At 42.3% G+C, this 66,499-nt stretch overlaps 4 protein-coding genes across 5 annotated transcripts in view; 2 read left to right on the plus strand and 2 right to left on the minus strand.

The window, feature by feature from the left end:
• Positions 1–2,943, plus strand: part of hcar1-3 (hydroxycarboxylic acid receptor 1-3) — a 3,113-nt gene extending 170 nt beyond the window's left edge. Inside the window, exons 2-3 of the mRNA XM_068729267.1 lie at positions 456–1,004; positions 1,916–2,943. Coding sequence (XP_068585368.1) covers positions 624–1,004; positions 1,916–2,608 — 1,074 coding nt within the window. The 5' untranslated portion in view covers positions 456–623 and the 3' untranslated portion in view covers positions 2,609–2,943. The remainder of the gene's footprint in view (positions 1–455; positions 1,005–1,915) is intronic.
• Positions 2,944–5,388: 2,445 nt separating this feature from the next.
• Positions 5,389–7,647, minus strand: LOC137886700 (pro-resilin-like). The gene is made up of 5 exons (XM_068729268.1): positions 7,564–7,647; positions 7,412–7,470; positions 6,663–7,193; positions 5,526–6,497; positions 5,389–5,441 (listed from the first exon to the last, which is right to left on the minus strand). Exons 1-4 carry the CDS (start codon positions 7,584–7,586, stop codon positions 5,530–5,532), a joined length of 1,581 nt encoding a protein of 526 aa, XP_068585369.1. The 5' UTR covers positions 7,587–7,647; the 3' UTR covers positions 5,389–5,441; positions 5,526–5,529.
• A 4,766-nt stretch (positions 7,648–12,413) lies between these two features.
• On the minus strand, positions 12,414–13,808 carry LOC137886696 (D(5)-like dopamine receptor). Its single transcript, XM_068729264.1, has one exon. It carries the CDS (start codon positions 13,806–13,808, stop codon positions 12,414–12,416), a length of 1,395 nt encoding a protein of 464 aa, XP_068585365.1.
• Positions 13,809–19,186: 5,378 nt separating this feature from the next.
• On the plus strand, positions 19,187–50,711 carry LOC137886664 (serine-rich coiled-coil domain-containing protein 2-like). 2 transcript variants are annotated; one of them, XM_068729218.1, is made up of 14 exons: positions 19,187–19,638; positions 33,178–34,499; positions 34,966–35,121; positions 35,556–35,732; positions 35,816–35,889; positions 37,275–37,469; positions 42,354–42,444; positions 43,777–43,861; positions 44,923–45,018; positions 45,273–45,375; positions 45,588–45,674; positions 45,946–46,032; positions 46,117–46,218; positions 50,236–50,711. In XM_068729218.1, exons 2-14 carry the CDS (start codon positions 33,221–33,223, stop codon positions 50,560–50,562), a joined length of 2,859 nt encoding a protein of 952 aa, XP_068585319.1. In that variant the 5' UTR covers positions 19,187–19,638; positions 33,178–33,220; the 3' UTR covers positions 50,563–50,711. The 2 variants fall into 2 exon arrangements, with proteins under 2 accessions (XP_068585319.1, XP_068585320.1); XM_068729219.1 differs by having other exon boundaries at positions 45,591–45,674.
• The last annotated feature ends 15,788 nt before the right edge of the window (positions 50,712–66,499 follow it).

Raw genomic sequence — 66,499 nt, forward strand, 5'->3', positions numbered from 1 at the left:
ATGTATATATATGTACAGTATATGTGTTTGTTACTTTTTTCTTTAATAGGCAGCTCTTTAATGTGCGAGATACAGTTTACATATTTTAAAACTTGATGGGTTTTTTTTGTATTTTAAAAGGTTGATGTAGTTAAAAGTATTTTATTTAATGTTTTCCTAATTTGTTTCTATTACAAATATATTTAATTTGTAAGTTTATTTGCTGTATGATACTTTCAAGTTTATTTTACGACGTTTAGAATTGTCAGTATTTTTTTTATTTAGTAAATTACTTTTTTTTACAACAGTATTTTTAATCTGCATATCTGATACTTTATTATTATAAACCACTTTTATTAAGACGCATCTGTTTTATTTTGTGGATGTTTCGCTCCACACGTTTTGAACAAAATGCATTATGATGTCAAACTGAACACAGAATGACTCTCTGTGTTCTCTGATATTTTTTAACACAGATTTCATTCTACAGAAAAGAGGAAGTTGAAAAGAGGAAGAGGAGAAGAAGAAACTTTCCTGGTTGAGGTCATGCAGTTGTTTTCCTCACACAGCTGTTTGTAATAGAAGCTAAACATCATTTTAATGTGTATCCTGACTCATCAGTTAGAATAAATACAGAGTATAAAATGTTCAACACCACGTCCTCCATGTTGAACCTGACCACCCCCCCGCCCGGCTGCCCCCCCGTCGGGATCCAGCTGGAGGGCCTGATTCTGCCCCCGGTGCTCATCGTGGATGTGGTGCTGGGGCTGCTGGGAAACGTGGTGGCTCTGTGGATCTTCTGCTTCAAGCTGAAGACCTGGAACCCCAACAACCTGTTCCTCTTCAACCTGGTCATCGCGGACTTCCTGGCTCTGGTGAGTCTGCCGTTGAGGATCGACGCCTTGCTCCGGGGCCACTGGGTGTTCGGAGACGGCCTGTGCCGGATCAACCTCTTCTTGATGTTCTCCAACCGCTCGGCCAGCATCGCGCTCATGACGGTGGTCGCCATCTACCGCTACTTCAAGGTGAGGAACCGCCTGTGAGGATGTCACGCCAGATCTAGACTTGATTTAAAGATCTGACACGTCAGCAGACCGTCCATATTACAACATGATGCCAAACATGTATTGTTACAACAACAATAATAATAACTTTATTCATGTAGCACCTTTAAAACAGAGTTTACAAAGTGCTGTGACCGACAAAGTAATAACTGAACAGAAAGCTCATCAGTGAGGCCCAACGAAGCAAGAACCACGAAGATTAAAATGAATAAAACCGAACAATAGATAAGACAATAAAACCAATAGATACCATACAATACAATTTATGAAATTCATTTAAAATAAATAAAATAAATAAAATAAAATTAGATTACATTAAATTAAAACATAAATACAATACAATAAAATAAAATACAATGAAATAGAATAAAAACAATAAAATACAATGAAAATAGATATAAATACGTTACAAAGAAAATAAAAGACAATAAAGCAGTAAAGCGATGACATCACATAAAAGCCAGTCTGGAACAATATGTTTTAAGAAGTTATTTAAAATCTTTATCTCCTCAGGCAGGTGGTTTTGAAGCCGAGGGGTCCTGAAGGCAAAAACGTGGTCACCTTTAGTTTGAGCCTCGACTTTGGAACCCCCCCCCCCACCCCAGGATCTAAACAGGATCATAGGGGGTCAACATTTCCTCTTTATATGTTGGGGCCAGATCCAGACGAGCTTTAAAAGTGATCAGTAAAATGTTAAAATCTATTCTAAACCAACAGGGAGCCATGAAGAGAAGCCAGCTAGAACCAGAGAGAAGCTGTGAAGTTTCTCCTGAAGATAACGTTCTAACATGACATCATGATTTACGTTTTCTTTTGACGTATCAGCAATAAGTTTAAAGTGACGTGATAGACTTCCTGTCCTCTGGCTCCAGGTGGTCCACCCTCACCACCGCTTCAACCGGCTGACCCAGCGTCAGGCCGCGCTGGTGTCGGCATTCGTCTGGCTGCTGGTCGCCGCTCCTCGGCTCCCCATGCTGGCCTACAGCCACATCAAGGGTGACGGCGACGGGACCCAGTGCTTCTTCTTCACCTCCTACAAAGAGGCGTCGCGGGCCATCGTGGTCCTGGTCGGCACACACCGTGTCCTGACGGTGCTGGAGTTCATCTTCCCGACAGCCATGCTGCTGTTCTGCTCCGTCCGCATCTCCGGCTTCCTGAGGCGCCGGCAGATGGGGAAACCGGAGAAGGTGCGGAAGGCCATGCGGGTGTGCGTCGCCATCGTGGTGGTGTTCACCGTGTGCTTCCTGCCCACTACGGTGGCGACCGTCGGGGTGTGGGTGATCCGCTCGTACCGGCCGTGGGACTGCGCCTCCTTCTACACTTTCACCCAGCTCACCATCGCGTCCCTGGGGCTCAACTTCCTGAACTCGGCGCTGGACCCCGTGGTCTACGTCTTCTCCAGCTCCATGTTCAGGAGGGCGCTCTGCGGCGCGCTGCCCCGGGCGCTGCGCTGCGGGAAGTCGAACACTGGCGACGGCGAGAACGTGGTGTCGTCGGGGACTCAAACCACCGACCAGCAGGAGCTGAAGTCCACGAGGGCCGAGACAGGAAGTGGAGCCATGTGACAGGAAGTGGAGCCATGTGACCAGCTTTCCCTCCATTGACTTTGATATTCATCACTTGTTTTAACTGTATTTAAACGTCCAGATTTATTTTTAGTTTGGTTTAGTATGATTCAACTTATTAACGACCCAACATCTTCCTCTTGTTCTTTTAGTAAACAGAAAACATTATTATCTCCACATAAAATGACATTAATAAAGTGTTTCTTTTGTCTTCATCAATGAATCTGCCTCCATTGATTTGTGTTTTGTGTGATCTGTGTCCATTTCTAATTATGATCATTTGTAACTCAAACATGTGTATTTGAACAAATTACAGATGTGCATTTTAACTCTATTGGCCCCTAGAATGTCCCCTGACTGACTGATATGTTCATGTTGATCTCTTTAGACGAGAGAGTTCTTCAGAGTTCTGTGAGTCCAGAAGAGTTTCAGTATTTTAGGATCAATAAAACCAAAAACAAAGAAAACCTGTTTCTGTTTGTCGGCACATGCTGATGGATGAAGTGCTCCATCTAGTGGACACATCAACTACACCTGGTTGTCTAAGATGTTTGACCAGTTTATGGAAATATTTATTAACAATAAACTGAGATGAACCAGTTATACAACACGAGCAGTTAGACAAAAACATTGAACAAAAAACAAAACTAATTAAACAATACCAAATAAGACAAAAGAAATTAAAGTAAATATTTAAATTAAATAAATTGATAATTAACAATGACAGACCTCTTATATGAACACAGAGAAAAGCAGCATCAGACTGTCTGTGATGCGTTCAGGTCCAGCTCTGTTTCTGATCCACACACACGTCCTCACAGTCTCTATGTGTGTGGAGGTGGCTGAGTACCTTCTGCAGCTCAGAGCTGAGGTCAACTCAACATAAAGGGGACACACACACACACACACACACACACACACACACACACACACACACACACACACACACACACACACACACACACACACACACACACACACACACACACACACACACACACACACACACACACACACACACACACACACACACACACACACACACACACACACACACACACACACACACGATGAGCTGCTGATTGAAGAGACAGAAAGTGGACACACCAGTGATGAGTGAAATGGTGTGTGATCAGTTGATTAAAACAGACTCCATGTTCTCTTCGTCTCTCAGCTCATTTCCTCTTTTCATTCTCGCTCCTATTTTTCTGCAAAAATCAAAGATGCGACAACTACGTTCACTTCTTATAGTGAGTCTGGAAACGACAAGAAACATGGAAATAATAAAGCTATTTATTTCAGAATAATATCTTTTAATGTGAACCTGAAGTCTTCATGTACAGAGACATCGTGGTGTCTTCTGACAGGCGGTCTGAGACAAGACCTCGGACCCCCGTGAGCTCAGCTTGTCCTCCAGAAGGCCAACCGTCTCCGTCTCCTAAAGAGCAGGACAACGGGCGGTCACCGTGAAGAGACGCTCGCGCTCCAGACGGTCGGAGGCGTAATGAACCCACGAGCCGCTCTGAAGAGGCCCTTCACCGGCCGCCGGGAGTACAAGTCCACTCGAGTAATCAGCAGCGCCGCTACCGTGTGAATGTTTTAAAGACGAGAGCAGCAGAACTCCAAGTCTTTGTGACGGAAATCTGGAAGATATATACACATATACATAAACACACATATACATAGACCCAGACAGAATAAAATGGAGCATCCACAAACTGATAGAACTAAATGGTGCCATTTAAGGCTTAAAACTTGAGATTCAGCATTTATCTTGTAGAAATAAACTATCCTTAAGTCACGATGTTACATTTGAAAAGGTAGTTGAAGAGAAAAACATTCAACCATAAAGTGCTGACTGAGCTTCAAAGTTTAAACTTTGTCAGACACTGTTGTGCTTGAGATGGTTAGCATGCTAACTTTAGCATCTTAGACACGAGTCCATGTTTTAGCCAGAATTTAGGTCACGTTTACTTTGATGCATTTATCACAATAAATTAAGAGAATCTTTGTTTCATTGCAGAAACAGAGGCGATAAATGCATTTTGATGAGTCGCATGTCTGCCAGAGAGTCTCTTCTGGGGCTTTAAAACAAGCACTCCTCAGATACCTCTACAGACACCCAGGTAGTCTGAGTCAGCAAAACCTTCTGCTTTAGAGACCATTTTAAGTGAATTCCTTGCAAGAAAATTGTAAAACTGAGATGCAAGCAGTTGGCAGAAAATTGCCCATGAAATATATTCATAACACTTTGTAATTAGTCTAACCAATAGTACATTTAACAATTTAATTTTACGGTTTTATTTTCAAACTTCTCTGCCCATCAAGGAGAAGTATTGGTGTTTAAGTAGGAGGCAAGTTTCACCATCGCGTCCATACATTTGCAAATGTTTTAAAGGTTGACTGCAGTGTGATCTGGACCTTCCGCTGGACCAGAAGGTCCAGTTGCAAAGAGTTTGACTGGTTATTAAAAACAGTTTCTGGGATTTGCCACAAATTCTGGGTGAAGGGCAACGATACAGAATTTAAAGTGTGGGAGAGATTCTAACTCAATTGCTCACTAGAACCACATTCTGCCATGTGACCATTTAACCAAAGCCGTTCCATCAAGTACCCGACTTCAGTCAAATCAGCATTGAAGTAAGTAAGGGCCCCATTAAGACCTCCATATGTGGTCTTGAGTTCAATCCAAAGACTTCCATTGATGCATTTTAAACTCTGGCGCAACTCACAAGAACTGTGGTAAATAAAAAAAAAAAAAATAAAAAAAAACTATATGGTTCTTGTTGTCAGATTCTTTTATTAATACTTTACTCCCCGTAACAAAGTCCACCTGAAAAACAGGGAAAGTTCAAAGGTTAAAAGGTTAGTCATGAACCGTCATTGAACAGCTTCAACTTCAGTTGCTTGTTTTTACCTCATTAGACCTTTCCTCCTGGAGTCTGTTTTGGTGGTGGTTGAGGTCTAGGGTAGAATGGGGAGTACCTCATGTGGTTAGAGAAGACTGATGCTCGCTGGTAGCCATTTCTGGACTGGGTGAGTCTGGACGAGTGAGGTGGAGGAGCCGGCAGCCAATAGGTCGGGTCGTAGAACGAGGCGTCAACTCCCTCTGCAGGCTGAGCCGCCAAAGGGCGACCAGGGGGAGAACCAGAACCACTACCAAGGCTGGAGGTTGCAGAAGCAGCAAAAGAGCCACTCGTTGGGTTGTAGAACGATGACTCTGGTTGAGATGCTAAAGGCCGACCAGGGGGGGAACCAGAACCACTACCAAGGCTCGAGGTTGCAGGAGCAGCATTAGAGCCATCTGTTGGGTTGTAAAACGAGTACCCGGGTCGAGTTTCCGAAGGCCGACCAGGGGGGGAACCAGAACCACTACCAAGACTTGAGGTTGCAGGAGCAGCATTAGAGCCACCTGTCGGGTTGTAGAACGAGTACCCGGGTCGAGTTTCCAAAGGTCGACCAGGGGGGGAACCAGAACCACCACCAAGGCCAAATCTTGCAGGAGCAGCATTAGAGCCACCTGTCGGGTTGTAGAACGAGTACCCGGGTCGAGTTTCCAAAGGCCAACCAGGGGGGGAACCAGAACCACCACGGCCGAATCTTGCAGGAGCAGCATAAGTGCCACCCGTCGGGTTGTAGAACGAAGATTCAGGTCGTGGTTTAGGCCGAGTTCCCAAAGACCGACCAGGGGGGGAACCAGAACCATCACCAAGACTGGAGGTTGCAGGAGCAGCATAGAGACCAGCTTCGTCCGCTGGGTCGTCGAGCGAGGAGTCACCTCCCTCTGTAGGCTGAGTGACCAAAGGACGGTCAGGGAAAGAAGCAGGTCTGTCACCAAAGTCTTTGTTTGCAAGAGCAGCATCAAGTCCATCAGCAACACCTTTGTTAGCTGAAAACAAAAATGGGAAAACACAGGTCCAGGACTGTTAAGACATTCAAGTTTCTCAACTAATCTTTGCTTAATGATCCGTTCAGACGAGTAAATATACAGAACAGCAAAGGCTTGTGGAATAAAATAGTCTCAATGGGGTGTAAAGAAGGACTGGAGACTTACCACCTCTAAAAGGATCAGATCCAGGACCATAGTTGAAGGCTTCAGGAGCACCGATGTAAGGAACGGGTCCATCACCAAAGTCCAAGGCTGGAGGCTTGTTCCCAGCAGCAGCGAACATGAAGCCAGGAGGAACCAGGACTGGGCTGAATGCTGCTGCGCCACCTGAGCTCACATTGGAGTCTCCACTGGTGGCAGCATCAGATTGAGGTACCTCAGAGGAGATGAGAGTCTTCTTCCCAGTGCCGCTAGCTGGATCGGTATGGAGGACGTCCCCTGCAACCTGGGAAGGAGTGTTGGAATCGGGACTAACAATGAACTGGTTTAGCTTGTAACTCGGTGACCAGTCTGCCGCCACAATGAGAGTTCCTGTACCAGATGGGAACTGGTTTCCAGTGGGAGAGCTGGCATGTTGGGGGGCCGGCTCAGGCTTTTGATGATCAGCAGATGGTTCATACTGCAGGCTGACTAGAGGAAGACTGGTATCAGATCCATTACTTGAGCCCCTAGTAACACTGTAGAGATGTTTGGAGTCTGGAGGGACAGAATGAGTTGTGAAGAAACTTCTGCATCAAACACATGGTCCAAGGTCTGATTATGTGGGATAATTAAGTTTAACTTTATATTTTGACAACCTGAAAACCTTTTCAACCAAAAGGACAAATTTTCTCATTATTCTACTTTAAACCTGAAGATCAGTCATTTTATATCTGAAGAGAGTCTGTTCTACAAAGTTAACAAATGAACCTCACCTTTTTTAGAAGGAAAACAAACTCCACCGCTGAACAGCAGCAGACAGATCCAAGAAGCCCTGAGAGAGACAGAACAAACCAGTGACGCCTCTGAACAGTTGACTTGAACCAGAAGGATCGTGGTCTTTGTCGCATTAACCCCTTCAGCTCACCTTAGAGACGGTCCAGACACCATGTTTGACTCGACGCGACGGCTGGTCCTCGGCAGCTCGTGGAGGTTTGTGGACTGAAGCTCTGTGCTGTGAGCTCAATGAGGCTCCTCTGCTCTTTTATACTGACGCTCCACACGCTCTCTGCGCTAATCAGAGTCATTGAGAACACCTGAGTCCCTGCAGCCTGTTTCCAGAAGAGAGGCGTCACGTCTTCTGGTCTGCAAAGTACCTTGAAGCAGTCAGATGAACGTAGTGGAGTAAAAAGAGACGTAGGACACATTTATAGACCCGACAAGAGCAAGATGTGTAGAAATAAAGAGGCAACATCAGAGACAAACATCAAACACAGATGAAGATCATCTAAAGTCAGTCAGTCAGGTCTGAAGAGGAGGCTCTCAAGAGGACTACGTCTCTTTACACGTTCCCTCTTCAGAGCCAGTGTTTGCTTTATTTTCAGGTGATTATTCACTAAATAAAAACATACTTATTGACACTTTATTCCTTTTCTGCCAATTGATCCCCTCAGTGCCTCACAGAGGAATACATGATTCATGATCAGATGTTAACTGTCGATGCTTTAATGTTGCTGCTGGTGCAGGTGGAGCTCATTTTAAAGACAGTCAGTCAGGTCTGAAGAGGAGGCTCTCAAGAGGACTTTAAACGTCTCCTCAGACTCCAGAAGAGAGTTTACTTTAAAAGAAGAAGTTCCTCAAATATGTTTATTCACTTTCTATTAAAGAGTTACATGAGAAGTACGTTTGGAGACTCTCAGAACCTCAAGTAATCCTTCATTCTGGTGGGGTAATAGATTACTATGAGATCAACCAGTTAGGGCTTTGTAGGTGAAGAGAAGGATCTTAAATTATATTCTGGATTAGCAGAGAGCCAGTACAGAGAAGCTCACACTGGAGTAACGGGGTGACCGTGGCTAAGCGGAGAGCAGGGCTGCCTTTCAATCAGAGGGTCAGCGGTTCGATCTCCGACTCCTGCTCCACTAGTCTCATGTCAATGTGTCCTTGAGCAAATGACTAATGCTAAATGACTGTAATGTAGCATTGTAGCATCGTGTGCTAGTGTACTCATTTTGCGTTGTGATTGGTCGGTCCGTCGTTAAGAGTCATAGCAGCAGACGCGTCGAGGGATTTCGGTCCTTGTTTTGTCTTTGGAAGTTGTGGAAGATGAACTCACACGTTGTACTTCAGTAAACCTACCAATACCACAGTGTACTAGTAGAAATACTTTGTACTGTGTGGGAGTGCCTTCTAGTGGTGAAGAGCAAGACGTATAAATAAAGACACAAAACCATCAGCTGTTGCAGACTTTAGTTCTTGAACCATCATCCTCTAACATGTAGATCACATGACGTCCTGCAGAAACACAAACACTCGTTCTGAGTGTCTCCTCTCGTCTGTTTGAAGCTTTTGTTCCACTGGTGGAAGCCTGGCTGCAGTCAAAGGTCAGGGAGCAGATCACACAACGACACACACACACACACACACACACACACACACACACACACACACACACACACACACACACACACACTTTCTTTCATCTGCAGGAGAAGAAGGCCGGGATTGTGTCGGAGCCTCTTCTCTCTCTTCAGCTCGGCTTCGATCAAAAACTCGATTCACTTTTCCATTTCAGTAATATCTAAAAGAACAGAGAACCTTTACTTTACTTCAGTGTTTCCACCTCCTGCTCCTTTATTCTCCTCTACGTTTAATTTGAAGCTACTTTAGATTCAGTCTAAGAATATAAGTCACTAATCAATGCTGTATCATTATTATTATTATAGATTAAGATACAACTTTATTGACACCAACGTCTTTAAAATGAGCTCCACCTGCACCAGCAGCAACATTAAAGCATCGACAGTTAACATCTGATCATGAATCATGTATTCCTCTGTGAGGCACTGAGGGGATCTATTGGCAGAAAAGGAATAAAGTGTCAATAAGTATGTTTTTATTTAGTGAATAATCACCTGAAAATAAAGCAAACACTGGCTCTGAAGAGGGAACGTGTAAAGAGACGTAGTCCTCTTGAGAGCCTCCTCTTCAGACCTGACTGGCTGACTTTAGATGATCTTCATCTGTGTTTGATGTTTGTCTCTGATGTTGCCTCTTTATTTCTACACATCTTGCTCTTGTCGGGTCTATAAATGTGTCCTACGTCTCTTTTTACTCCACTACGTTCATCTGACTGCTTCAAGGTACTTTGCAGACCAGAAGACGTGACGCCTCTCTTCTGGAAACAGGCTGCAGGGACTCAGGTGTTCTCAATGACTCTGATTAGAGCAGAGAGCGTGTGGAGCGTCAGTATAAAAGAGCAGAGGAGCCTCACTCAGCTCACAGCACAGCGCTTCAGTCCACAAACCTCCACGAGCTGCCGAGGACCAGCCGTCGCTTCGAGTCAAACATGGTGTCTGGACCGTCTCTAAGGTGAGCTGAAGGGGTTAATGCGACAAAGACCACGATCCTTCTGGTTCAAGTCAACTGTTCAGAGGCGTCACTGGTTTGTTCTGTCTCTCTCAGGGCTTCTTGGATCTGTCTGCTGCTGTTCAGTGGTGGAGTTTGTCTTCCTGTTGAACGAGGTAAGAACAAACTGATCTTCAGGCTTAAAGTAGAGAGAATTAGTTTTGGCTGAAGAGGTTTTCAGGTTAAACTTAAACCACTACTTCTAATGATCAGTATTGGACCATGTGTTGGATGCAGATGTTTCTTCACGACTCATTCTGTCCTCCAGACAACAGACACATCTATGCTGATACTAAGGGCCTCAGTGGTGGATCTGCTCCCGTTCTGTCCGACTCTACCGCTGGAATCCAGTCCCTGTCCGGTCTGGGAACTCCCATCGTGGCCTCAGACTGGGCTCCAGGTTATGAGCTGAACCGGTTCGTCATTGGCCCTGAATCCAGTCCTCCTGAGGCTTCTTCCCAGGGTGCCGAGTACGCCGCCTCGTTCTACGACCCGACCTATTGGCTGCCGGCTCCTCCGCCTCACTCGTCCAGACTCACCCAGTCCAGAAATGGCTACCGGCGAGCATCAGTCTTCTCTTCCCACATGAGGTACTCTCCATTCTACCCTAGACCTCAACCACCACCAAAACAGACTCCAGGAGGAAAGGTCTAATGAGGTAAAAACAAGCGACTGAAGTTGAAGCTGTTCAATGACGGTTCATGACTAACCTTTGACCTGTCCCTGTTCTTCAGGTGGACTTAGCTACGTGATCTTCAGCCTTCCTGGTTATGAAAAGTGTTAATAAAAGAATCTGACTGAGAACCTATTGTGTCGTTTCATTTACCAACAGTTCCTGTGAGCTGAACAGTCACATATGGGCTCAAAATGTACTATATTTAAACTGTAGTGGATGTAGTCTTCATCACGTTTCTCGTTGGTTTGTGACGTTTTGAAGCCTTGCTTTTGGCTGTCGCCATCTTGGAATATGGCCGCCACCATTTGCAACCAGTCAACAGGAGGTGACCATATTTGGAGTGGTGTAGAGACCTGTCAATCAGCGTGTAGCCCCGCCCCTAAATCATCCCCTGCTTTATGGTGTGTTTGACTCTAAATGGAGCATAATGTACTAAATGAACATCATGCTGTATTGAAGAAGACTGTAAACTAGAGATTGAGACCATAAACTCATGTTTACAATGTTTACTGAGGGAATAAATCAAGAGAGAAGTAGAGTCATTTTAGACTAGACTTCTATACAACCAGAGTCGCCCCCTGGTGGACACTAGAGAGAATGCAGCTTTAACGCATGAAGAACCGGAGGTTGTCTCCTGGTTTAAAGGGATGTTGGGTAGCATTGTTCAAAGTGTTCAAAGTTGGCAAGCAGAAAAAAAGAAGCCTCGCACTTCTAGTTAAGGATTATTTTTCTGTTGCACAACTGATCAGAATAGTCTGAAGGTCTGTGTTTGAACAGGAGCTCCTTCACAACACAAACACTCAACGGTCTTTTCAGCTTCATGTTTTGTTTTGCGTCTCGGTGAACGAGCTCTCGAACAGAAACGTCCTGCAATTACCTGAAGGACCAATTAAACACTGAAACTAATGATGTAATTATGAATCTTTAACATATCAAAGGCAGGGTCTGTGAGTCTCAAACACACGGGTTCAAAGTGTCTCCATCAACTGGACTTCAGTTTCCACACAGCGAACATTAACGCAGCGTTTCAGATACATTTGGTTTAAAGGCTTAAACTTGAGTAAATCTCAGAATGACTTTGAAAGACAAACAAATGAAGTAATGAATCTTGACTTTTATTTTGACATCTTGGTTGAATGTTCATGTCACAAATTCCACTGAATATCAATATTCACATTAAAATACTGCAAAACCCTTTTTTTTAATGTGTTTTTATATATTTGTAATACTTGTCGTTGGTCCGTCCCTCATCACTGTCTGACTTCCTGTCTGTGGCCTGAAGATGGAACACTTACAACAGGTTCTTCAGATTCACTTTTTAGTTTGAATCAACCAAACTGGAGGAAATAGTGACTTTTGTTTGGGACTATTTTCAGTGGTGGATGAATCTATTTGGTGTTCTAGTAAGTCAAAGTGAGTCAAACTAAACTGTCAGAGTTCATTGTTTTACTTCAGCGGCAACTTTGAATCTGTTTCTATAAGAAAAGAGTCATTTAAAGCTCTTTAACAGTCAGAAATACAATATTATTAATATTAATATAACAGATGGGTTGTTTGTTCAATAATAACAAATACAAAACGTTGAGTTCTGCTCATTAAACCCTGCATGCTGTCTGTCGTTGAGGGAGAACCCGGATGAAATGGAACGGATCCCGTCATATTGAGTGTTTCAAGGCCTCGTGGGGGGGGGGGGCTCACAGGTCCTGGATTTGACCCGGGATGACATAGCAGTCGGCGGGTCCGGAGGAGCTGAAGGGCAGCATGTCTAAAGAGATCTCCGCCTCGCACTCGTACTGCAGGATGGCGGGCAGCAGTAAGTTGCTGCGGTGGAGGGAGTCCTCTGAAGTGACGGAGACCTTGTCGAAGTCCCGATCCACGTCTCCGTGCGTGTGCGGCGGAGGAGGCGGCGGCTGCGTGAGTCTCTGCGGCCCGGGGCCCGGCGCGGCGCAGGCCTCCTTCTGCATGGTGGTGTCGTGGTGGTAGGACACCAGCTCGTTGCTGAAGTCCACCGCCTCCACCGCGGAGCTGGAGCAGTACTTGTTGCAGCCCAGGATGGTGGAGAAGGCCTTCCTGAAGTCCGCGTTGAAGGCGTAGATCACCGGGTTCAGGGACGAGTTGGCCCAGCCGAACCACACGAAGATGCTGAAGGTGGTGTCGCTGACGCACGGCGGCGCTCCCTCCGAGTCCAGGGCGCAGAACGGAACCACGCAGTTCAGCACGAAGAACGGCAGCCAGCAGAAGACGAACACCCCCATGATGATGGACAGGGTCTTCAGGACTTTCGTCTCTCTCTTGAAAGACGTCTTCAGCGAGCTCTCGTCCTGCGTGGACGCGCGGTGGTGGCGGTGGCTTTGCGCGCGGGGTCCCGCCGCCCTCTCCAAAGACGAGATGCGTCTGATTTGGGTTTGCGCGATGCGGAAGATGCGCGTGTACGTCCCCACCATGATCACCACGGGGATGTAGAAGCTGATGAGCGACGAGGAGATGGCGTAGGTCCGGTTCAGGCTGGCGTTGCAGTCCTCCGGGTCGTCCGACGTCGAGTTGTCCGCGCGCGCCCGGTGCCAGTTGAGCTGCACGGGGATGAAGGAGATGAGGATGGAGAGGGTCCACGCGACCCCGATCATCAGGAAGGCGAACCTGCGCGTCATCTTGCGCTCGTACCTGAAGGGGCTGGAGATGGCCCAGTACCGGTCCATGCTGATGATGCACAGGTTGAGGATGGACGCCGTGGAGCACATGATGTCGAAGGCGACCCACGTGTCGCAGAAGCGGCCGAAGAGCCAGATGCCGGCGACCTCGGACACCGCCCTCCAGGGCATCACCAGCACCGCCACGAACAGGTCCGACACCGCCAGAGAGATCACGAACGAGTTGGTGACTTTGGAGCGCAGGTGGCGGAACTTGATGACCGCGGCGCACACCAGCGTGTTCCCCAGCAGCGTGGACACGATCAGCGCGCACAGGACGCAGCCGGTCAGCGCGCGGAGGCTGAGACCGCCGCGCGGACCCCGGCTGTCCGCCCCCGCTGTGACCACCTGGTGCTGGTCCAGGTGGTCCCGGTCCCGGTCCTCGTCAGAAAAACTCTCCATGGGTGTTCAGACTCAACTTCTGCGCCTCCCTGTTTCCACCATCACCCGCAGCGCGTGTCCGCTCCACACTCTCTGTCTCCATCAGGAGGAGGAGGTCCTCGCGAGGGTCCGCGGCACGGAGGCGGCGGAGGGAGGCTCGGGTCTGCAGGAGGAGACCCTCAGCGGATCCGGACCTCCTCCCGCTACCCCGTCACTCCGTCACCCGGTCTCCCCGCGTCCTCACCTGGAGGACAAGTCCCGAGCTTTAAACATGAAACCACGATCAGAGGAGAACACCGAGGAGAACACCGAGGAGAACCAGTCATTCAGTCAACACTCGTTAACTACATTCAACATGCTCTGACTCGTTGTTCATGATTTCATGTTATAGTTTGCTGATGAAGAAGCTCCAGTCTCCGCGTGACTGCCGCCCTCTAGTGGACAAACACTCACGTCACAGCTGCACGAGCGCTTCATCTCATTCAGTCGTTTCAGCGGAAGACGTCACGTGTTCATTCTTCATCATTACATCTTAAATACGTAAAGAGGATTTAAAGTCTTCACTTCTATGATGTTTACATCCTAAATAATAATTAAATTCACTCATAATCGACACACGTGATACTTTACATTTTATATCTTCATAATAAATCACAGATCAAAGTCATAAACAGAAGCAGAATGAGCTTCTCTTTTATTAAAATATTGACTCTGTTTCTGTCTGAATGTTTAAATCATAACTTAAAACTTTATAGAAACGTTGACGTCAGACTATTGTTTTTATTTAGAATCAGAAACATTCAGAAATATGATTTTATGTTTAATGTTTAGAGTTTCCAGTCAGAATGAAACCTTTTAGGTATTTTATTCATTATTACATGAATTAGATTTATTATTATTATTACTATTACTACAGTTTGTAGTATTGAAAGTAAAGCTGTTTTAATAGAATATTGAATGAAGTATCTTAATATCTTTATTATTATCAGAGTTGTAGTTCCAGAAGCAAACAGAAGGCGGAGCAGTGAGTTGATGTTCATCAGTAATTCAAATGAACTGGATCCATTACAGTTTTTTTTGATTGCTTAAGCACGATTTTCAAAACAGGGCCCATGTTCTCAAAACACTACACACAATTAGCACAACCACACACACAATTAGCAAAACACTACAGATCCTTTGCAAAATTAAACACTCTTGTAAAAACTATACACTTCTTTTTAAAAACCACACTTTGTTACCATATGAAACACACATGTTTCACATGACTATACTCTGATTGCACGAGTTACCCTCTGCTGTGATAAACCTAAAACACTTTTAGCACTTCTACTTCCCTATGATTAGAGTAGGCTACTATCAACAAAGTACAAATATAATGTAAATTCACCAAACACTACACAAGACCAATGTTGCAGACTGAAGAAACTCATTTATTTCTCAACACGCCCAAAAATGTTGACATGGAGATTCATAATACTGTAACCAAACGTCACTTTACGTATTGTAAGTTACAGTAAAAAACAACAACTAGACATCGTCTCTTCGCCTAGCTGGATCTGGCCAGAGAATTTCATCAACATCGCAGGCAATGTTGTCATTAGCAAGACACCTTGGAAAGAAACGCCTTGAATGACGAATCCATCCTTGCATCGCTGCTACCTCCATCTGGTCACAGGCCTCCTCCACGGCTTGGATGAGGGGTACCTCAGCCTGGAGACGGAGATCATATACCTTCCACCGCCACGCCGAGAAAAACTCTTCTATAGGGTTGAGGAATGGAGAGTGTGGTGGAAGATATAGGACGGTGAAATGTGGATGTTGCTGAAACCAGTTCTGAACCAGAGCAGAGCGGTGGAAAGACACATTGTCCCAGACAACAATGTATTGCATATGATCGATTTGATTTGCTGCTGTTATGTTGTGCAATTGGTCCATGAATGTAAGTATGAGTGCTGTGTTGTAAGGGCCCATGTGGGCATGGCGGTGGAGGACCCCATTCTGTGTAATGGCTGCACAGAGTGTTATATTACCCCCACGTTGCCCTGGGACATTGACTATAGCCCTGTGGCCAATGATGTTTCTTCCCCTCCTTCGTGTTTTCGTCAGGTTGAACCCAGCCTCACCTACGTAAATGAACTCATGCTGGATCTCCTCTCCATCCATTCGTAAAACTCTCTGAAAAACAGTGTCAGGCAAAATTGTGTAGTTCAGTGTAGATCTAGTATACATATTACAGTACAGTAAAAGATTATGAGACACTATGCAAGATCACACTGCTAAAGTGAATACATACCTCTGCATAATCATGCCGCAGTCGTTTCACCCTTTCGGAATTGCGCTCGAAAGGCACTCGATAAATTTGCTTCATTTGAATATGTTTTTTTTTAGGACGCGTGCCAGTGTTGATGTTGAGACCAGATGGATATCGTTGAAAATGGCGTGGTTATTGACAATGTTAGCTTGGAGCTGATTGAGTGTTATAGCATTGTTTACTATCTCCCTCTCTTGCTGTTCTGTGAACATAGGAGGCCTTCCCCCTTGTCGTTCCTGACCCTCAATCCTATGTAGAAAAAAAAACAGTATACAATAGTACAGTAATTTCACAGGAAAAGGTAACAGAAGTGCTGATAGTGCATAGAATACAGTACTGTAAGCAATTACTGAAACCGTGAAGATGTTTTTGATATGATGATATTTTTACAATACCTATTTTCTAGTCGAAATGTTCTTATCACACTTGCCACTGTATATCGGCTTAGACTTGGCCGTACTCACAGTCCAGCCTCCCTCAGCGTCAGGCCGTGGTTGACAACGTGGTCAACCAGTGTTGCGCGGATCTCATTTGTCAGATTCGGTCCTCTTTGAGCACCTTCTTGTCCTCCCCTTCCTCCTCCTCTTCCTCCTCGTCCTCCTCGTCTTCCTCCTCGTCCTCCCCTTCCTCCTCCTCTTCCTCCTCGTCCTCCTCTTCCTCCTCGTCCTCCTCATCCTCCTCGTCGTCCTCCTCGTCCTCCTCGTCCTCCTCCTCGTCTTACTCTTTCTCTGACTCTTTCCATTGTGCTTGAAGACCGATGAACTCACCTGCTGCTTTTTATAGTGCTTATACACCTGATTGGTGTGTCTACAATTAAGCAAACGAGTGTTTGCACACCTGATGACTGTGTTGAACCAATCGGTTGGACGGTGTGGTAATTTGACAGTCAGTGCTTTGGTATTGCAAGGAAGTGACTTCATGATAGATTTTTGAGTGTAATGTATGTTAAGTGTGTTTAGTGTTTTGCAAATCACTGTGTGTAGAGTTTTGCAACAAGTGTGAGGTTGACAATGTGCTTATAGTTGTGCAAATATGGGCTGATGTTTTGCTTCTTGAGTGTAAGGTTTTGCTAATAGTGTACTACTTTTAATTTTAATGTGTAAGCAATCCAAAAAAACTGTAATCAGATTATTATGATTCTCTTCAGTAAGAGAATATAGAAACATGAATAAAGAAACATGAATAATGAAACATGAATATAGAAACATGAATAAAGAAACATGAATATAGAAACATGAATAAAGAAGCATGAATATAGAAACATGAATAAAGAAACATGAATATAGAAACATGAATAAAGAAACATGAATAAAGAAACATGAATATAGAAACATGAATAAAGAAGCATGAATATAGAAACATGAATATAGAAACATGAATAAAGAAACATGAATATAGAAACATGAATAAAGAAGCATGAATATAGAAACATGAATAAAGAAACATGAATATAGAAACATGAATATAGAAACATGAATAAAGAAACATGAATATAGAAACATGAATAAAGAAACATGAATATAGAAACATGAATAAAGAAACATGAATATAGAAACATGAATATAGAAACATGAATAAAGAAACATGAATAAAGAAACATGAATATAGAAACATGAATATAGAAACATGAATATAGAAACATGAATAAAAAAACATGAATATAGAAACATGAATAAAGAAACATGAATATAGAAACATGAATATAGAAACATGAATATAGAAACATGAATAAAGAAACATGAATATAGAAACGTGAATATAGAAACGTGAATATAGAAACGTGAATAAAGAAACATGAATAAAGAAACATGAATAAAGAAACATGAATATAGAAACATGAATAAAGAAACATGAATATAGAAACATGAATAAAGAAACATGAATATAGAAACATGAATATAGAAACATGAATATAGAAACATGAATATAGAAACATGAATAAAGAAACATGAATATAGAAACATGAATATAGAAACATGAATAAAGAAACATGAATAAAGAAACATGAATAAAGAAACATGAATATAGAAACATGAATATAGAAACATGAATATAGAAACATGAATAAAGAAACATGAATAAAGAAACATGAATAAAGAAACATGACTATAGAAACATCTCATCTCATCTCATCTCATCTCATCTTCAACCTCTTATCCGGGATCGGGTCTCTGGGGCAACAGCTCCAGCAGGTGGACCCCAAACTTCCCTTTCCCTTTCCACATCATCCAGCTCTGACTGGGGGATCCCGAGGCGCTCCCAGGACCAGTTTGGAGATATAGTCCCTCCACCTGGTCCCGGGCCTCCCTCGGGGTCTCCTCCCAGCCGGTCGTGCCTGGAACACCTCCCTAGGGAGGCGCCCAGGTGGCATCCTCACCAGATGCTGAACCTCAACTGGCTCCTTTCCACGCAAAGGAGCAGCGGCTCTACTCCGAGTCCCTCACGGACGACCCAACTTCTCACCCTAATATAGAAACATGAACTCATTAAATGAAGCTCAGTGATCCTCAACGATGTAACTGAGTACATTTACTCTACCCGAGTACACAGTTATTAGTACTTACTACTAATACTTTCTACTACTACTTCACTGTATTTATCTGACAGCTTTTAATCACTTTATACATTGATATAAACTATAAATAGTATTAGTACTTTCACTGTAAGACAGTGTGGTACTAGTGCTTTTACTGAGTATTTTTACACTGTAGTACTAGTTATTTTACTTCAACCAAATCATTGTATTGTGGTATTAGTACTTTCACTCCTACAGAGTATGTTTATTATGCAATATTAGATACTTTTACTGTAACAGAATATTTGTACAGTGTGGTATTAGTACTTCTGCTGTACCTGTATATTAGTACATTATGTTTATAGTACTTTAACTGTACCTGTATATTAGTACATGGTGTACTTGTACTGCAGTATAGGACCTGAATACTTGTTTCGTGTTAAATGTCGGTGATAACATGATGTTTATTGTGTATTCATGGTTCCGGTGATGAAAGGGTTATGTTTACTGTGGACAGATGACGTCAGTGTCAGCTGTTCCTCGGGCAAGCGCTGTCCGCGTGCACGCGTGTATGTGTGCGGATGATTCAGCAGCTCGTGCAGCAGCAGCTCGTCCTCTGCACGGACGGATCTCCGGTAAAAAAGACAACAACAACAACAACAACAACAACAACAACGGCTTTTATTTCGATATCGATTCACCTGCTTGACACGCTCGTGAACCCGTGCAGGTGACACGCGCACGCCGGAGACCCCGTAGTGCTCGGCACGCCGCTGTGACGGGCCGGAGAGCAGCGGAACCCCCGCAGAGCAGCGCCCCGCTTCGTGCTCTGGTCTCCCGCTGGATGTCCTCCGTGTTCACCGCTCGGGTCTGGACCTCTATCTCCTCACGCTCCTCACGCGCTCACCGGAGGAACCGAACCCGCACACGTCCGCACCGACGCCCCGCTGCGTTCATTCAACCGGCGCTGCTTCACACATTTCCGCATTTTGTCCCCGGCTGATGCTCCGTCTACCCGGCAGGTGAGTGTCTCTCTCCCCCCCCCCCCGAGCAGGAACCTTTCCGTCTGAACCGTCCCGGTGACACGTTCACGTCCACTAACACGGACGAACGCTCTCATGCAACACGAGACACAGTGTGACCCGCTCACACACCGGGAGCACCGGAGACTACGGCCGGTTTACCGCGCGTGAAGGAGAAACGAGCGTTTTCTCAACGGGCTTCTGAATGGAGGCAGTGAGGACTGATGCTGTAGTTTACACGTCATAACGTGTCTCCATGACGTCACACGATAGTCACCTGATTCAACACATTAATAAACATAGTCTACATTCAAAACATGATAAACAAACTTCACAAATATATTTAATAAACGTCAAAAACAATCAAAATAATTCAGGTGAACAGAAACCGAAGAAGTCAAAGTGACAGAAATGTGTCTCAGTGAGGAACGTCTCCGAGGTTTAAGGTTCTACCGGGTTCTCTCTGAAGTCCAGAGGGGGTTCCTCACCAGGTCTCTGCTGGTCCTGGTCTCTGGAGCGCCATGAAACAAGACTCTGGTTTAATCTGGCTTCCAAGCTTTAGATCCATTTGGTTCCATTCGTTCTGCTCTTTAATTCTTTGGCTCGTAATATTGTTTAAGTTCTGTTGTTTGGTTCTGTGGTCTGGTTTAGTTCTGTTGTCTGGTTTGGTTCAGTTGTTTGATTTGATTCTGTTGTTTGGTTCTGTTGTCTGGTTCTGTTTGGTTCTTTTGTCTGGTTTGGTTCTGTTGTCTGGTTCTGTTGTTTGGTTCTTTTGTCTGGTTTGGTTCTGTTGTCTGGTTTGGTTTGGTTTTGTTGTCTGGTTTGGTTCTGCTGTCTGGTTCTGTTGTCTGGTTCTGCTGTCTGGTTCTGTTGTCTGGTTTGGTTCTGCTGTCTGGTTCTGTTGTCTGGTTTGGTTCTGTTGTCTGGTTTGGTTGTCTGGTTTGGTTCTGTCCTCGAGATCTTAAGCTCCACGGTCTCTTGAGTTGTTTTGCTCTGCAGCTAGAGAACAATAACTGCTGACCTTTTGTTTTCCTTCGTGTCTTTTAGTTCTTTGGTTCTGCTGGTTCTACCTTTTTAGACCTTTAGTCCTGTCCTGTAGATTTTTTGCTCTCTGGCCTCTTGGTGACCTTGTGTTGCCGGTTCCATAGTTGTTGGTTCTCTAGTTGTTTGGTTTTCCACTCTTTAGTTCTGCTGGTCTGCTGTCTTCAGGTCTGTTGGTTCTGTTTGGTTCTCCCTGACAGCAGCAGAACAGAAGATGAAAAACCTGTTCTTTACTAGAGAACCCAGAGAACCATGAAGAACTGAAACTGAGGACACTGAGGAACCTCTTCTCTGAAGTCTGTTAGAACCACGTTTAATAAACTTCAATGAACGTTCATCATTTATAACAAACGTTAATAAACCTCTGATTCCCCAAAACAGTTGTTTTGATCGCAACACAAAACAGTGAAATGTGTCCTTACCGTGTCCTCTCCGTGTCCTCACCGTGTCCTCTCCGTGTCCTCATTGTGTCCTCTCCGTGTCCTCATTGTGTCCTCACTGTGTCCTCACTGTGTCCTCTCTGTGTCCTCACTGTGTCCTCTCCGTGTCTTCACAGTGTCCTCTCCGTGTCCTCACTGTGTCCTCTCCGTGTCTTCACAGTGTCCTCTCCGTGTCCTCACTGTGTCCTCTCCTTGTCTTCACAGTGTCCTCTCCGTGTCCTCACTGTGTCCTCTCCGTGTCCTCACCGTGTTCTCTCCGTGTCTTCACAGTGTCCTCTCCTAGTCCTCACTGTGTCCTCCGTGTCCTGTCAGTGTCCTCACCATGTCCTCTCTGCATCCTCTGTGTGTCCTCTCTGTGTGTCCTCCCGTGTCCTCTCTGCATCCTCTGTGCAACCTCTTTGTGTTCTCTCTCTGTGTCCTCACTGTGTCCTCTCTGTGTCCTCTTTGTCTCCTCTCCTAGTCCTCACTGTGTCCTCCGTGTCCTCACCATGTCCTCTCTGCATCCTCTGTGTGTCCTCCCGTGTCCTCTCTGCATCCTCTGTGTGTCCTCTCTGTGTGTCCTCCCGTGTCCTCTCTGCATCCTCTGTGCAACCTCTTTGTGTTCTCTCTCTGTGTCCTCACTGTGTCCTCTTTGTCTCCTCTCCTAGTCCTCACTGTGTCCTCCGTGTCCTCACCATGTCCTCTCTGCATCCTCTGTGTGTCCTCTCTGTGTGTTTTCCCGTGTCCTCTCTGCATCCTCTCTGTGTCCTCTCTCCTAGTCCTCTCTGTGTCCTCTCACTGTGTCCTCTCTCTGTGTCCTCACTGTGTCCTCTCCGTGTCCTCTCTGCATCCTCTCTGTGTCCTCTTTGTGTCCTCTCTCCTAGTCCTCTCACCGTGTCCTCTCTCTGTGTCCTCTCTCCGTGTCCTCACTGTGTCCTCTTTGTGTCCTCTCCTAGTCCTCACTGTGTCCTCTCACTGTGTCCTCTCTCTGTGTCCTCACTGTGTCCTCTCCGTGTCCTCTCTGCATCCTCTCTGTGTCCTCTTTGTGTCCTCTCTCCTAGTCCTCTCACTGTGTCCTCTCTCTGTGTCCTCTCTCCGTGTCCTCTCCTAGTCCTCACTGTGTCCTCTCCGTGTCCTCAGGCTTCATTAGTCTCGGTGGTTCATCAGTAGTGAGTCCAGTTTAAAGCCGAGTCATCTGTTAGCTCGGTGGCTAACTTCCTGTTCTGCTCCTGACTTTTCCTTTTTCTCCTCCACTGGATCTCTGCTGCTGACTCACTCTCTGTGTCTCCTTCTCCCTCGTTGTGACTCCTTGTCTACTATTTATCTGTGTCTCCTTCTCCCTCGTACTGATTCCTTGTCTACTATTTATCTGTGTCTCCTTCTCCCTCGTTGTGACTCCTTGTCTCCTGTCTCTCTCTGTCTCCTTCTCCCTCGTTGTGACTCCTTGTCTCCTGTGTCTCCTTCTCCCTCGTTGTGACTCCTTGTCTCCTGTCTCTCTGTGTCTCCTTCTCCCTCGTCCTGACTCCTTGTCTCCTGTCTCTCTCTGTGTCTCCTTCTCCCTCGTCGTGACTCCTTGTCTCCTGTCTCTCTGTGTCTCCTTCTCCCTCGTCCTGACTCCTTGTCTCCTGTCTCTCTCTGTGTCTCCTTCTCCCTCGTCCTGACTCCTTGTCTCCTGTCTCTCTCTGTGTCTCCTTCTCCCTCGTCCTGACTCCTTGTCTCCTGTCTCTCTCTGTGTCTCCTTCTCCCTCGTCCTGACTCCTTGTCTCCTGTCTCTCTCTGTGTCTCCTTCTCCCTCGTCCTGACTCCTTGTCTCCTGTCTCTCTCTGTGTCTCCTTCTCCCTCGTCCTGACTCCTTGTCTCCTGTCTCTCTCTGTGTCTCCTTCTCCCTCGTCCTGACTCCTTGTCTCCTGTCTCTCTCTGTGTCTCCTTCTCCCTCGTCCTGACTCCTTGTCTCCTGTCTCTCTCTGTGTCTCCTTCTCCCTCGTTCTGGCTTATTATACTAACAGGTAGAAGTTATTTCTTCTCACGCTGCAGTAATTCATGGTTTTGTTTATATTTAATATTCGTAGAGTATCTTCCTCTGAACAGAGCAGATGGTTTCATCTGAGTTTAGTAAATATTCACTTAAAGTTTATAATCACATCTGATAAAGACGAGCAGGAACCACGTGAAACATTACAGAGATGTATATTTTATTGCTCAGGAGTGGTTCTCTATGTATAACATATAATTATGAATATACATAACAATCAGCACGTTTCATGAATGCATCCAGTAGTAGTTGAGTAGTTGTCAGTCGACTGACGTTGGTCTAGTTTCACCTCCGTTTGTTTTTTTTGTGGCAGGAAACGTTTGTTGAATCTGTGCTTCTCTGTGTCCGTCCTCTCGTCTCTCACAGTCTGCACAGTTTCCTGTCTTCATCACCATCTTCATCTTCATCTTCTTCTTCATGATGAACTGGGTAGCTTCTTGAAACGTGTTCTTAGCTGAGTGTGGTGTTTATTTATTCTTTGAGTTCCGGTTTGAGTCGGAGTGGTTTCTGATAAACCTCTTGTGGCTCTTTCTCTTAAAGGGACAGTGTCTGACAGCAGAGAGCAACAGCATCACCCTCAGCTAAGCCCCTCCCCTTTCTACGTGTTTAGAGGGCTACGGTGGCCCTTTAGGGACAGAGACAGGTATCGCTAGGATTCTAGTACTACTAGCAGCTACTCTTATCAATACTCTGAGTTCTAATCATTGTTTTTAAAAAAAGATTATAAGATTTTAAAAACAAATAAATTCAGACCAGGATGAGAATCTATATTTAAAATATATCTAAATATTGTTTCTAGATTCTAGTTATGTTTAATATAACAAAGTAATTAATATTCACTGGAAACAAATAAAAAAAGTCAATAAAATAAATAATAGTGAGGTTTATAAAGAATGAACACAGACATTCCTTCTGTCCTCCTGTCTTCTGTCCTCATGTCTTCTGTTCTCTGCCCTCTGTCTTCATGTCCTCTGTCTTCCTGTCCTCATGTCCTTTGTCCACCTGTTTTCTGTCCTCATGTCTTGTCTTCTGTCCTCCTGTCCTCTGTCCTTCTGTCCTCATGTCTTGTCTTCTGTCCTCCTGTCTTCTGTCCTCATGTTTCCTGTCCTCTGTCCTCCTGTCTTCTGTCCTCATGTCTTGTCTTCTGTCCTTCTGTCCTCCTGTCTTCTGTCCTCTTGTCTTGTCTTCTGTCCTCCTATCTTCTGTCCACCTGTTTCACTTTTGTTTACGTGTTCACAGATGTATTGATAAAGTTTTGGCTTTTCGTCAACTCGATTATTCAGCACCGGGGCCCGTTTAATACCTGGTTTCTGAACGCATCAGATAACGTAAACCGTAAAGTCTCTCTAGAGCCAGTGTTCAGTTTGTCCGTTCTGGGTTCCTGTAGAAACATGGTGGTGCAAGATGGCCGACTCAGTGGAAGACGACCTGCTCCCTATGAAGATATAAATGTACTTTTCCAAGCTAAATAAAACCAAAATATTATTAATTTCAGGTGATTATTCACTGATTAAACATAGTTCTGAATATTATATTCCACTGCCGCCAATAAACCTCTCTAAATGTTACACACTGTTCCTTTAAGACTAGTTTTAACATTTGAGAAGGTCGGCTTGGGGTGTTTCTGGGGTGACCTGCTGCTGTAGAAGTACTTGCTGCTGTAGAAGTACTTGCTGCTGGATGAAGAGCGGTGGAGTTTGCTGGTCAGAGAGAAAGAGCTGCTTTGTGGCACATTAATGGGGGGGGGGGGGGGGGGGGGGGGGGGGTGTTCACAGCTCCCAGTACAACAGAGATGTTGTCCATGCCAAGTTGCTATGACATCAGAGAGGGGGGGGGGGGGGGGGGTTCTACTGCTGAGAACCTGAAGAACAGACATTCTGGACTTTTACATTCCCTCTTTGACGAATAAGTCTGAATGAGTTCACGTTTACAGGAAAGTAACTATTGTTTGTTCATAAAAACATTTCCTGTAAAAATAAGACATTAATTTTGTTAAAGTTGCACAACGACATACTTTAAAATATATAATTATAAAGATGCTGAAATAACTACGTAATGATGCAGATTTATACAAAGTCAGAATTCATGTTTTGTTAGTTCTCTCCTCAAGACGACAAACAAATAACTTAATTGGTTCAATTGGTGCTAAGTTATGCTAACATTGTAGCAGCTCCATCAACATTGAAAATAATGTAATATATTTATATAATATTTTTATTGTATGTTTTATGTAAAGAATTATTGAGAAGCTGAAAACTGTCTCTTTTGGCTAATTCAGCCAATCAAAAGACTTAAACTATCATATAAAATATTTTTAAAAAGCAGTACTGCTCAGTGTTTGTATAGATATTCAAGTAATATAAATAACTTGATAACTATTGTCTCAAATCAAATACATAATATAGAAAATAACTAACTCACAAACCTCCAGTTTGTGGTTTCCTTTCTGTCTTTATGTCAAACACATGAATGTCACATCCTGTTAATGGATGTCAGACGTCTCTAATTAAACTGATGGATATTTAAAGAAAGCTGTAGATCAGATTTCCTCCTGATGTCTCGGTCTGTTAGACGACCAGCAGCCATGAATAAAACAAACGCACCCTCGGCTAAATGTGGCTCTTCTATTTTGATAAGGAGTCGTCCTAACTGATGACGATGATGATGGTTAGATGTAGAACAGACTCATTTCAGAGCCTGGAGGTGAATTATTATTCAGCCAAAACATGCCAGCCTGCACACTATTTTTATCTTTTTATTTATTTATTTACTTATTGACTAATTTATCAGCCTGTTTGCTGATGATACGTTTTAGTATATCCCCAATGTCTCAACTCAAAGGAAGAATCAGCCTTTAGGTAAGATTGTTCCAACATGGTAGAATGAGTGAGGAAATGAAGGCTGGGAGGAAAGGAAAGAGGAGGAGGAGGAGGAGAGGACATATTCGTCCTCTAGAGATCTAGGGAGACGAGGACGGAATGGAGAGAGACAGAGAAAGATGGAGGAGGAAGAGTGGGGATGAAGAGATGATGGTTGACTGCTAAAGGGTTCAGATGACAGCACAGAAAGAGGCTCTGTTCCTACCCATAATCCCTTGCTGTTTTGGGGATGTTTAGGGTTGCTGGTTCAGATTACGGTCATGTTGCTAAAGAGCAGCAGCTCAGATCTGAAGTTTCATTCAACGTATCGATGACTCCACCAACAAGTACAGTTACGTCACAACAAACCTTTAAACTGTCCACGGCAACAAACACTTCCCTTTATCTGATAAAGAGAATAATATCTGACACAACAGATAAATCTATAAATCATACACATGAAGCTCTAAAGGCACGCTCTGTTTGTCTGATAAGACGTAGTGACAAAACATTAATGCAACTAAAAGTCATTTATAGTATTCACAAAGAATTGAAAGAAAATGTATTGGGTATCTTTATCTAAACCTAACTAAGTAGTTTAGTTGTCTCAACCTAACTAAGTAGTTTTTGTTGTCTCAACCTAACTAAGTAGTTTTTGTTGTCTCAACCTAACCTGTAGTTTTTGTTGGTTTGGTTCAATTTTCTCCAAAATGAAGATGTTCTGCTTTTGGTTGATTTATATATTTTAGATTCTGTTAACTGAAGATATTTAGTTTTCAGACTGCTGGTCGGACAAAACAGAACTTTAGACATTCTGTAGCTCGAACAATGAATCTATGGATCCAGAACACATTGGCAGATTAATGGACAAAGAACATAAGTTTTTCAGAGTCTGAGGCCTGAAACATGTTTTTTAAGTTGTTATTGTCACAATATGTTTTTGAGGAAAGAGAAACGTTTCCTGAATTGAGGAGCAGAAGCAGATGACTGTGATTGAGACTGAGAGCAGCAGCCGATCAGGTTTCTATTGATTCATTCATCATTGATCGATGAGGGAAGGTGATCCTGCTAACAGTGTTAGCCTGTTAGCTGTTTATATTCTGTGTGTGTGTGTGTGTGTGTGTGTGAACTTCTTCTCTTTACTGTCAAACAATTACTGTAAGTGATACTCAACATTATTATTATTATTATTATAATGTGTCTTTGTTTACAGTGTGAGCCCAAAACACTGACAAATATGTCAGTGTTTATGTCTTTATGACATAATTATGAAGAGAAATTACTCGATAAGATGGAGGTTGTTTGTAGTAAACGTTTCAATAAATGAAATCATAATAGAACAGCTTATGACATTAATGAATTATTATAACAGAAATGTATATATTTCACCATTGATCATTTTAAAGCTTTTAACTGATTATTAAGTTTGTAAATCACACAGCTGACATGTCTTTAGTTTTTTTTACTTTTCTTGTCCTACTTATTGGAGGAGATGAAATATAAAAAGGTGGATGTGGAATGCGTCCGATCTTCTCTGGTGTTTCTGGCCGGCGGCCCTTGATTCCTCTCAGCTCACTGAGCAGAGAAATGGAGCATGAGGACATCGAGAACCCAGTGAGACTCAATGGATGTACAGTAAAATAGGAGGAGGAGGAAGAGGAGTCAGGGTTCAGAATAAAGGAGGAATCAGTGAAGGAAACGAGAGAGAGAGAGGCATTCTGGTTCTATTAAATCTGAACCCTAAAACGTTCAGATTTAAAAAAGTAGATGCAGAGGAGAAGAGAGGAGAGGGATACTCCATTGTTTTTACAACATTGGTAACACTTGTTGGCTTTTGGAGAAATGTTGGATTTATATATTCCATATTTTAAAACATTTTGTAAAATGAATTATCAAAGAAATTCAACATTTCTATTTTATGCTTTCTGTCATAACTGTTATTCTTCACTAAAGACATGTTCTAGTTCTCTCTACTTCTAGTCATCATGGTTCTGTTTCCATAGAGGTGCTGGACCTTTATTTTGAAAATCAAGACCACAGAGAGGGAACATCTTTGGGGTTCAGAGGGTTGAATCTGAAAAAAAATCCCTTTTAAGTAATCAATCAAATGTATCATTATCTCAAAGTAGTTTTTAATTTGTATTAATGTTAAGGACCTGAGAGTGAGATGAGCAGCAGCTTCTTGATCCAAATACGTCCTGAACTATTGATTTTGATCTTAATATCTGTGATGTGATATATCTGGTTGACCTCCAGGTCAGTTCATGTTCATAACGACTGCACTTCAGTCCTGTTGTATAACGTCAGTGAGGCTGAACCTTGAGCCCGTCTGTGGTTTAGGTTTCAGTCTGAGGCTGTTTGCTCCTTTTTAAACCTCCCAGTCCACCAGTCAGTCCGGTCTCAAGAACGAACCTCGTGATGAATAACCTTGTCTACTCTTTGGTGACCTCGTCAAACAGATATCTGATCTTTTGTTGTTGTTTACTGGTTAAAGAATGTAAACAGGAAGTTGTGTCTGATGGGTGGTTTGGGAGGTCCCCCGAAAACCTGGTTCTAAAGGAGTAGAACCAGGATTATTGATCAGAAGAACAGGATAGTCAATGAAAAATAATTAGCGAAGAAATTCAAATTGAGTTTAAAAAAATATCTATATATGTATCTATATGTATTTATATATTATTGCTCTTCTGTTAAAAGTCAACAGGAACGTAGAAGACATACAGCCGTTTATTTATTATTACCTCTCCTCGGGTCTCGGCTCTGGTTCCTGAACTCCATTAATGAAAGTGCTGAGTCAGCAGAGTTCAGCACTGAGCTCATCATGTGATCCTTCATTGATTCGGTTCAGTTCGATCACACGGCCGTTCAGGTCAAGACTCACTCTGCTCTCTTCTCCGGCAACTCGACACACTTGAGATGGTTTTCAGAGGAACGTGTTTGTTTTAGTGGATGAATCTCTTTGTGAAAGAACTGAATGAATCCACAACGCTATCGATCGAAAAGTCACTTTTGTTGTTCATCAAGAATTAATACGACACAGTTTTTGGTTTCAGCTTCTCAAATGTGACTATTTGCTGATGTATCACTGATGGAAATGCTGATCGGCTCCATACATTTTGATTCAGACGTTCACGCTCCCCACAGGATGAACCCTATAGGACCTCAATGCATCCTCATATAACGGTTCATATGTTATCTTACAAAAACGTATTCCTATTTTTTTGTTCAGCAACACGTGTCAATTTTTGCTCGTTACATGAATACAGTCTTTTCAAAATAAAGTTCACAGGAAATAACTTAGTTGGGTTTAGTAAAAGATGGCGGTTTGGATTAAAACATCTACGGGTTAGGGTTACTTAAGTACGGAAGTTACGTAACAAATTAATGAGAAAGGAACAGCGGTGTGCTGGCTGACAGATCGGTGGTTGTTTTGGTTCCTTCTCCCCAGAGGATGAACCATAGGGACTATGTAGATGCATTTGTATATCATAGATAGTAATCAGTCATAAAGTTATTGCTTTCTTTGGTCCTTCAAACTTTTATTTGAGAGAGAGAGAGAGAGAGAGAGAGAGAGAGAGAGAATTGTAGCTCAGTTATTACTTGAAGAGAGACAGACGAGGGAGGATCTCATTATCATTCAGTTGTGACCTCGTTCATCACTCTTCATTGCTCCTGTGTGTCCTTGGTATCACAGCTGGACACACACACACACACACACACACACACACACAGTGCAGGAAAACATGGCCGCCTGGCCTTTGTCATCATGACTTTCTATTTCTAAAGACTGGAGCTCTCTGTCTGTTAAAGGTTTAATGTGTAACTTCTCCATGTTAAAATAACTAGACCGACGTTATATATGTTGCTGAGTTATATATTTATATCATCACAAATCTGTAATTATAATCACGGCGATGGTGTGTTTCATTTGGTCTTCTGTCATTCGCTTCATCTCCTCTTTGTGCAGCGTTGTGGTTCATGAACTCACTTTTTGTCCACTTAGAATCTTTTATCTTAAGTTATCAGAGAAACAAGCTGATTGCACGCTAACATTAGCTCAGCTTGTTTCTCTGATAACTTAAGATCCAGACGTCTGACGCTAACGTTAGCTCAGCTTGTTTCTCTGATAACTTAAGATCCAGACGTCTGATGCTAACGTTAGCTCAGCTTGTTTCTCTGATAACTTAAGATCCAGACGTCTGACGACAATGTTAGCTCAGCTTGTTCCTCTGATAACTTAAGATCCAGACGTCTGATGCTAACGTTAGCTCAGCGCGTTTCTCTGATAACTTAGGATCCAGACGTCTGACGATAACGTTAGCTCAGCTTGTTTCTCTGATAACTTAAGATCCAGACGTCTGACGCTAACATTAGCTCAGCTTGTTTCTCTGATAACTTAAGATCCAGACGTCTGACGATAACGTTAGCTCAGCTTGTTTCTCTGATAACTTAAGATCCAGACGTCTGATGCTAACATTAGCTCAGCTTGTTTCTCTGATAACTTAAGATCCAGACGTCTGACGATAACGTTAGCTCAGCTTGTTTCTCTGATAACTTAAGATTCAGACGTCTGACGATAACGTTAGCTCAGCTTGTTTCTCTGATAACTTAAGATCCAGACGTCTGACGATAACGTTAGCTCAGCTTGTTCCTCTGATAACTTAAGATCCAGACGTCTGATGCTAACGTTAGCTCAGCTTGTTTCTCTGATAACTTAAGATCCAGACGTCTGACGATAACGTTAGCTCAGCTTGTTTCTCTGATAACTTAAGATCCAGACGTCTGATGCTAACGTTAGCTCAGCTTGTTTCTCTGATAACTTAAGATCCAGACGTCTGATGCTAATGTTAGCTCAGCTTGTTTCTCTGATAACTGACGAAGTCTGTGTGGAGCTGATGTGGACCGAGTGAGCTGACGAAACACTAACGCAGCTTTAAAACCAACAATAGATGATTCCTCTAAAGTCGAGGTCTGACTTTTTGTCCCCTGCTACAGATAACAGGCACTGACTGCAGGCTTTTGGAGGCTTGTGATGCTTCTCTTTGTGTGCGGTGACACAGCAGTGTTGAGGTTATGACTCAGCTTAATGCACCACCTTTTACAGGAAACACTTCAGTAGTTCATCTGATGAGACGATGCTGTAACAAATACAAATTCAACATATGGCTGAGAGTCCATGCCGCTGGCTCTCAGTGGGTTATGTAACCGTGAATATTCTTTATGTCAGTATGTTTCTGTTCAGGCTTTTTAATCTTCGAAGCCCTTCAGGACGTGCAGCTGATCACTGAAATCACAAGTTCATACCTCTCTGTCTTCTGCTTCATACAAACACGGCAGCAGTTTTAAATTTAGGAGAGCTTGTGATGCTCAGTGCAGCTCAGTCTTGAGATACGGTGGCCTTGGGCGGACAAATGACTGAGGAGGCTTTCAACATCAGACTGCAGGGCTAGATTATTCTACTTCTTCTTCTTCTTCTTCTTCTTATCATCTGGTCTCATGATGAAGACAGGAATCCAAAAGTTGAATAAGGGATTGATTGTTTTTTTTAGATTAAATAATTCATTAAAATAAAAGTAGGACATTCAGAGCGGTAAGTTATCACTGCACAGCACTGTTATTGTTGTTTGCACTGTTAGCACTGTTAGCGACTAGCTGCCGGCTCAGCCATCGCCATGTTGAGAGCCGAGTGGAGGCAATAAAATGCTCTAAATATCAAATTTGCACCTTAAATGTTTTCTTAGTTTCCCTTAAAGTTGAATTTATTATATCAGCCTGAATCTGTGCCTTGTGTGTATGTTAGCATGCTAACGAGCTAAACTAAGATGGTGAACTTGGTAAACCTGCTAAACTTCAGCATGTTTGTGGTCATTGTGAGCATGTTAGCGTGCTGGTGTTAGCATTTAGGTAGAGCATGCAGACTCCTCCCTTTAATGATTTAGGTTTTGGGAGAACAGACGTTCTCATGGAGCACATACAGCTTCACTCTGACATGTTATAACATTAATAAATAACAGAGCCAAAGATATAGAGATATCTTTACAATAGAGATTGGTGTCTCACAACCTCCACTGACCCAGATTAACATTAAAATAAGAGTTAGTTTTGGGTTAGAGGAGAGAGAGCTGAAACAACGGAAAACTATTTAGAGAATCTGTTTTCAGAAATGTCACATATTCCGGTTCCTGATACATACATGTGAGGTTTCTCTGTCTAAAGACAAAGTGATTAATCTTCATCACTGTGTCTTCATGTGCTTCTGCTGAAAGGGACACCCAGAAATCTGTCTTTTGACTGTCAAACAGGCCTGCCTCGTGTGTGTGTGTGTGTGTGTGTGTGTGTGTGTGTGTGTGTGTGTGTGTGTGTGTGTGTGTGTGTGTGTGTGTGTGTGTGCGCGTGTGTTACAGTAGGGCTGTATTGTGTGTAACTTGCCTGATTACTATCTGTGTTTTTGGATGGCGGTGCAGGGACAGATGATGGTTTTTTTAAGGGTGTGGTGTGTTAATGTGTTACCACTAACCGCATCGTCTCACACACACACACACACACACACACACACACACACCCTGCAGTGTGGAGTTGCCACGTGTTTCAGCCGTTAATCACGCTGACAGTTTGAGTCAGAGCTGCTTCTCTCTGGGGTTTTTTCCTCTGACTCAGGACTGTAAATAATTTTCTACAAAAGGCTTTTTGTTGGTGTGAAACTAATCTCTCAACAACCATGTTCATCTTGGGATTCTGCAGGAGAATACAAATGTCAAACATCCAGATTAAACATGAAGCTACTTGCAGAGAACTCTCTTATTTATTTATTAAGCACTCGAGTGCAAAAGTGAGCGTGACAGTTTCAAGATGAATTATAGAGGAAAGAAATTAATAAATGTCTCTGCGTTTACATGCATGCTCAAGACGGTAGTTATATTTAATTACACTGGTTTATTACCATAATCAGAATGCTTATCAATTCAGATTTTCTGAAAAATTTGAGTTTATTGTTTTAGATTGTGTCACGATATCTTTAAATATGATTTCATACATCAAGATATGTATTCTCGTGTCAACTGAGACAATCCTGATTTGTGTTTTCTTTATTTTTAGTAATAAAAAGTTACCTTCTCATACCTCGTATGCTCCTCTGACGGCCTTCAAAGAAGGTTCTCATATCTGTCCCTGTTGTCTCCTCCGTCTCCAGCTCCTCCTGCTCAGTGTCTCCATGGTGAAGTGGGCGGGGTCTGATGTCAGCCCCTCCTCTCGTGGATCCTCCCACCATGCCCACCATGGTTTCTAGGCTGCCCAAGTTCGGCTCGAGGCCCAAATCCACCACATTTTCCAACGGCGCTCAGACGGTACCGGTTGCTGTCGCCGCCACGAGCGCCGGCACCCGCCTCACCAACGGGTTCTACCACCACCCCGGCCCGGCGGGGGTCAATGGCGGTCTGACCGCGCCCCCGACTTCGGTTAAGCAGAATGGATTCATCCGAGTGCCGACTGCGTTCTCCATGAAGTGGAGGAAAGAAAATGAGACGGTGGAGGACGGAGGAGCTGACGGAGAGAAGGAGTGGAGACGAGGAAAAGGCGGGAATCGCCCCGGTAACAATATCCATCGGTTTTATTCCCAACGGCAACCGGGGTCTCCGTTGTCATCGCAGCGGGACGTCAAGAAGACGACTACGTCCTCTGCAGGGAACCTACCCGTGACATCATCATCGTCACCACAGTCCGGCTCCAGAACACTTCCTGTCTCTAAAGGCGGACCGAGCCAAACCGCATTTGGGCTGAACAACGGCACGAAACAGATCCTGAACGGTCTCTCTGGATCCAGACCCAAGGGAGGAACCAACGGTTCCCTGAGACGACCTAACGGCTTCGCTCGTTCCGGCGGTTCTGGTCCCGGCTCTCGATCCGGTTCCCCTCTCCAAAAGAAACAGCCGGCCAGCCGCTGTTACTCCAGCGACAGCCTCGGCTCCATGGCTCCGTCCGTCCAGCTCTCCGAGAGCGTCCGGTTCCGGTCACGCAGCCTCACGCAGGTCCGCCGGCAGCCCTCCCCCACCCTCACCCCTTCCTCCTCCTCCTCTTCCTCTTCAATATCTCGCAACCCCACCTCCACCCGCTCCTACGCAGTCAACAGGGCCACCGGGCGAGGTGCTTCCTCCGCTCAGACTCCTCCAAAAGGCAGCTTGTTGGTGAAACCCCCTGCTGGTACCAGCCAGACTCCTGAGGGAGGAGCCAGAGGAGGAGGAGGAGGAGTCAAAGATCAAGGGAGGTCAGGGGTGAGCATCCCTTCTCTCCTTCCCACCTCCGCCTTAAAGAAGCCCCTCCTCCTCTCCAGCCTCAGCCCCGCCTCCAAGCCCAGCGGCATCAGCTATAAGTTGTCACGGCCGTCGCTCATCAAGCAGTCCCGCCCCCTCCGAGTGACGACGGCCAATGAGCACGGAGGTGAACAGGAAGTGAACCGAGGGCCGACGGACCGTAGGAACTCCGTGGAGACGCCTTCTACCACAGAGACCAGTCCAGGTATGAGATTCTTATCTGTTAGAACACTACAAGACAAGACTCCTCTCTTCTCTTCTCTTCTTAAACCTTATCAAATCTCAACTCATCTCATTTCATCACATTTTAATTCCTAATTTTAACAAATTTAACTAAGCCGTATTTTATATCTCAATCCTCGTCACATTCGTCGTGTCGTCTCATGAAATGTTTTATTCCATTTTTCTATCGCTGATATCTGAAGACAAATTTGTCACGTCTCGTATGTTTTGTCATCTAAACTTCTCATCTAAAATCTAATTTTATTCAGTGTTTCATCTCATCACCACATTCCCATATTCCGTCTTAATCTCAAATGTTTCATCTCTTTATTTCATTGTATCTCTCATATCCAGTAACCTCTCATATATTATACTTAATACAAACTAATCTTATACATCTCAGATATTGGTTTCCTTCCACTTTTCATGTTTTGTCTCCTTTTTTCCAGAAAGCTCCCCAGAGGCTCCAGAGAGGGAGGGTCTGGTATCCCAGGGAGAGGTGTCCATTGTGGGGGAGACGCTGGAGGACATGTCCCTGTCCTCCAGCTCGTCTCTGGATAGAAACGACACCAGTCAGGAGTACATGGACGACTTTGACAACCTCGGTAAGAGAAGACGACGACGGCTTGAACACAACAGCTCTTTTCTACTTTTTAAAATGTGTGCAGATTAATGGGGTCCCGAGGGGTGGAGGGGATGAATATATATATATTTTTTTATTATATTTTTATTTTATATACATTTTATTTTATAAAAATAAATGTATTTATTTGTATTTTATTTTAAAAATATGTATTTAATATAAAATATTTTTTTATGTATTTATTCTGCAGTTTTGTTATTGTTATGTTATTTTTTTTGTTTTTGCTGTCGAACAATCCTCGTTTCTATTTCTGTGTATTGGACGAATAAAAACTGAAATGCAAAAAAAAAATATAAATATGTGCAGAGGGTCGGTGTTTTCATGAGGTTAAATCTGTGAATGTTATTATTTCCATAATAAGCGTAAACGCAGTAGCACCTTGTCTTGTGTCTGCAGGAAATGGAGGCGTGGCCATATTGCTCCTCTCATCTAAAAACGAGGAAGACGACTCGGGGCTCGACCAATCATGCGCCAGGTTTGACGAAGACAAGGTGGCAGTCGGCGGCGTCGCCAAGGCGGCGGGACTCTGTTTCCTTGATGAGGGCGTGGACTGGTCCGGGGTGACGCTCAGCGGTGTGTGTTTTATTTTACTGGATGAACGAGGAGGTGAGGATGTCCTGACAAACACTTCTGACAAATTGTGTTTTTCTCTGCAGGCGAACGAGGGGAGCACCAGCTGAACCCAGTCCCCCATCGGAGGAGGTCCAGTCAGCTGGACTACCACGAGCAGGTAACCATCAGATCAATAAACACTTATATATTACATAATATAATACATAATGGACACTTCACTTCATCAATAACATGTTGGATTTACCTGCTTTACAGAATCACTACCTAGTAATGACATAATGCATAATGTCATTAATGTCTGACAAACAAAGATTATACTCTTGGATTCGCTGTTCGGGTCAACGAGTAAATACTTTAGCTTCATTCTGATCAATGCACATTTTTTAAAATTGTCATATAATCATAATATCTTTATTTATACAGCATCTTTTAAAAACAGTTTAAAAAGTGCTTTGACAGACAAAGCAGCAAAATCAACAGAAAGATCAGTGAGACAGTTGATAAAAATAAACTAAGAAATAATATTTAAAATAAAGAAATAGTTAAGTACAATAATTTTGTAAAATCATCAAATAAAAATAAGACAGAAAAGCGACAGCATCACATAAAAGCCAGTCTATAAACATGTGTTTTATTGCAGAGAACAGATGATCAGCTGAAAGTGTTTGATCTCACATTTCTGATAGTTCTTATTAATCAGAAGTTTAAATATAGGGATGAATTATAACGTATATAAACAATGTATATTTGTGCTCGTCAGGTGTACAGTGACCGGGTTTTAAAAACAGTAAATAAAAATACATAAAAGGTAAACTGTGACATAATGTAATGTCAGTACAATGATGTAATGTTCTAGATGTGACTGTCATGATACTTGACTTGGTGTTTAAAGGTGTTCAGACAGCTTTTAGATGATCCAGCAGCTCTTAACAGAAGCTTTCAGTCCATTCAAACCTCCTTTCTCTAAGACATATTTGATCAGTTTGCTGCGGAAACGCTGAAATCAGGTCGATCAAAGGATTTACTATGTGTAAATAATTAGTGTTGAGGTGGAGTCTTTTTACTTTTAACCCTTTGAACTCTGCTATAGAAAGAATCAGTATCTACATGAGTCGTTTCTTGGAGTATCTTCAAATGCTTCATATCCCTACAATCAGAACAACATAAACTCAAAGGTTGCGTAAGTCAATAAATTGATTAAAAGTATTGAAACTGCCATGAATATAAAAAAAAATACAAAAATCAGACGTGTTTTCATCAAATTTAAATAAATAAATTCTAAACGATTCTGGTGGTGATAGTTTCATTACGTTTTGTTCTTCATGTAACATGATGACAGAGACAGAATGAATGTTCTCGCTGTTATGTTTTTATTTTACATTAAATGAAACAGGACCACACAAACACTGATCTGTTGTTTCAAAGGGTTAACACGATTTAAGGCCGTGAAAGATGGTAAATGCTCTAAAGAGGAGCTGCAGGTGTCTCCTGTGCGTCTCTGACTTCAGCTTCCATGTCCTCTGTGTCCTCTGTCCTCCGCAGGGCGGGTCGTCGCTGGACTTGTCCCCCTCGGACAGCTGCGGGTCCGGGGGAACCTACATGTGGGATGAGGAGGGCCTGGAGCCACTGGGGGGCGCCACCACCACCACCGCCTCCATCAACACTATCAACACCACCAACAGCAACAACAACACCACCCATCACATCGGGAGCTTCGACTCCGACCTCAACAGCATCGTAAGGCGTGTGTGTGTGTGTGTGTGTGTGTGTGTGTGTGTGTGTGTGTGTGTACATCCTGCTGGAGGCCTCACAATCGGGTCGTCTGGTGAAGCGGCCCACAAGAGGACACAGTGAGCATTAGAAACAGGCAGAGACAAAGACAGTTGGCATGCGTCGCACATTTTTTTAAACTAGTCTGAACTCGAGGTCTCAAACCTCCTTCTGTTCCACAAACGTCTCATTCAACATGAAAGAAGTCTGGATTCTCCTCCAACACCTAATTAATTTTTGTCGGTTGCAGTTCTGATCCAAAATACTTTGGTTTCTTTTTGTTATTAAGAACTATGAAAAACCACCTTTATTATGCTGCAGGCTCCACAGTAGGGTGTCATAAATGAGGTATATATTGTATGTTAATTTAGTTTTAAAAGGTAAGGAAATACTACAAAAAGCGTCACTTTAATTAAATGAGTTGGTTCCAGTTCAATACTCAGAGTTGAGGTAGAAACAGTTTCTCTAAATTATTATAATATATTATTAATTATTATGATTATATAATAATCTCTTGAATGTATCTCTTCACTGTAAAAGCTCCAGTCTCTTTACAGACGATAAAAACATTGAAGCAAACCTGGAATGAAACAGATTCACGGCTGTAGATTCTTTAACTGAGACCAGGTCTGAGGAGCAGGACCGTTGTGGTCTGAGGAGCAGGACCGTTGTGGTCTGAGGAGCAGGACCGTTGAGGTCTGAACGGAGTCCTCTGGCTCCCTCTTGTGTCTCATCTCTGAACTACAGCTGAAGACTTCAGTGAGACCGTTTACACTTTAATCAAACGCTGCATAATTATAGTTTTAAGCACATAAACTTTCATGATACGGTCTTGTGAGTGAATGACCAGTGAACTACAATACCCATGAGCCTCCTTGTGAATCACAGTTTGTCACCACAGTCGCTGAATTCACCTTAAATTGACTCAGATATTCATGGAACAGATTTTCTGAGCTCTGTGATTGAAAGTTTTTTGCTGAAATGCATCTTGGAATTTGTAGTAAACTCCTCTCCTTCAGTTTCAATGTCCACAGGCTTCTTTTAGAAGAAGAAGAAGAAGATATTGTTGTTGAGGTTTAGTTCCGAGGGTTCTAGCAGGAGAGACTGATGTCTACCAGCTGTAGAAGAGTTCTCTGTTCATTAAGCTCCAGAAGAGACTCCTTGATGTTCACTACAGTTAATACTCTCCCTGAGTAATGAGCGCTAACGAACTCCCTGAGTGCTAACGAGCTGTGGGTCTGAAGGAGTGATGGACTCTAATGAGCCAGGGCTCCTTTCATACATATCTCCATCTTTCATACATCTCCATGAGTGGACCTCATGGAGATGTATGAAACCACACACACACCCTCAGATTGTTAGTCCTCTGTGTGTTGTGGTGTTGAGCCTTATTGTCGTCATTGTGCATCTCTTTTTGTGTCTCTTCTGGAGACATTTTGTTTGAAGGCTTGTTCAGTATTCTGTTCATGCATGTTTTGGATTTACTTTAGTCGGTCCTGTTACAGATGTTTATACACAAATAGTTATGGTTTGATTTCTCTGTTTATCCACCAGGGGTCAGTGTTGGGCTCAAAGGAGAAGATCAGAGCAAATGAACTATGATGAAAAACATTCATTTCATGACAACAAAACGGACTAAAACTGAATATAAAGTGACCTTTGTGTCAAAATAAATATTGCAATTTTCATCCACCAATGAGAACGAAACAATAATGTAAAAGACAAACTAATGAATAATTGATTGGTCTCCATTTGAATGTAATTCAGTGATGCAGTCAAACATCTTCCTCAGTGGTTGATTCTGATGATCTGCTGCATTAATAATAAGCATCATAAATAGTTCTGTTCACAACCAGTGAACAGGAAGTGACCATATATGGACTGAGGAGGAGTGACGTAGAGACCTGTCAATCAGTGTGTAGCCCCGCCCCTAAATCAGCCCCTGCTTTATGGTCTGTTTGACTCTAAATGGAGCATAATGTACTAAATGAACATCATGCTGTATTGAAGAAGACTGTAAACTAGAGATTGAGACCATAAACTCATGTTTACAATGTTTACTGAGGGAATAAATCAAGAGAGAAGTAGAGTCATTTTAGACTAGACTTCTATACAACCAGAGGAGTCGCCCCCTGCTGGACACTAGAGAGAATGCAGCTTTAACACATGAAGCTTGATGAGTACTTCCACTTCTTCTACAGTCGATGGTATAAACATGTGAAATGTGTTTTCTACTAACGTTATATCTGTAATAGAAGAGAAAAACAAATTTACCGATTTTATTTTGTTAAAAGATTCAAACTCAATCAGAAGCCAAAGAGAAGGAGGGAGGATGACGTCAGGGAGACGGTGAGGAGTAAAGGAAGAAAGGAGGAGGAGACGAGTGAAGGGGGAGAGATTTAAAGAGGACAGGAGGATGAGAAGAAAGAGGGAGGTCCTCAAGACAAGAGAGGGAAGAGAGAGGAGATGAGGAGAGAAAAGGATGAAGGGAGGGAAAATAGATAAGAGAGGAGGAGATTAAGTGTGTGTGTGTGTGTGTGTGTGTGTGTGTGTGTGTGTGTGTGTTATTCAGGGTGAACGTTTAGTTTCTTCTCAGGTCACTGTGGTGTGACTAAGCTCCTCCAGGCAGGAAACAACGAAACAAACTCTGTGTGTGTGTGTGTGTGTGTGTGTGTGTGTGTGTATGTATAGATGTGTGTGTGTGTGTGTGTGTGTGTGTGTGTGTGTAGATGTGTGTGTGCTTTTGATTTATGAGTTGAAGAAAAGCTTTTAAACGTTTTTTCAAACGTGTAACATCTCACACCCAAAGCAACTTTTAAACTCTGTCTTTTTATTATCGTCAACAAATCTCACGTTCAAACTGAAACATGTCGGGCCGTCTCTCAACACGTCTGACTTCCTGGCCGTCTCTCAACACGTCTGACTTCCTGGCCGTCTCTCAACACCGTCTGACTTCCTGTCCGTCTCTCAACACCGTCTGACTTCCTGTCCGTCTCTCAACACCGTCTGACTTCCTGTCCGTCTCTCAACACCGTCTGACTTCCTGTCCGTCTCTCAACACCGTCTGACTTCCTGTCCGTCTCTCAACACCGTCTGACTTCCTGGCCGTCTCTCAACACGTCTGACTTCCTGTCCGTCTCTCAACACCGTCTGACTTCCTGTCCGTCTCTCAACACCGTCTGACTTCCTGTCCGTCTCTCAACACGTCTGACTTCCTGTCCGTCTCTCAACACTGTCTGACTTCCTGTCCGTCTCTCAGCTCAGAGCCCATTGGTTCCTCCTGAAGATGTAGTTCTGTGAAGGGATTCATGAAGTGGGGTTCTATGAGGAACCTCTCCACAGTCAGTTGTTATTCTCTCCACCAGACTCCATTGAAATCATTTCACCTCTCAGAACGGGGGGTTGCTGGTCCACCGCTGCTTTGATGGGTTAGTTAGTTAGTTAGTTAGTTAGTTAGTGAGTTAGTTAGTTAGTGAGTTAGTGTGACTTTGGTGAATCCAAACTGACCGAAGTCACACAGTAACAAACAGACTGAACCATGGAGGTGGTGGTAGAGCAGCCACCCACTGTGTTCTGAGAGGTAACACTAGAGTATAATGTTCTACTCCAGTTTGCTTCTTTAGGCCGACATCTGTAGGTAGTAATACACTATAGACTATAGATAAGAGCCTCACCCAACCCCAGCTCAGAGGGCCAGAGCTCTCCCTTTACCAACACATCAGTGATCTCCTGAAGGAAGAAGTATTGGCTGAGCTTTTACATTTCACAGGTGAACAGCAGGTTTGGATACAAACACAATACATGTTAGTAGAATGAGTTGTTCCATGGCTAACAATGACGAAGCATGAATAATGTTTTGTACAGATTGCTGATGTTTAAAAGCACAGATTAACCGTCAAATCGAGCATCGAAGGCTTCATTCTAAGTTGTCAAAGAAGGAAACGTAACCAGCCTGCAGGGAAAGTGACATTTCACCCAGTTAATATCTTTAATTATGATTTCTAGCTTATGTATTATTTCACCTATAACACCCTGATGAAGAGTCCATAAGCATTAGTTCAGAAATATGTCCTATATGTCATGTTAAATAGTATTTGGTCCACTAGTGTTTATAATACAGAGAACGCCGCCCAATAATTATGCTTGAATGTTAGTTTTTTGGGGTTTTCAGGCTCTTAAAATTTAAAAATAAATGTGAATGGAACACGTCTCCCTCTTTCATTGTACAGACAAACAAACCCAGAGACTGTTATTGATCAGCAGAAGGTCTTTTACTCTTTCATCAGCGTCTCGTTGGAGCTCACGTCGTCCTTCGTGCTGCAGCTGCTACTTTAAAGAATAAATTGGTTTTGATTTTTGTCCTTTTTGTTTGTTCAGGGATCTTTTTTTTATTTTGTGCTCGCAAGGACATAAAGAGCTGTAGAGAGTGTGTCTCTGCGTCCGTCTCACCGTGTAAGAAATTAGAAATGAAATAGCAAATTGTTCAATTATAATGTACTCGCTCTTTTTTTTGATGTAGCACAACCTCCCAAAACACACCGTCCATCTACACCAACAGACGAGGAGAAAAGAAAAATAAATCCATCATCTGCTGCTTTGGTAGTTTTATCTCATCGATCGGTGATGTTCAATATTTTGTTATAAAGGAAAACTCAAAAAACTATTTTTACCATTTGAGTAAAAAACTGAGTTTAAACCAAGAACACAAATACTGCAGAGCATTCTGGTCTATTTAATGCTCCTGTGAGTGTATAAATGTGTATTTGTGTGAATCTGATTGAAGTATGAAGCTCATTTATAAATATGATACACCATACCGAGCACGTATGTCTCTGTTTCTGTGTCTTTCAGGACGTCCTGAACAACCTGGACTCCTGTGATCTGGATGACGATGACCTCATGCTGGATGAAGACCTCCCAGAAGACGCCTCGCTGCACAGCGGTATGTCTGTATGTGTGTAAAGATGTCAGAAACTAGCGTACGGTCAAATTATAGATCCCACCTAGTTTATATAGGAGCTGTGATGTCTGACGTGATGCAACACAAAACATTTTTCTTTGTCAAATTAGACAAAATTACTCAAAAATAACCAACAAATTCAGAACAGTTTGTTTTTAGTTTAACATCTAAGGTAATGATGAGTGGGACAGAACATCCATGTAAGCACTGATAACAAATATAATATCATTATTAGACTATTACTTTATATTTTAGTGTTTGACAGATAGTCAGGACTTGGGACAATGCGCTAGAAACCAGGACAATTCCAGACAAACGGGGACATCTGGTCACTTAGTGTAGGATCTGAAACAGTTTGGTTCATGTTAGCTAACCTTTCTGTTTAGTAGCTGAAATAGCCTTGTTCAAGTTACCTTGCAGTTCAGGTTAGCAGTTAAGATAGCCTTGTTTAGGTTAGCAAGCAGTTCAGATTAGCTTTGTCAGTTAAATAACTTTAGTTTAATCTAAGCTAACAGGTCAGTTTCGCACCTTTTTAAAAAATTTGGTTTAGGTTAGCTAACAGTTCAGTTAAGTAAGGAAAATAGTTTTGTGCAGGCTAGCTAGCCATTTCGGAGTTTAGGAGCTAAAGTTTAGGTTTAAGTTTAGGAGCTAAAAGATATTGTTTAGTTTAGCCAAATGTTCATTTTAGCAGTTTTAAAAGTTTGTTTCAGTTTAGCTAACACTTCAGTTTAGCTTTAGCAGTTAAAAAAAATAGTTTCAAATAAGCTAATGGGTTAGTTTAGCACCTTAAAAAAGTTTGGTTTAGGTTAGCTAACAGTTCACTTTAGAAGATTAAAGTGTGGTTTAGGTTAGCTAACAGTTCACTTTAGGAGATTAAAGTGTGGTTTAGGTTAGCTAACAGTTCACTTAAGGAGCTAAAAGTGTGGTTTAGGTTAGCTAACAGTTCACTTTAGGAGCTTAAAGTTTGGTTTGGGTTAGCTAACAGTTCACCTTAGGAGATAAAAGTTTAGTTTAGGTTAGCTAACAGTTCACTTTAGGAGATAAAAGTGTGGTTTAAGTTAGCTAACAGTTCAGTTTAGGAGCTAAAAGTGTGGTTTAGGTTAGCAAACAGTTCACTTTAGAAGCTAAAAGTGTGGTTTATGTTAGCTAACAGTTCACTTTAGGAGATAAAAGTGTGGTTTGGGTTAGCTAACAGTTCACTTTAGGAACTAAAAGTTTGGTTTGGGTTAGCTAACGGTTCAGTTGAGATAATAATGATATTGAGGTAATAATGATGACCCCTGTTTCATCGTGCTTGTGGTCTGAACCCTGCAGATGGAGACGGGATAGCCCCCATGGCTCAGTGGAGGATGAGACAGCTCTGCTGGGGAACACAGGACGTCCACACTGACAGTGAAAGGTGAGGGACGGTACTGCTTAATTATACCGTTGTTGCTGACAACTTTAAACATATTGCGGCCAGCAGAAAGGTCAAAGAGTCAGCTTAGATCAACAGGCTTCTTACTGTCGGCAGATGTAAATATTGACTGAGCTCAGGTCAGAGAGGGTCAGTTGAAAGGTTTGTCCTGGTTGTTGGTTTTTAGGGGGAAAGGTCATGAATGCATCACACCAGATGGAAGGACCTAGGTCATAGGATTTTGATTACCAATGTTGAATGCACTTATTGTAAGTCGCTTTGGATAAAAGCGTCTGCTAAATGACTGTAATGTAATGTAATAGGAATCACTGAGATCAATATATTTAATTTTTTGTGTTTTGTGGGATATTCTGGAGCTAAATATTAACATCAAATAGCTTTTTTTATTATTACAGCCCACCACAGAATATCTTTGCTGCATATTTACAGTCCTAATAATTCAGCGACTTTATAAAACTATCTCTAAAGAATATTAATCGTGTTGCAGGAGCTTATTAACGGCCTCTTTTGGCTTCATGTATTTCACAAGGCAGCCATCATTTGAAGGCTGCGTGACATTTAAGAACGTTCAGTAGAATTCAAATAGAATCATTAGATTGAGTTATTTCTAGGCAGCACCTTCAGCATCCAACCAAATGTCATGTGGTATTTGTTAAATATCAAAAGGGGCCTTTTAAAAAAACATTTACAATTCCGATGCTGATTTTTAATTTTTCTATTTGATGACGCTGTATTAAAAATACCAAATTGAATTGGACGACACTGATGACAAAAGTTATCCAGTGTATTATTACTGTTGGTGGAGCGTTTGACACAATATTCTTATTCACTATTATAACATAACAAACTTTAACCAAATTGTAAATGTAATTAACAAAAGAATAAAAATCCTGTCACCTGAGCTTAATTGTATTAATTCTTATGACTTTAATGAGATGAAAATGTATCTAGAAACATATTGGACTAGTAGTGCTGCAGGAGAGAGGAATAAAATACACGTAGGCATTTATGGTAGAAACTTACCCATCATGCATTGTGTTCAGTGACTTCCAGAGCTACAAGCTGACTGAGGATTCTGGGAATAAGAGGACAGACGTGACCGGAGAGGAAGACCTCATCCTGGACCTCTGTCCTCCAAGGTGACGAAAACACAAACGCATCCTCAGTGTGACTCTGCATTTAAAGCAAACGATCATGTTTAATAACCACCTGAAACCATCATCTTTGTTCTTTATTCCCTCCGTCTACAATCAATACTGTGTAGCCAGACAACACTGTTAGATTTGGGTTATTTGACACCAGTCATTAGGCCGTTGAGACAAGCGGTGTTTTTCCTGCTGGTCCCTGAACGCAGCACCTGACTCATTCTGTCTCTGTTCCTTCACCTCCCCAGGTCTCCTGGTGCTCCTGGTCTGGGTCTGGATGTGGAGGAGCTGGCTGAAGACTGTTCTGCAGTCAGATCACAGCTGGAGTACCTGCAAAGGTTACTGCTTCAGGTGAGAGGAGGAGGAGGAGGAGGCGGAGGAGGAGGAGGAGGATTCATTTCAGTCTGAAACCTCTTTAAGATGATTCATAAATGTCCATTGCTGTTTAAAATAGGTTAAAAAGGTTCTAATGTTCTGATGATCAAATGTTTTCATACATTCTATCAAAATGTGTTCCGTGTTCTAATACTACTACTATCCTGTTATTGCTGTCTGTTGTCCAGGAGGAGGAGGACGTGGACGAGGACACTCTGACCACAGACACTCTGAGTCCTGAGACCAGTGACTCCTCCCACAGCTCCGACACGCAGGTTTGAATCTTCTCAACCTTTATTCAAACAGCCGAGGACGACAAAGCGCGTTAACGTTAAAGGGGAGAAGGTTCAGGCGCTCCTCGATGGTCCCGACGGTGTGTTCATGAGCTTCAAGTCACTTTAAACTGAGCTCATGTCACCAGCCTCTCCTGCTGCTTCCAGTTATAAAATCCTACATTTCCCAGAATCCCTTTCCACAGCCCTGACTTGTGCCCTGTGTGTGTGTGTGTGTGTGTGTGTGTGTGTGTGTGTGTGTGTGTGTGTGTAGGTGCAGGATCTCCTGCAGGAGGTGCAGCAGCTCAGAGAGGAGCTGAGAAGCCGAGACCGAACCATCGCACACCTCACCCTGCAGCTGGTGTGTGTCTCTTCTTCTTCATCTTCTTCATCATCATCGTCCAGCTGTTTTTGTTGACAAACATCTGTGTCTCCTTGTGCGCAGACTGTTCCCACGGCGACCACCAGGTGTCGTTGCCAGGAGACGATGACAGGGGACAGGACGGATGGACAGACGCAGACGAGTGAGACGGAGAAAGAGAGCACCGTGAGAACACACTCACACACACACATATATATACACACAAACACACACACACACGCATATCTACACATATATATACACACACACACACACACACACACACTGATTATATTGGTTATTCTTTCATCTTTTTGATATCTTTCTCTTTTGTCTCTTCCTCTGAAGCACATTGTTGTATTCATGAAGTTAGCTTGAGACGTCTCAGAGCGTCCGGTGTACTCAGGTCACCTGAAAGGGTTTCTGGGTAATGTAGTTGTGTAGAGTTGCTTTCTGGTGCTGTGAACTACTGACTGTTTTTATTCCCTTAAAGAAGACAAAAGTCTCCTGTAGGTTTATATTCATGGTATGAGTCAGTGTTTCCTCTGTCTCCTCCTCTCTGTCTCCTTGTCTCCTCCTCTCTGTCTCTTCCTCTCTGTCTCCTCCTCTATGTCTCATTGTCTCCTCCTCTTTGTCTTCTCCTCTGTCTCCTTCCTCTATGTCTCCTTCCTCTATGTCTCCTTGTCTCCTCCTCTCTGTCTCCTCCTCTATGTCTCCTTGTCTCCTCCTCTCTGTCTCCTCCTCTATGTCTCCTTGTCTCCTCCTCTCTGTCTCTCTCTCTCTCTGTCTCCTTCCTCTATGTCTCCTTGTCTCCTCCTCTCTGTCTCCTCCTCTCTGTCTCTCTCTCTCTCTCTGTCTTCTTCCTCTCTGTCTCCTTCCTCTCTGTCTCTCTCTGTCTCCTTGTCTCCTCCTCTATGTCTCCTTGTCTCCTCCTCTCTATCTCCTCCTCTTTGTCTCTTGCTGTCTCCTTGTCTCCTCCTCTTTGTCTCCTTCCTCTCTGTCTCTCTCTGTCTCCTTGTCTCATCCTGTCTGTCTCCTTGTCTCTTCTCCTCAGACCCTCCCTCCTCTTCCTTTCCTGTCTCCTCCCTGGCAGTATCAGCGCTCCAGTCCTTACAGGTTGAGACCGAAGCCCAGCATCCCCCCCCACCTCGCTAGAAAGAGTGAGTCACATAACCCCCCCCCCGTTCTTCATCCTCATCATCATCATCATCATCATCCTCCTCCTCCTCCTCCTCCTCGTTGTTTATAATATTAATTATAACAATGATGTATCTTTAGTTGTTTGAAGTATGAATACATCCAGAGGAAGACGGAGTGAAAAACAATGAATAAAATAAAAACATTTCTTACATCAGATGAAGTGAGTCAAAGTGAGTCAAAGTGAGTCAAAGTGAGTCTCTGTGAGTCTCTGTGAGTCACAGTGAGTCACAGTGAGTCAAAGTGAGTCACAGTGAGTCAAAGTGAGTCACAGTGAGTCACAGTGAGTCACTGTGAGTCACTGTGAGTCACAGTGAGTCACTGTGAGTCACTGTGAGTCACAGTGAGTCACTGTGAATCACAGTGAATCACAGTGAGTCAAAGTGAGTCACAGGGAGTCACAGGGAGTCACAGTGAGTCACAGTGAGTCACAGTGAGTCACTGTGAGTCACTGTGAGTCACAGTGAGTCAAAGCTCTTCATGGTCTGAAGATTATAAGATTATAACAATAATCATATTACTTTAATAACTTTAAAGGAGCCAGAGTGTCCGTGAACATCAGAGATGTTTCTATTAAACTTCTCTGAATGAGGAAGTTTAATCTGCTGCTCCCTTCACTCCTCCTTCCTCCTCCTCTACGTGTGTCCTTAGTCTAGTCAGGAACATTTGTTCACTTCTCCTCTGTCTCCTCCTCTCTGTCTCCTCCTCTATAGATAACATATGTTCACTTCTCCTCTGTCTCCTCTCTGTCTCCTCCTCTATAGATAACATATGTTCACTTCTCCTCGTTCGTGTGCATGCTTCCTACCTTCCTTCCTTTTTCTTTCCTCCTCATCACGTCCTCTCTGTCCGTCTCACGCTGAGGACAGAAGTCATGTTGATGTTTGTCGTCTCCTCTTATTTTCCTTTGTGTCTCCTCTAACCTTCCTATGTGTCTCCTTGTCTCCTCCTCTTCCTCTCTGCTCTCATCCAGGAGTGGAAAACTTAGTGCTTTACTTCAGTGACACAGCGCGGTACGGTACCACCTTTTTATATCCTCCTCCTCTCCTCCTCCTCCTCCTCCTCCTCCTCCTCTTCTTCTTCTTCTTCTTCTTCTTCTTCTTCTTCTTCTTCTTCTTCTTTCTCCATCTCCTCTTCTTCTTCTTCCTGTGGACACACACACACACACACACACACACACACACACACACACACACACACACACACACACACGGTGAATCCTCCTCGAGAACACCTGTGTGTAGTCGAGGACACTCATCTTCGTCCTCTTCTTCACCATCTCCTTCATCCTCACCGTCTTCTCTGTCCTTCACCGTCACCTCGCTCCTCTTCCTCCCTCCCGCTCCTCTTCCTCTCATGCATCATCTTTGATTGCTGGACTCAGACCCTCGGGCTGCAGTACCACCCTCCGCCTCCAGATGTCGCTGTTCACCACAGAATCAGCCGTTTGTTCTCCAGATGTTTTGAGTCGCCTCCTGCTGGATGTTTGCTCATCTCCTGAGTCACGTTGAGACTCAAACCAGCCGTGACTGTTTCTACATACAAGCGTCCATTAAACACACACACACACACACACACACACACACACACACAAGAAGATGTTTAGATCGTTGATTTGAGCCTCAGAATCACCAGCGTTCTTCTATTTTATTCATGTTTCTATTTGTTTCCCTGCATGTGTAACTGGGTCAGTTTACCTCCTCAGGAGTTCTTGTGCTGTAAAGAAAAGTTTCACATAATCAATAATAAACTCTAATTCTGTGAGTTTGGCCTCTACGATCCGTCAGTAGTTTTCCTCGGGTATCATGAAAGTATCATGGCGTTGTAATATTCAGGGGAGAATAACGGAGGAAGGTGGAGGACTGTGCAACGAGTGGATCTCTGCAGCGAGGCAGATAAAGAACCAGCAGATTAGTTATGACTTCACACCAGTTTGCCGGGATCAATACGCTGAGATTGTAGAACATGATGGATTTCACTGTTGGGTTTTCTACCTTCTCCTCCGATTCTGCTGCTAAATCGGATTATCAGAGTGTAGATGAGAGACGGCCGCAGGATTAAAGTGTGGAAGCAACAAGAAGCTTAACGCCTCTGTGTCAGTCACACTGTGGTGGTCCTCTATCTCTGTGAGGACGTGTGGACACAACAGAGGGGGACGTTCTGGGGAAGAGACAAAAGATTGTGTTGATTAAAGGTTTTTATAGAGTGAGGACGTTTTTTGTGAAGTGAGGACGTTTTGGGGCAATTAGTTCATGTTTAGAAAGTTGAAGACATCCGTGAAGAGTGAGGACACTTTTAGAAAGTCAGGACTTTGTCCGGTCCTGACTTCTTTAACGAGCTGTTTGAGGGTTTAAGTCGGAGTGAGGAGGGTTCGCTCAACGTCGGAGTGGGTTTGACGTCGGAGTTTAGTTGACGTCGGAGTGAAGTTATGGCTAAAGATTCATGAAATAATATTTTGCTCTGGTTTCTTGAACCCGTCTTTCTCGTGTAACTGACACATTTAAGGAGATGAAAGTGATCACAGATCTCACACACATTTTCAGATGTTAGTTCTTCATCACAGACGTTCAGATCTACTCGTGTTTAAATGATATATTGCTACAACCCTCAGTATACTGAACTCTTTAATTATGAGGACTGTGCTTCTGTTCTTCCAGCAGCTTCTCAACACTTTCACCTGTCTTTTATTCTGATTCAGAGAACACACACACACACACACACACACACACACACACACACACACAGACACAGATCAAAGCGTTGTCTAAAATGACCAGCCATCTGAGAGAATAACTCATTCTTCTCTCCTTCTCTCTGAACCTCCCTTCCTCTCTGTCCTCTCACCACTAGTGATCCCTGAGGTTTTGCGATGCAGCTCAGTTATCAGGATGTGTGTGTCGGTGACGTTCTGCAACTCAGAAACGATCAACATGAGAATCAGAGAGACATCGTTTGTGTCAGAACTCAAACTTAAACACTTTGTGTTCGCTTCTCTTTGGTTTTCAGTCACAGATATTTCACCCCTCCAGCCAGGACGACCAGGAACCAGTGACGCTCCAAGCTCCGCCTCCAGCTGACCCCTGCACCGCCCCCTCCCGCCCCCAGATCCCCGCCGACCACATGACCGAGGGAGGAAAGGGACCGAGGAAAGAGGAAGAAGGAGAGAGGAAGGACAGGAGGAGAGCCACCAACAGATCCCTGCAGCCCCCCCAGCCCTCCAAACTCCACCTCTTCACGTCTCAGACCTCCAGACCGGCGCCGCTGAGCAGCGACGTCAAAGTCAAAATGGCCGCCTCCGGCTTGTCCCGCCTCCCCAAACCAAAGAGCCACTGAGCCGCCGGCCCGTCGATCCGCCTTCCTAACGCGCAGCGACGACGTCCAATCAGCCGCAGGAATCGACTTCCTGGTTGAAACACAAACACTTAAGTTATTTATTGTTAATATTTTGAGCACTGTGACTAAGAATAAAGGTTTACACTTTATTTTACTGGTCCATAATGATTTCCTACAAAGCTGTTCATTCCTACGTGAAGATGATGATGAATCTCGTCTCTTAAACTCGTTGTTTTATCTTTGAGGTGATGAACGGATTAATAACTGATGACGCTGCAGATTTAATCCACTTCATAAAAACACTTTCTACCAGAAACACCTAATATGATATTAAATCAAGAGCACAAATTATTCATTTGTTTTTTATTTCCTCATGAAACCTCCGTCGTACTCCAGCGGTACTTTAAAATAATGAACTCTTCTCTGCTGCAGTGATAAATAAATTACCTTTAGTTTGAACCGAGACATAGAAATACAATAACTCAACATGTTATTTTATCTCCAGTTAGTACAAAATATATCAGGAAACTACAGGACCAGTAAAATACAGAGAAACCTTTTAAATAATCAATCTTTGGTATTTATTTATTTATTTACCTCTAGGACTTCCTGTCTGAATGACTTCCTGTCTGTCTGACTTCCTGTCTGACTGACTTCCTGTCTGAATGACTTCCTGTCTGTCTGACTTCCTGTCTGACTGATTTCCTGTCTGACTGACTTCCTGTCTGAATGACTTCCTGTCTGACCTTAAGTTGACCGTGTGAGACTCGTGGAACCTCGCTGTTCCTCCTCTCTTCTTCCTTCTCTTCTCCTCCACCAAGGACACCAGGACTTTAATCTCAAACATCTCTAAGTTCAGAAACGTTCTTGTTGAATCGGCTCGTTGTCGCCTTCATGTGTTCATTTTGTGCTTCACATCTGTTTTGACTTCTGGTTTACTTCTTGTTTACTTCTATGATTCCTCTTCTTGAGTTCCCGTTGGGTTGAGGATTTTAAATCCTCACAGATCTGTTCTCCTGCTGTTCACTGTGAACTCCTCCTTCCTCCTCTGATCTTTGCTCCTGCAGGAGTTGATCCTCATGTCCCTCCTCTTCCTCATGAAACGCTCTCAGAGCTTTTAAATATCTCCGTCATCAGAAGAGCTTAAAGGTCTTAGTGTGCTTCAACCCATCCTAAGCACACTCACTGAAGAACAAGTGGACTTAAAGTTACCGCTACCTTCTCACAGGAGAACCAGACGTCTGCTGCAGTACCACGTTAGTCCACAGGGACCGCCAGAAGCAGCTCATAGTACCTTAAGTATTTCTATTTGAAAAAGAAAAACTATAGTTTTCATGTCGCTCATGTATCTGATGTACTCACAATCTAAACTCCACCTCGGCCCACTATACATACAATTAACTTAACGTATTGATGCATTTACATGTGTTCATACTAATGAAACATGATCCAGCAGCATAACGAGTACTTTTAGTTTGATTGTTTCTTCTTTTAAAGATCTTCATCCTCACCTCCGGTCTGAGCGATGCGTTCAGGAACACGACGTACAATCGTGTTGGTTTGAAGCAGACGGAGACCTTTAACGAACAGTCTAACCCTCCTCTCGTATCAGCCATCGTCTGTCAGACACTCTGACACAATATGCAATAAACAATATGCAACGTCACACTGAACAGACCGCGTCCTGCCCGCGTGCCCTCGAGCAAGATAGAAAGCATATGCAACAAAGAAAGGTGTTGAGTTTCACATGCAGCTGAAAGCGGCTCGACGTTCTTCAGACCAACTATTACTATTTATAAACTTGAACCATTTATTGATGAATTAATGAAATAATTTGCTCTTCTTCTTCTTCTTCTTCTCGTGTTTTTTTTTTTAGCTTTCAGCTAATTAGTTAATTAGTTAATTCATGTAAGTGACACAAAACCCAGCGGGGTGCGTTCACAGCCGAGCGTGAGCTGCTTCACTTCCAATTCATCACCGAAAACACCAGTACACACACACACACACACACACACACACACACACACACACACACACACACACACACACACACACACCCCATGTTCTGCCTTGGTGAAAAGACTCAAAAGAGGAAGATCAATTATATTTTGCTGCTGAGCTTCAAAACAAGATGTTAATTTGTTTAAAGGTGAATTATATTTTGGCCTCATTCTTCATGTTTCCGTTTCTAAAATATTAAATGTGTATAAAATGATAAACAGACGGTTATTGACACAAACAAAACCATGAAAACTGAACCTGGACTCATAAAAGATCTCTACTCACTATGCCTGCTTTTCAAAATAAGAGCACTCTGTCCACGACCGTCGATTCAGCTGCATGAGGATTAACAGAACATGTTGGCTGGATTAGTTAAACCCTGTTTGGAGATTAATTGTCCTCTCAGTCGCCTGGACTCGTCAGTGTTCGTTCATCACTAATTTCCTTTAGGGTGAATAAAGTTCTATTTTATTTTGAAAAGCCACTGATACAACGCTGTTTTTCCAATCACCTGTTGTTGTTGTTGTTGTTGTTGTTGTTGTTGTTGTTGTTTATTACTTGACCAGGTCACACAAAGTGCTCTCTGAGAGACGTGAAGGTTTTTTTTTTATTTTCTCTGAAATCTTTGTTTTTGTGATTTTAGTTTTCAGAGTAAAACCAGACGACTGTTTCAAGTTTGGTTTTCAGTTTGAAAGATATTTTGTTCATTATTGACACAGTTTCATTTTAAAGGATCTGTTTTGTCTTTAAAGTCACTAAACACTGAAGAAGAAACATTTAAAAAGCTGAACAGAAACGTTCACGTTAACGTTGAATTATCATTTCCTGTTTGTGTCACGTGTTAAATTCATTCACTCTCTAATCAATCCCATTTCTTAAAATCACTGTTAAGCATCTGTCAATGAACACTTTCTGGAGATTTTTCACAATAAAAGTCTTTCACTGAGAGGACAGCTCATGAAGGCTTTTATTGTGAAACTCTACATCTCTGCAGGACGTGTGTGAGTCTCACTGATGGAAGCTTAAATGACAATAAAGCGTAAATAAAGACGTGGGACAGTGTTTGAGGAGTTGCAGGTCGGAGTTTTCACAATAAGATGCTTTGTTCTCAATAATATTTCAATCACTGTATTTAAATATACTATGCGGTATCTTTCTACAGTATATCCACTCTGCTGTGTCCTGTATACTGTGTTGTTTTGGAGGGGGAATGCTTTTATTTTGAAAAACTTGAATGACAGGTATTTTATGCTGACAAACTTCCTGCCGTTTGCTGAATTTAATTTGTGTGCAATAACTCAGAACTCAGTGTTTTAACTCTTATTTATGTGCTAAACTGTACAAAGTCTTACCTGCTGTAATTATTATTATTATTATTATTATTATTATTATTAATAACTGACTAGTGAGCTTGTAAAGCATCTCAGTCTGAAAAATGCACTTTAAACAATTGTAAGGAGGCGATGTGAGTTCAGCTCTTAAGACTAAATCTACGTTTTATTTTATGTTTTTGTTTTTTATTCATGAAATATGAAACTTTTGTGTCTTTCTTTACTCAAACTGCTGCTTTTATGTCACATGCTGGAAAAATACAACAACTTGTACTTTTAGGAGGTTTTAGGAGCTCAGCTGAATTTCCTGAAATGAAGTTTTGGTTCAACTCAAACCAACAAAATTAAGATTCTTCCATCAATCAAAAGAACGAAGAAGGGAAACTACAAACATGGCGTCCCGGCGGTGAAGTCGCCTTGTAAAGGTTCCCGTGTGACGTAAAGGCAACCGATGGTTTTGTTTTCTGACATCGACTCGTCGACCTGTAACACCTGTGAGCTGATTCAACGCTCTCGTCTCTGTTGAATATATTTCCTGATTGCCTGCGTCACACCCGTGACATCACTTCCTGTTGTGATGTCACGGGCCCCGCTGTGATTGGCCGATGCGGCTCCCTGCTCATATTTATTGTCCTCTTCTGTGATTGGCTGAGATCCTCTCTGACGCTGCTGAGAAGCTGAAATAAAAGTAATATACAGACACAACAGAGTTATGGATTTATTTTGACACCAGCTGGACATTTAGGATGTTCACATATGAGAACGAACAAAATCAAACGATGAAAAGCCACGAAGAAGAAACATGAAATTAAAATCATTTAGTTTTTTAAACGTGTTAAAGTGTTGAGACGAGTTTATGTTTGTGTTTGACAGGAAGTGAAACTAACAGCAGGTTATTAATTCTTCTTCTGTGGTTGTTGGAACAACGCACACACACACACACACACACACACACACACACTGCATGTCTTTACTGTTTAGACTTTGAATGAACCTGCAGCAGAGGAGCTGCACTCAATTACAGGCAGCTCCCCCCCGACAGCCTCATAGTGCTGTGTGTGTGTGTGTGTGTGTGTGTGTGTGTGTGTGTGTGTGTGTGTGTGTGTGTGTGTGTGTGTGTGTGTGTGTGTGTGTGAACAGGTGAGTGCAGTAAAGTTTCACTGACTTCCCTCCTGATTAATTCCCTTCCTGTCTGAATTCTCCAGACTGGAGTTCTTCCATCCGGCTGCTTCCTGCTGCTGAAGATTAAAAAACAGACAAATCCCGAGGGTCTCACACACACACACACACACACACACACACACACACACACACACACACACACACACACACACACACACACACACCTACACACACACCCTCTCTGGACATAATCCCCCTCACACTCAGCAGGAAGCTCTCCTCATTTTGCAATTTTGCATCTCCTCCACCCAAGGACGAATATTCCTACAAAATAAAAGCAGATCCAGACGGGGGCCTCCAAAGTAAAAGACAAACACACTGTTTGTGTTTGATACTCAGATAAGTGTTGAGCTGAGAATGTGTTGCTGCTCTAGAAAGACTATTAGTTAATACAAGAATATTAAAGAAATGTGGATTCTTTTCTTAATTAATTGTCTTTTATTCTCACGAAATGATCAAAAAGAACCAATAAGAGTATCGATAAGGAACCAAAGTGACAAGCAGAACCAATAAGAGTTCTAGTATTGATGAAATAAAGACACCGTCCCTACTGGTGACCAGAGATGGAGCCGCTGGAGAGACTCCCACAACCAGTTGCTCTGGAGAAGGACAAGCTAACTAGCTTACATGCTAACACGCTAACTAGCTAACACGCTAACACGCTAACTCAATGTCCGATCCCCTCTTGGTTTACATGTCATCAGATAATAATCAGTCATGACGTGTCCTTTCCTGATTCGTCACACGTCTATCACGTGACCGTTACCCGGAAAATCACAAACAACGGCCTTGATTACCGATCGACTAATGAATGGTTTCATCATTTCATCGTGACGTGTTTCCACGAATCCTCTCTTTAGCCTCTTATGTTTCACACATTGTCAGTGTTGAAATCAGTTTTCTAAGGACTCATAGTTTGTACTGTACAAAAAAATATGTTTTGATTCATGCACAGAGCATTTAGAGAGGGAGGCAGTGGGGGCTTCTGGGTAACGGTGTTCTCCTGGCTGCTGTCAGACGACGCCTTTAAAGCAGAGAGACGGACGTCGTTGTAAAACAGCCGATGCAGCTTTTTGTCCAAAGCGTCGTCGGCAAATGATTCTATTAAAATGATCTCAGCAGAGCAGCGCTGTCGTCTCTGACAGCAGCCGACAAATCATCATCGTCATCATCATCACCACCGCAGTAAAGAGGAGAATAAATGTGTTTTTAATGCGTCTTATTGATTATTGTTGTTGCACATCATGGGGTCAGCAAAGCAGCAGACGCTCTACAGTGTGGTGATGATGAAACAACGAGCTCAGCGGTTATTAGAAACAGAAGCTCTGTTTCTTCGCGTCGTGGTGATCGATGAGAGGAAGGTGTTCACGGTGTTATCGAGGAGCCTTTTAACGCTCCTATACTTCATGTTCTTATTGATGCGTCAAACTCTAGACGCTTTAGAGGTGGAACACGTTTTCAGATCCTTTTACTGCAGTACAAGTACTAATACAACACTGTGGAAATACTCCACTACAAGCACAAGTCCTGCTTTCAAAACCGGACTGAAGTGAACGTATAGAAGTGTTAAAGCTGTGTGTGGTTTTTGGCGGCCCCTGTGGACAGAAGTGGTAGTGTTTCTGAGTTAGTGGGTTTGGTTGGGGACTATTTCCAGCGGCGGATTAATCCACATTTAGTGCTCTAAGTGAGTATTTGTATGTGTGAGTCAAACGATTTATAAGCAAAATGTATTATTACTATTATGATTATGATTATTATTATTATTATAATAATTATAATTATTACAATTATTATTATTCATATAAAATACTTTATTATTATTTATATAATACTATTATTATTATTCATATAAAATACTTTATTATTATTTATATAATACTATTATTATTATTATTATAACTATCATTATTATAATTATCATTTATATAATACTATTATTATTATAATTATTATTATCATTATTATAATTATTATTTATATAATACTATTATTATTATTATCATTAGTATTATTATTATAACCCTGTTGTTGTTAATATGGTCAAAGTGGTGTACTGTCCCTTTAAATACTTCGTTCTCATGTGTGTGAAGATACAGAGGACTTCTTTACTTTTGTAAACTTTACTTTTATACCATTCTCTGCACCTGACAATACACACACACACACACACACACACACACACAGTGTCCCACTAGTCGACTGTTACCTGTCAGCTGAAACATCACCCTGTCGGCAAAGCAGGTTAATATCCAGCCTCCATCTGGTGGAGATCAACTGAGGTGTGTGTGTGTGTGTGTGTGTGTGTGTGTAGCAGCCAGACACAAACACTTTAGCCGAAAGCAGAATCCTGCTTTCAGGGTGAAAACAAGAATCTTTTCATAATAATTTTTTATATTTTCTATCCAAACTACTCTCATACATAAATACTACAAATACACACACACACATATATATATATATATATATATAATTATTAATATATATATATATATATATTTATAATTTTATATACATTTTATATAAATACATATAACTTTTTATATATATATATATATATATATATATATATATATATATATATAGTTATATCAGTTTTATCTTTAATAATAAATCGTGTTTGTTTGTGTGACGTCATGATAAAGTTAAATGAAAAAAAGAACGTTTTAAAAGGTCATGTAGAGGTCGCGGCGGCGCATTTTCAAAACAAACATGGCGGACGAGGAGCGCGCGCTTTGAACCGCGAGGAGGCGGAAGAAGAAGAAGAAGAAGAAGAGCTTTAAGACTTGTGATGAAGCTTCTTCACTCATCGCGTCACGCTGCTGCTGCTCAGTGAGACGCGTTCATTGGACGGATGTACGGCTTTATAGTGAGGAAGAGGAAAACATGACGAAGATACCGAGCTAGCTGACAACCGGAAGTGACGACATGAAGCTACCGCGCGAGCTAAAGAAGCGGAAGTGACGACAGCGGCTCCACAGAGAGGTAGTTAACTTTACTTTACTACATAAAGTTTATGAAGCTGTGTGATACACTGGTACATAAATACTACTACTAACTAACTAACTACTGTAGTTTAGTGCTGTTAATGTTGTGGTACATTAACTACTATTTATAAATACTGAAACATTTCATTTTAGTATTTATAAATAACTTTTAATATTATTTAATATTAAATATTCATATTGTAATATTCAATAATAAAATATATACATATTTTATAATATATTTATCAATAATCAATTTAGTATTTATTTTAGTTATATAACAAGCTTAGTTTAGTTTAGTTTAGCTTAGTTTAGTTTAGTTTAGCTTAGTTTGTCTTAGCTTAGTTTATCTTAGCTTAGCTTAGTTAACAGGACCTGTATATATCTATATATTCAGTCTACAATAATAATAATGATGAAAAGTAGAAGCAGGAATCCTCTGAACTCAGATTATTTACATTTTTAACCATTTCTGCTTCAAGAAAACATTTGAAACGATTTATCAAAGTATCTTAAACCAATTATTCACCTGAGTACAGACTAATATATATATATATTCCTGACGTCAGGCTTCATGAGAGCAGGTTAAATCTCTCCTATTGTTATCAGGAGGTGTGAGGAGCTTCAGAGCTTCAGAGCCGCTGTGATCGTAGTGATCAGGAGGAACCATGGATTCAGTAAACTTCATAATCACACATCTGGAGGTTTGAAAGACAAACAGACGTGAATTAAAACATTAAACATCTTTTCCTCTGAAAACAACCTGCAGTCATCGTCTCAGGCAAACAGGAAACAAATCAACATGAGACGTTAAAAAGCTTCTGAAGCTTCACTGATGTTCTCCACTGAGCCGATGTGGAGAACAGGTTAGTTAACATGGAGCGTGAACTAATACAGTCACTACAGTGACGTCACCACTAACCGTGATGAGCTGCACGAACACCTCGACGTCTCTCTGAGTCGTCCTCTAAACGCTCCTCAACGTTAATCTTCTTCATCGTCACCATGACGACATGATGAAGACGACGACGACCCGTTCACCTTCTGACTGCTGCTGCCGTTCACACCTCCATCGTGAAGATGAACACCATCATGATCACTGATCACAGTCTGCTGCTGCAGACCGACAGCACCGTGTTTGTGAGGTTAACTGCAGCCGTGTGTGTCTTCTGATCTGATGTAGTGTGTGTGTGTGTGTGTGTGTGTGTGTGTGTGTGTGTGTGAGACACTGCCACAGGCAAGGTTAAGCCTCTGCATCGGTAATCACTGATTTTTATGTATGTGGCTGCTTGAGTGTGTGCACATTTATATCTGATGTTGTGTTTGCATGTGGTTCAAGTACTTCCTGTGTGTGTGTGTGTGTGTGTGTGTGTGTGTATGTGGTTGTGAATCTGCAGTTCCCGTGAAGTATTCATGTTCAATCTCCATTTTCCTTTTCTTTATCAACCTCTGATGGCGTGAGGATGGCTGTTGGAGGAAGTGTGTGTGTGTGTGTGTGTTAGTGTGTGTGTGTTAGTGTGTGTGTATGTGTGTGTGTGTATGTGTGTGTGTGTGTGTGTGTATGTGTGTGTTTGTGTGTGTGTGTGTGTGCGCAGCTTGCAGCCAATCATGAAGCCAATCTCCGTCTCCGTCTCTCCATCATCATGCGGCTGTAAAAGTGGTGAGGCTGTGAAAGCGAGTGACAGATTTAAGAGGCGCTGCTGCTGCTTCTTTTTCATCTTTTATGCTGCAGCCATGTTTGTTTTTTGTTATTTTTTTAATTTATTTTTTTTTGTTATTTTTTTTGTTTTGTTTGTTTTTTGTTTGTTTTTTGTTTGTTTTTGTTAGTTTTTTGTTTGTTTTTGTTAGTTTTTTGTTTGTTTTTTTGTTAGTTTTTTGTTTGTTTTTTGTTAGTTTTTTTGTTTGTTTTTTGTTTGTTTTTTGTTAGTTTTTTGTTTGTTTTTTGTTTGTTTTTTGTTTGTTTTTTGTTAGTTTTTTGTTAGTTTTTTGTTTGTTTTTTGTTTGTTTTTTGTTTGTTTTTTGTTAGTTTTTTGTTTGTTTTTTGTTTGTTTTTTGTTAGTTTTTTGTTTGTTTTTTGTTTGTTTTTTGTTAGTTTTTTGTTTGTTTTTTGTTTGTTTTTTGTTAGTTTTTTGTTTGTTTTTTGTTTGTTTTTTGTTAGTTTTTGTTAGTTTTTTGTTAGTTTTTGTTAGTTTTTTGTTTGTTTTTTGTTTGTTTTTGTTAGTTTTTTGTTAGTTTTTTGTTTGTTTTTGTTAGTTTTTTGTTTGTTTTTTGTTTGTTTTTTGTTAGTTTTTGTTTGTTTTTTGTTTGTTTTTTGTTAGTTTTTTGTTTGTTTTTTGTTTGTTTTTTGTTAGTTTTTTGTTTGTTTTTTGTTAGTTTTTTGTTTGTTTTTTGTTTGTTTTTTGTTAGTTTTTGTTAGTTTTTTGTTTGTTGACGCTGAGACGTCTTTATGAACATCTTTAGATTAGTTAACTGGTTTAACTTGATGGGTTAACTGGTCGACTAGCAGCTCCAACCATCTGAGATGAGCTGTGTGTGTGTGTGTGTGTGTGTGTGTCATTTAGCAGCTGCTGGTGTGTTTACCTCCCAGGGTGTGAATAGTTTACTGAGCTGCAGGAATAAATCCAGGAGGAAGAATCGATCTCCTCCTCCTCCTCCTCCTCCTCCTCCTCCTCTGAGCGTTGTGTGTGGAGAGAGGACACGTTGCAGCTTCATGCATAATGCTCTCATGTTGGATGAAGAGGCTGACCCTCGTCTTCACTCCTCGTAGAGGAAACACAAACATCGAGGAGGAGGAGGAGGAGGAGGTCTTCCATTTTTCATGAGTTGAATGAATTCAGTTCAGTGTTTTGACCGTCTGACCCGACGCTAAAGTGACTTTAATATTAGAGAGAACAGCTGTGACTGTGTAGCTTAGCTTAGCTTAGCTTAGCTTAGCTATCATGAGCTACTTATAGGTTTATTCAGTAAGTAGAATGAGTTTACAGGAGCTTTAACACAAACAGACTAATGATGCAGCTAAAGAAAGAAATCAGAACCACCTTTATTTACTCTCAGCTGCTCATTCCTGCTCCTCAGAGGATGAGCCTGATGTAACGTTTCTGGGTTTTAATGGATTATTTGTCGTGTTCAGTGACCGTGTCCTCGCCGTAAAGAAAGGATTGGATCAAACCACTCTGTTGTTCTTTGGGGGTGGTCTTCTGTGTGTGTTAGACTGAGCGGTTCTGGACCACAGTGAACAGGTTTATTTTAAAGACTAAACACCAACAAATGTGGATTAAACTGGATATGTTGTGAGATAAAAACATGAATTTTGGAAATGATTACAACCATTTTATTTCAATAGATTTGTAGTTTTGGATTGAAGAACAGGACGGCTTCACAGCGTCTGTTTGTTCTTTGATGATTAATATTCAGAATAATCAAAAGCAGATTAATGAAAACAAATATGAACAATGACATTTGACAACATGTTTACAATTAATATTAAATATGAAGGAACCTTTTAGAATGATTGAACCTGAACCTCAATATTCCTCATGGTCCTCATGGTCCTCCTGGTCCTCCTTGTCCTCATGGTCTTCCTGGTCCTCCTTGTCCTCATGGTCCTCCTTTTCCTCCTGGTCCTCATGGTCCTCCTGGTCCTCCTGGTCCTGATGGTCTTCCTGGTCCTCCTTGTCCTCATGGTCCTCATGGTCCTCCTGGTCCTCCTGGTCCTAATGGTCCTCCTTGTCCTCCTGGTCTTCCTGGTCCTCCTTGTCCTCATGGTCCTCCTGGTCCTCATGGTCCTAATGGTCCTCCTTGTCCTCCTGGTCCTCCTGGTCTTCATGGTCCTAATGGTCCTCCTTGTCCTCTTGGTCCTCATGGTCCTCCTTGTCCTCATGGTCTTCATGGTCCTCCTGGTCCTCATGGTCCTCCTGGTCCTCATAAACAGGTTATTACTGCGTAATAGTTCTAATGCTTGTCTTCACCAGGAGGAACGTTCTGCTCCTTCAGATTCTATTCTTTATTGTTAAACCCAGAGGTTTGAGATTATTATTAACCACCATCTGTAATCCTCTGATGAAGACCTTGAGATGCACTAGAACGGTCTGGAGGACTGCAGCTCATCATTAGATGTTGTTGTTCTGCAGCCAGTGAAGGTTCTCTGCTCCTTCTTGATGAAACACAAGTGAACCTTGTTTGAAACAGACTTCTGTTCACCCTCTCACCCGGAGCTCTACCTTCTGTTCACATCCAGGAGGAGGATGAAAGCTGCTCCGCCTCCCTCGAGCGATGAAGTCTGTGAGAATCACGTCTTCCTTCCTGTCTCTCCTTCACTAGAAGCTGTTTGACAAACTTTTGTCTGATTTGTAACTCTCCTGAAGAGCCGGTTTCATGTCCTCCCTGCTGTCTTCTTCTATTCACAGATAAGCTTCTCTCTGAATCTCCAGCTTCCACTCAACCTCAAACACGCCTGGTGTAGCGCAGGACGCCGATCGCCTCGCTGCTTCACTCCACGAGTTTCTCCAAAAAGTCTGAGACAGACGAGGACGTCTCTGCAGCTTCCAAGGACACCATGAGTCCCGAAAACCTCCCGTAAAAGCCAAATATAAAAGGAAGCAAATAGGCGAAAATGATTTTATCGCTTGTTTAATTATTAAGCGGACATTTGTAACACAAGAACCAGCGACAGAGCGGTGAACAGCTGTTTGTGTGGCATGTCTTCCTGCTTCCTTCACCTTCATTCCCCTGGGTCCTAAGATCCTCCACGTACAGCTTCTTATCACCCTCTATGTACCAACGTACATTTATAACTAATAAATAGCGACCCGTCGCTTCAATAGAAGACTTCTTGATCTCCTGAAACGCTTCATGACGTGTAAACAAAACAAGAAACAAAGCATGATGGGTATTATGAACATCATCAAGAATTTGATTTATCGTTTAGTGACGTCTTCCAAAAACAACATCGCCAAATCCAAAGATTAAGCCTGCTTTTAAATTATGCTTTACATTATATATATATATATATATATATATATATATTTACATTATAATAAATTAAATAATCTATTATAGTTATTAAAATTAGATAATTTATTCTAATGTATTATAACTAAATAATTTATTAAAATTATTAAAATTAAATAATTTATTCAAATTATTAAAATTAAATAATTTATTATAGTTATTAAAATTAAATAATTTACTATAGTTATTCAAACTAAATCATTTGTTATAGTTATTCAAATTTAAAAATGTACTGTAGTTCTTACAATTAAATAATTTATTATAGTTATTCAAATTAAATAATTTATTCTAATGTATATAACTAAATAATTTAGTAAAATCAAATAATTTATTCTGATTATTAAAATTGTATAATTTATTGTATTGTATTTTTGGGTCTGTTACATGATCCTACATTAATCTCTCGTTTTTGAATTAAAGGAATACTAGAAATAGCGATGAAAGTGTCCTAAATACACTGACTGACTGTTGAAGTAGTGCAGAATGTCTTCATTGTAGAAGGTCTCACCATGAATGTGTGAGCGGTCTGCAGTGTTGGCAGCCAGCCAATCACAGCTGAACTTGATTTCCTCTAAATTGTCTTCTGAAGTAGAGGAAGTGCTGCTGGGAGCGTCGTCCCTGAGAGATGATCGATGTGACAAAAACTAAACTATATGATAATATTCATCTCCTAGAAGAAACAAACGGGACGTTCAGACGCGCTGTGACGCTCACTACGGGTCCCCGGAGGGGTCAAAAGAAGGGCTGAACAGCTTGAAGAGAGAAACGCCTGGAGAGTAAGAAGGTTCTGTTTCTACCTCGTTTAGAGAGGAGGAGGAGGAGGAGGAGGAGGAGGTCTCACAAGAGAACAGATTAACACTCAGGAACCAGCTGAGACCAGTTTAACAAGGCTGAGCATCATGAAACCAGAGAGTGTGTGTGTGTGTGTGTGTGTGTTCTTGTTTCTCTGCAGACTCTGTTAAAGTCAGCAACCAACACATTAACAACTAAAAACTTTATTCTCAATTACTTTTTGAAACATTTTTAAACTCGTGTTAAATAACCTAAATAATGAACGCTGTTATTGTTTCTGTCAACGACATCGTGTTTGGTCTCAAATGTGAAGTTCTGCTCCTCTATGAAACAGAACCTTCATGAGTAGAAGTAGAGAGAACTAGAACTCCTCTCCTCTCTCCTCTCTCCTCTGATGATTGTGAGTTTTTCATCTTCTGGTTGATGAACGGTTTAGTTTTGGTGATTGTTAGAATGAATCGTGTTCTTAGACCGGACCTCTGAGTACCTCTGAGGACCTCTGAGGAGAGGACCTCTGAGGACCTCTGAGGACCTCACAAACCTGATCCACAACTAAATACCTTATAATACTTTAATACTGAAAACATGATTCACAATAAAGTTTCATTGTGTGTGAACGTAATATTTAGGAGACGGGCTGAAAACAGACATGAATACATATATATATATATATATATATATATATATATATATATATATATATATATATATATATATATATATATACATATATATATGTGTGTGTGTCTAGTGTCTCCAGGACATCTCTCAGCCTCTTGAATACTTGTCCTCTTTTATATTTCCCTCAGGTAATATCTCTAAAACTTGAGAGTAAAACTTTATTCTGTGAACTTCACTCGTTCATCCAGAGTGAATCATTGAGACTCAGAGGAGGTCTGAATGATTCATGTAAACATTCAGAAGCGTGGATCTGTCTTCATTTAAACACTTCATGATATCTTTAGACACTCTGGGACGTTTGCAAAGAGACAGAAGTAATTTGATTACTTTTTGGACAATCTTATGAGTAGATATGAATCTTTATTAATGATGAGTTCACTACTTCATCAGTACTTTGACTTGCTGAGTACTGCAACCGACCGTGGTATTAGTACACAAGTACTGCAATCGCCCGTGGTATTAGTACACAAGTACTGCAGCCGACCGTGGTATTAGTACACGAGTATTGCAGTCAACCATGGTATTAGTACACAAGTACTGCAGCCGACCGTGGTATTAGTACACAAGTACTGCAGCCGACCGTGGTATTAGTACACAAGTACTGCAGCCAACCGTGGTATTACTACAGTATGTACTACAGCAAGTTGCTGTATTTTATGTACCACAGTCGTTCACCACAACAATGTACAATAAACCACGGAGTACCACAAAATACTTCAGTGTAAAATGTAGAAGTATAAAGGACATGAGTACACACTGATATGTAGAACAGAGGACATTAGTACACACTGATATGTAGAACAGAGGACATTAGTACACACTGATACGTAGAACAGAGGACATTAGTACACACTGATACGTAGAACAGAGGACATTAGTACACACTGATATGTAGAACAGAGGACATTAGTACACACTGATATGTAGAACAGAGGACATTAGTACACACTGATATGTAGAACAGAGGACATTAGTACACACTGATACGTAGAACAGAGGACATTAGTACACACTGATACGTAGAACAGAGGACATTAGTACACACTGATATGTAGAACAGAGGACATTAGTACACACTGATATGTAGAACAGAGGACATTAGTACACACTGATACGTAGAACAGAGGACATTAGTACACACTGATACGTAGAACAGAGGACATTAGTACACACTGATACGTAGAACAGAGGACATTAGTACACACTGATACGTAGAACAGAGGACATTAGTACACACTGATATGTAGAACAGAGGACATTAGTACACACTGATATGTAGAACAGAGGACATTAGTCCCCGGTGGATCGGTCGGTGTCTTTTAAACCCGATCATCAGCGCATCAAAGACGTGATCGGCAGCGTCTTCTGCCATGAAGCACAACTTGTATAAAAACACAACAGGAAGATAAAACATGAAGTAATTCAGAGGTCTCTGTGGAGCCCGAAGGGTTCTACTGCCAACGCCGTTCAGACGGGACCCGGCGGACCCGGCGGGCCCCAGAACCACCGTGGAGGCTCTGGTTGGCTTCCAACAACAAAACCCTGAACGCGGCTCCGCCTCCCAGCGACGAGGCTCTCCGAGTCTTTACTGTCAGACTTTTGAGTCTCTGAGTCTCGGAGGGTTCAGAGAAGGTGGACAAACTTTGGAGAAAGTTCCGTTAGATTAGTTTCAAAACTTCCAACAGGAACACTTTGCCGACGTCTGCGAGGCTCACGGTGAAGGAGTCCACCAGAGACGGAGACGTGTCTCTGCTCATATCGGGCTGTGTTCCTCCCTCAGCTCTGGCTTCATTTAACACACTGACACTTCATGCCATCAAATGTACATATTCTAGATTTCATGAGCGCCGATTTACCCCATAAAATGTCCTTCATCGTGAAGTCCACCAGGACTCCCGGCCGTGTTCTTGTGAGTTTTGACAGAGTGAAGCCGGAGGCTGGAGGAGGTCACTTCCT

The sequence above is a fragment of the Cebidichthys violaceus genome, unplaced genomic scaffold (genome assembly GCF_023349555.1).
Source record: "Cebidichthys violaceus isolate CVI_PGR_0920_01 unplaced genomic scaffold, fCebVio1.0.p SCAF_45, whole genome shotgun sequence".
NCBI classification, from domain to species: domain Eukaryota; kingdom Metazoa; phylum Chordata; class Actinopteri; order Perciformes; family Stichaeidae; genus Cebidichthys; species Cebidichthys violaceus.

Coding starts and splice junctions, on each gene's coding strand:
- LOC137886700 (XM_068729268.1), bottom strand. CDS start 7,586: ATGGTGTCTGGACCGTCTCTAAG. Junction 7,471..7,563: donor GTGTCTGGACCGTCTCTAAG/GTGAGCTGAAGG, acceptor TGTCTCTCTCAG/GGCTTCTTGGATCTGTCTGC. Junction 7,194..7,411: donor TTGTTTTCCTTCTAAAAAAG/GTGAGGTTCATT, acceptor CTGTCCCTCCAG/ACTCCAAACATCTCTACAGT.
- LOC137886696 (XM_068729264.1), bottom strand. CDS start 13,808: ATGGAGAGTTTTTCTGACGAGGACCGGGACCGGGACCACCTGGACCAG.
- LOC137886664 (XM_068729218.1), top strand. CDS start 33,221: ATGTCAGCCCCTCCTCTCGTGGATCCTCCCACCATGCCCACCATGGTT. Junction 42,445..43,776: donor AGACGCCTCGCTGCACAGCG/GTATGTCTGTAT, acceptor TGAACCCTGCAG/ATGGAGACGGGATAGCCCCC. Junction 46,033..46,116: donor CACACCTCACCCTGCAGCTG/GTGTGTGTCTCT, acceptor CCTTGTGCGCAG/ACTGTTCCCACGGCGACCAC.